The 60,948-nt window shown below is 39.0% G+C and overlaps 1 protein-coding gene across 3 annotated transcripts; it reads left to right on the top strand.

The window, feature by feature from the left end:
• The first annotated feature begins 290 nt into the window (after positions 1-290).
• HERPUD2 (HERPUD family member 2) lies at positions 291-35,616 on the top strand. Of its 3 annotated transcripts, XM_019418151.2 has the most exons (9): positions 345-816; positions 993-1,411; positions 11,363-11,440; positions 14,873-14,986; positions 17,003-17,157; positions 29,099-29,221; positions 33,098-33,421; positions 34,139-34,256; positions 34,744-35,616. In XM_019418151.2, exons 2-9 carry the CDS (start codon positions 1,265-1,267, stop codon positions 34,903-34,905), a joined length of 1,221 nt encoding a protein of 406 aa, XP_019273696.2. In that variant the 5' UTR covers positions 345-816; positions 993-1,264; the 3' UTR covers positions 34,906-35,616. The 3 variants fall into 3 exon arrangements, with proteins under 3 accessions (XP_019273697.2, XP_019273696.2, XP_019273698.2); XM_019418152.2 differs by lacking the exon at positions 11,363-11,440 and having other exon boundaries at positions 291-816; XM_019418153.2 differs by lacking the exon at positions 993-1,411 and having other exon boundaries at positions 360-816.
• The last annotated feature ends 25,332 nt before the right edge of the window (positions 35,617-60,948 follow it).

The raw sequence follows: 60,948 nt of genomic DNA, 5'->3' as shown, positions 1-60,948 counted from the left end.
GTAGACTTCAGGTTTAACTGAAAGCCCCTGCTCCTGATGCAGTGCTTCTAGTCAATGCTCCTAATGGTCTCTCCTCCGCCATAGCTCCTGGTACCCTGCTTTTCAGACAGGAGACACCAGAAAATTTGAGCAGAAGTTTGATTCGACATCTGGAAGGGCACTAACTTTTGCAGACAACTCCTAGGATGGAAGAACGCTTCTCAAATCTTCAGGGTGTGGTCAAAACAGGATGTGCTAGCGCCAGCTCGGCTAGTGGCGAGGCGCGAGTGCGCTGCGGGACGGGACCCAGCGACTGATCAGGCCAGGTGGACTCCAACAACTAGCGGCTTCGGGGCAACCCGGAACTCGGCCCGCGGTACCCGGGGCGGCGGGGGCGCGGCGGGCGGTGGCTGCTGGACAGAGAGGGCCAAGCGCCGGGGCGGGCCGCGCGTGACGCACTTCCGTCCTGCGTCTTCCGGCTTAAAGGGGAGCTAGACCTTCCTCCTAACAACAACAAAACCAGCGCGCTCGCGCCGGGCGCCGCGGTTTCTCGTCCCCGCCCTCCCGCCACCTGCAGCCGCCTTGACCGCGCCCGGCCCTGCGCCGCCGCGCAGCTGTGTCCTGCCCGAGGGGTCAGGCTGAGAACGGGCCGCGCCCTTTGGCCAACTTCTCCAGCGGCCACCGCGCCACCTCGCGAGACCCTGGGCCGTGTCGTGGCCGCCGTCGAGCAGCAGGAAGGGAGCGGCCGCTGCGGAGGACGCCCGGCAGGACTGTGCTGCCGGCGGCCCTGCCCGGGCTCGAAGGGCGACGGTGGCGGGCCCCGCGGCCTTCTTTCAGGTACTCCTGCCCCGGCTGGTCGCACTGAGCGGCTCGGCCCCTTCTCCGGCCCGCGTGGCAGAGCCGTCGCTTAGGGGCCTTGTTGCGTTTCAGCTTGGGGGTCGCGGCGGGGGCGGGGCGGTGACTCTCTCCGTTATCATCAATTTTTCTCTCTTCCTCCCGGCCTCCCTTCGCAGTCCGGAGCCCGGCGGAGCCCGGACCTGGCGGGGAAAGCTGCACCCACGGCCGGGCCCCCCAGACCCCGCCGCCGCCACCGCCGCCACTGTCCATCATCCTTGGTACCGGCAATGGCCTTTGTATCACCCGATGCACTTGTGACTGACTTGGACACGGAGTATTAAGAACCTACTTGCCGCCCTCCCCATACCAGTCGCGCCGGCAGTTACCACCTCGGCTCATTTGGGCTTAAGTACTGCTCCTCTTGACTCTGTTCAACTTTGGGGGCACCATGGACCAAAGTGGGATGGAGATTCCTGTGACCCTCATCATTAAAGCACCGAATCAGAAATACAGTGATCAGACTATTAGCTGCTTCTTGAACTGGACCGTGGGGAAACTAAAAACGCATCTGTCTAACGTGTACCCTAGCAAACCAGTAAGTGTCTAAAAGCTGGGCGCAGCTGCTCTGGCCAGCAACTTTTCGTGCCATGCACTCCAGTCTCTCTGTTCATTCCCTGCCCTCTTGAATCAAGTAGGTCTCTTGCTAGACTACGAAGTATTTTGCGTTCCGAAGTGTATGTGTGTCCCTTGAGTGTTTCCCAACCATCATTAATACCTTCCTCCTGAGGTTCAGTTAATTAGTGAGAGTACTGTGTACAAAAATATCAAAGGACATAAGAATTGACAGGCATAAAAAAGGACCATTTTCATTGGACATAAGTCATCGGCCTAGTATAGGAGTGACAGATGGACCCTAAAAAGAAAAGATAAACACTGCAACCCATATAAAAGCTTTTATTGCTTTCCTTAGGCGTTTAGGCTTCTAGAAGTACAGAAATAGGGCAGTTACTGCAAAAACAGGAGGCTTAGAAAAACAAGTCAGTTGGCGTTATCTATGTTTGTCAGTACTTTTTGATACAAATATTTTTAGTAGGGGAAATGAAAACCCTGAGGTATTTAAGTACTTGGAACAAGCTAGTTGGAACTCTCATTTATTCAGATCTTTTGTTTGAAAATTAAGATTTATATAGGGGGTGATAATTTGTTTTAAAATGTTCTGCATTACAGAACATTTCCTATTGCATATGATTCATTTTACACATTTTCAAAGTGGAAAATAGCTTTTCAGAATAGTCAGAATTGAAAGTCATAGACTTCCATAGTGTTGTTCATAACATAGCATGAATACCATTCCTAAATATATATGCTGAAACTTGTGTTTATGTGAGATCTTTATATTGTATGATTAAACCAAAAGGGGCTTGGTTTGCACGGTGATAGACCAAGAGGTATCACTTTTCAAAAGGTATCTAAGAGTGTGAAACCCATTTGCCTTACCTGCACACAGGAGAAGCCAGCTTTTGGCAGGAGTTCTGCCCTCCTAGTACTAATCTCCAGTGCCCACATGGATCATTTGGCTGCTGGAGGACAGATCAGTTGCAAACTTTCCTACACCCCCCCTGCCCCTAACCCACCTGCTTCTTGTGCACACACTTCCAGAGCCTGTACAAAATGACATGCAGCCAATTAATTACCTGTGGCAAACCTGACTTTTCTACTCTTCCAGAAAGTCATCTCTTAAGAGAACTGTAAAAACTGGAGTTTATTTCTATGTTAATGAGAGCGGGTGGGGCTGGGGGTGAGGACCATGTGTTTGTTGTCTTAGAATGTCACTGAAAACTTCCTGTGGTTATTAGATTTGACAGGCTTACATTCTAATTTATTGATCACATGAAGACTGATTTGAAGCATCTGTTTAATGACCCAACTGTTTAATGATACCCCCTAGGTAGTCCTCAACATAGGATTGGGGACTAAAAGTTAACTTTGTAAGACGGTTACAAAGGACAGAGGACATTTTGTAACAAAGACAATATTATTATTAAAATATTGTGGGGGAAGTTTGGGCTCTCATGACCACCCACAATGACTACTTAACACTGATTCTGTGTTTACCGAAACACAGAATCTCAAGCGCTATTTGGTGTTTAACAGAGATTATTTCTTATGCCTGATTTCTTTGTACATCTGATCTGCCTGGTGGTGGTGGGTGACTTGGAATCCAAGTAGGATTCCAGTGTCTTGTAGAAGCAGGTGTTCCCTGGTAAGAAGTAGAAAAGTTGATGGCTCTGATATATCTGATGAGCCAAGGGTAGGTGGAGGGCCTTGGTCCCTGTGGGCACTGGCTTCTAGGAAAATAAATAGGAGCTACTAGAGTGAGAGGAATGGAGATTTGAATTTGTCCTTTTAGGATGTCTAAAAGGATAGGTCACATGTCTACTGCTGTTAATAGAATTCTGGCCAAACTGCAGTAGTGTGTTAAGTCTTAAGATTCTAGCTTTATGGTCAGATATTGACTTGACTTAATCACAGATAATCTCCACCTGGATATTTTAATTCAATTCTCTGTTCCTCAGTAAGCTCAGAGCAAACATACTCCTTCCCACCAAAGCATACTTTCTTGGGCTTCATTTATTTATTTAATTAGGATTTTATTGACCTGGCATTTGGATGTCTATATGCTAAGCATGAAGGTGGTGATGGTTCCTTTGCTGTTATGGAGCTCAAGTCTAGTGGGGTATACAGATATGTAAGTAAAAAACCGTAATATTATGTGACTAGTGTTACACAAGTGGGAGGTACTGAATGGTGTAGGAGCAGAGGGAGGGAGTGGTCAACTCTGAAGTGTAGGTAAGGGAATGTGTAGCTTTTTTTTTATTTTTTATTTAAAAAAAATTTTTTTTTTTAACATTTATTTTATTTTTGAGACAGAGAGAGACAGAGCATGAATGGGGGAGGGTCAGAGAGAGGGAGACACAGAATCTGAAACAGGCTCCAGGCTCTGGGCTGTCAGCACAGAGCCCGATGCGGGGCTTGAACTCACGGACCGCGAGATCATGACCTGAGCCGAAGTTGGCCGCTTAACCGACTGAGCCACCCAGGCGCCCCGGGAACGTGTAGCTTTTTAAGAAAAGGTTCACAGGGACATTTTTTGCAAAGAGTTGATAACAGTTTAAAACAGTTTGTTTTTTTTTTTTTAACGTTTTTATTCATTTTTGGAGGGACAGAGAGAGACAGGGCGAGTGAGGGAGGGGCAGAGAGAGAGGGAGACACAGAATCTGAAGCAGGCTCGAAGCTGTCAGCCCAGAGCCCAATGCAGGGCTCGAACCCACAAACCACGAGATCATGACCTGAGCAGAAGGCCGCTTAACTGACTGAGCCACCCATGCACCTCAAGAGTTGATAACAGTTTTAAGCAGACAAGATGATACCTGTTTGTTTTTTTTTTTTAAACCCTGTTATTTCAGAGGTAACATTGCACTGATGATTCTAAATGTAATATAGGACTATGTATGAAGATTACAGATTCATAACGGGCTAAAAAGGGGAAGGTGTTTTCCAGTTAGGAAGTAAGGCAGTTGCCATGTTTATATACAACTTTACAGTGTCATCACTAAAAACCTCAAATGTGGAATTGAAGGCTTTTGGAGTTTTGTTTCACTTTGAATGGTATTGATAATTGGTTTAGGACCTGGTTTAGGAACTGGAAAATACCATCGGTTCATGCTGATAGTGTATATAGATAATTGTGAATCATGTTCTAATGTGACATTTCTCTTTATGACTTTAGATTATCAGATCCTGAAATTGGCCTGTAGTGTGAAATTATTCTGTAATTTAGGTAACTGCCATTGGGGTGTGAAGATGCCTGTCAAGAAGGCCACTTTTACTTGAGTAGTTTCAGACTTTGATCTAGTTTAGACTTATTTTCTAGAGATGTAAATATCAAAATCGTTGGACTTAATGTTATTCAGAGAATGGACTATTCTAGAGAAAACTTAAAAAGTAAGAATCTCTAAGTCTGATTAGGCAACCTTCTCATTATCTCTTTCTTTCTCTCCTCTCACATACAAACAATAACTAAGATGGACCTGATTCACCCTGAGTTCAGTTTTAAGGCAAACCTTTCTGGGGCTTGTACGCCGTGGCTCTCCTTTTTTCAGTCTTGAGGGCAAATACCTGTTGAACGTGTAGATTTCCTTTATCTTGCTGCTTTATACTGTTAAACTAAGGCAGTCAGTTTCGTTGCTTAGGTCTTCTAGCTCTCCTGCTCAGGTGGGGAGGTTTGTTGTGCTTTTTTCAAACTTACTCTGCTCTGCGATTCTGTTGGAATTAAAGAAATAGGAACAGAACCAGTTGTATAAGTTCTGCTCTGAGACTATGACATTCTGTAACCAAACTGCTATAGTTCAGATGGAAGTATTACTTTCATTAGCAGTGGAAATAGCTTATGTAATATAATTTGAGGTTTATATCTGTTTCAGTTTTGTGATTCTTTATTACCTTCCTCAGACAGGTCATTTTTAAGACTTACTCAACCATCTCAGAACTGTTGACTTAAAGGAGCTTTAATCCATATACATAAATAATTTTTGTTTTATAAGACTTGTCTTTAAAATCTTACTGCATGTGTTTAAGAGGGTTTCATGTCACCTAGCAATATAGTTCATATTTTTAAAACACTTCAAACAAAAGATAATAAATTGAATGTGAAGATTGATGAAAAGTTAAAAGTTTTGAATGAGTGCTAACTTATTTAACTCCTTTGTAGCCTTTTTCCTCATGTATTTTTGGGGAAATAACAGTACTGTGTTTTGTTTAGTCATGCATCAGTCTTTTGTTTTAATAGTTTTTTAAAATTAATTTATTTATTTTGAGATAGAGAGCATGAGCAGGGGAGGGGCAGAGAGAGAGGGAGAGAGTCCCATATCTTCCCTAAAATTTATCAAAAATCTGTGCTGTCAGTGCAGAGTCCGATGGGGTGCTCCATGTCATGAACCGTGAGATCATGACCTGAGCTGAAACCAAGAGTCAGATGCTTAACCGACTGGGCCACCCAGATGCCCCTCATGCATAAGTCTTTTTAAAATAGAATTTTTCTAGAACTTTTAGTTTCAGTTTTTCTCCTTTATATAACAGATAGTGATTTGATGGTCTCAAATGCGTTTATTTAACCGTCATATTTGGTGCTGAAATTTTAAACTTCCATTTACTAAGTGGTTGCCATGTGTACTAGGCATTCTACTAGGCACTTTATATGTTTTATCACATTTATTCTTCATAGACCCCTTATGAGGTAAGTTTTATTATTAGCTCTATTTTATAGATAAGGAAACTGAGGCTTGGTGATTTTTTTTCCCAAGGTCATAGAATTCCTTAAGTGGTAGAACTGGAATTTGAACCCAGGTTGGTCTGACTTTCAAGCCTCAGCGCTTAACTGTTATAATTTACATTGTATATGATGGTTATGTGTAATAAGATGAAGAAAGGCTTTTAAGGATCTGGCCATCTTAGTTTTTATATACTTGCAAATTGAAAAGAAGTAAGTGAACTGTAAAAGGTGTATGCGTTTAGATGGTGTGTCATTTAAAGGCTATAAATGAATGGATAATAACACAGCCTTAATTCTGTTCTGATGTATGTCATCTTAGTGTGTGATTCTCTGTTTATTTTGATACATTTTAGGGAAGATACGGGAACTTGGCATCTTAAAAGACTTCAAAGCACATTGTTTTGCTTTATCTTTTCACATTCTTGCTTGTCTGTTTGAACCATAGCAGTCAGGTATTGTGGCATTCTGATTTGCAAGTGGCCTATAACTGGAAACAGCTAAGCAGGGAATGTCCCTTTGGAGTTCCAGAGAAAGTTACTTTTTAAGCTCCTGAATGCTGGTTTTGTATACTGTTGTTGCACAGAGATAAAGGGTGGAGGCAGTTTGGGTAAACCAAGCTTCCATTTTACAGTATTTCTGAATTCTCTGGAGCTATAAATTGGGTGAATTCAGTGGCAGTTGGGAGGAAGATATGTCGCAGTACAAATTCAGAGAATTCATTTTCCACAAATGTGAAGGTCCCACCTCTGGGAACCACCTCTTTAAAGCTATTGGACACTTGTGACTGAACTATATTATATGTAAGTACTGAAATACTAATTATGACCACTTTCAAAGGACTTGGGTTATAGTTCTTTGAACTAACATATCAGATGAAGATTTTTTACTAAGCTATTTGATTATGTTGATGTTAGATATACTAACATGATTTTTTTTAAGCCATGCATATTGAGAGACCTATTCATGTAAAAAATTTAGTCTTTTGATACCAACTAGGTGATTTTCTAGAAATATGAAACTGTTGTTGGCCTTTTAGCTCATCTATCAGACTCTTGTGAATATTTTAGGGATTAGGGATACATAGAATTAAAGTTTTTTAATGTTTATTTTTGAGAGAGAAAGAGAGACAGCATGAGTGGGGAGGGAGGAGAGAGAAAGGGGGACACAGAATCTGAAGCAGGCTCCAGGCTCTGAGCTGTCAGCACAGGAGCCGGATGTGGGGCTTGAACCCACATACTGCAAGATCACAACCTGAGCCAAAGGTGGACACTTAACTGACTGAGCCACCCAGTTGCCCCAGGGATACATAGAATTTTATCTCTTTCTGATATCTGATTGAACATTAAAAAGTCAGATACTTTAGATAGTATATGTAAGCCCTGTAGAAAACAAATATCCCAAGTTTATGATTTTTACATATTATACTAGTAGGTGAGCTTTCCTCACCTTGTTTTTTTAGTAATGTCTGTTAAGTGGATGGCAGAATTTTTTGGGCTAGCTAGTTAAGCAGGTATTTATTTGGCGTGGCATAGTTCTGCCTTTGGGCTCCTCAGAGTACCATCAGGATGTTTCCAACTTGGTAATTTAGCTGTTTCTGCTCTACCATATAACACCAGGTACCATACATATTTCCCTGGACTTCGTCTGCTATTGAACAGTGGAGGCAGTGAAAATAGCATATCTGATAGGGATTGCTGCCTATTATTGGATGTAGCATATGAGCAATGGGAAGAATGATGGTAGTGTTAACATAAATGGTCAAGTATATTTAGATGTATCTGTGTAGCCAGTATGTTAACAGTAGACTTTTAATTGACAATTTAATCAGTACTTTGTTTTAGATTTACCAATCTTGAGTCTTATGGGTTTTTATATTGAAAGGGTACCATGTAATATTTTTAATTGAGAGAAAAATGAACTTCTATTGTGTCAAGCTACTGAGATTATGGGGTTTGTTATAGCAGCTAGCATTACTTACCCTAAATAATACAGAAATGGATTTTTAATCAAGGTAAAAGGTACTGTTATTAGCAGGTCTGGAGAACAAAAATTGTATCACTTTTATAAGTGAAATTGAATTTGAATTGAGATCTCAAAATTTCTATTTTTCCTGATACTGTAGTCTGTAATCCAGAATGGCTAGTTGAAAGCTCAGTTGATTATTGGGTTGTTACTATGTCTAACCACTGGTTTTCCAGATATCTAAATTAATTCATTAATATTTAAAGTGAAGAGGCAATTTTTTTTAGTGACATAGAAAAAATTTTCAGGGGCGCCTGGGTGGCTTGGTCGGTTAAGCGTCCGACTTTGGGACTTCGGCTCAGGTCATGATCTCACGGCCCATGAGTTCGAGCCCCGCGTCGGGCTCTGTGCTGACCGCTCAGAGCCTGCAGCCTGTTTCAGATTCTGTGTCTCCCTCTGTCTCTGCCCCTCCCCTGTTCATGCTCTGTCTCTCTCTGTCTCAAAAATAAATAAACGTTGAAAAAAAATAAAAAATAAAAAAAAATTTTTTTTTCAGAGCATCTCACCTAAGTTAGGCACATGAAAATTCCTTTTTTTCTGTTTTCAATCCCAGTAAAATTAAAGAATTCCTTGCTCTTTTTAAAATTTCTGATTTTTTGAAGGCATTTGAATAATTTCAAGCAACAATTTTTTAATTGAGATATAATTCACATAGTATAAAAATTGCTCTGTAACATGTACAACTCAGTGATTTTTAGTAATTCACAAAGTTGTGCAGTTGTTACCACTATCTAATTCCAGAACATTTTCGTTACCTCAAAAAAGGAAACTTACACCCCCTAGTAGCCACTCTCCATTCTCTGTTCCCTCATTCCTTGTAACTACTGATCTACTTTCTGTCTCTGTAAGATTTGCCTATTCTGGATATTTCATATAAATGGAATCATAGTATATGTGGCCTTTTTTTGTCTGGCTCCTTTCACTTAGCCTAATGTTTACAAGGTTCACTCACATTATATAGCATGTATCAATTCTTCATTACTTTTAGTGGCCAACTAATATTTATTATATGTATATTTCATGTTTTGTTTATTCATTTATCAATTGATGGGCATTTGAGTTGTTTCCAGTTTTTGGCTATTATGACTAATGCTGTTATGGATATTCTTAGGCATGTGGACATGTTTTCAGTTCTCTTTGGTATATACCTCGGAATGGAACGGGGTATATCCTGAATCATCAGGCAACTCTTTGTTTAACTCTGAGGAAGTGCCAAACTTTTTCACAGAGGCTGTTGCATTTTACATTCCTATCAGCAGTGTGTGAGAGTTCTCCAAAGTTTCTCTACATCCTCATCCATGCTTGTTTTTGCTTCAGTGTACTTTCTGGGAGGGTACTGTGTAATTTTGTTATTTTATGTATTCTGCCTTTTTGAAAATTGATATTCCCTTGCTGTGAAAAGATAAAAGTTTATTTGAAGTTGACCAAATTAATATTTATTTTGTTGATTGTGGTAACATTGTGGTTATTGGAAAAAAAACAAAAACAAAAACAAAAATCTGTTCCAGAAACATATTGTTTTTACGGGTGGAAAGAAATGATGTGTGATATTTGCTTTGAAACTCTTTTCCCTCAAAAAGGCAGAGGGGGATAGATGAAACAAGAATAGGAAAGTATTGATAATTATTGGAGTTGAATATTTGGGAAGTTTTGATGATGATAACCGGGGGTTCATTTTGTTCTCTCTACCTTGTGTGTGTTTGAGAATTTTCATAGTGAAGTAAAAAATTCATAAGACTGATGTCCTTTGTGCAGAATGATGATATGACATAGAAGTATCTATTAAATGTTTGGACTGGTGGAAAAATGATAGCTTATGATGGCTGTAGTCTTTGTCAAAGAAACTTTAGCTTCCAGCTGAATTAATAAATGCATTATGGAAACTTGTATTATAGAATTCATTTAGTTCAAGGGTTAAATCAATTATTATCTACTTAGCTTTTAACTTATGTTATTTATATAATTTACTATTTATTCCTCACTCAGTATTTAAATGTATTGATTGAAGTTTCAAGATTTGTGATATGTATTTTTTTTTAAACCTTCTGTATTCTGTTTGGTTGTTGATATACAGGAATTTGAACTTGTGCCTTTTAGGAATGGCACACTCAAAAATACAGGAGAAGCTAGATTATGTCTAACAGCTAAATATCTTGGAAAGACAGTTATACCTTTCCCTTCATCTTTGGTACCTAAGAACCCCTGAACCACAGATCTTACTTATTTAGTATGACAGGTTCTATTATGGTTATTTTTATTATAAGACCCTTTTTTAGTAGCCATGTTGAATACATATGTTTTGTTTGAAAATTGTTATAGTTGTTTGGATTCGGCATATTTACCAATTGTTGATATGGCTAATATTTAATTGTTTTAATAGAATTTATGGAACCTCTGCCTGTTTTCTGGGGAGGTCTTATGGGGACTGTACATAAATGCTTTGATTTTAAATACTTTAATGCTAGCATTGCGAGCACTTAGCAGATTTATCATACATACAAAATAAGGCAGAGACAACCAGAACTTATTTCCTATTCTTGGTTGCATATGGAGATGGCAGCTGAATCTCCATGCACTTGAGTTAGTTTTTCTTTAGTCTTGTGTTTTTGAAAAATATATAGAGGTATTTGTGAGAGTGGCAGGAATAATAAAAACTAGAATAGTTATCATGTAAAACTGTAAATCCAAATGGCTCTTGAATTAAAACCAATAAATTGTTCTGTATGATGTTAGTAAATAAGAAAATAAATCTTATGTATCCTTTTAGATTAAAAATACTGACAAAACAATACAGACTAATAGTGGTGACCTTGAAGGTATATCCCATTGTTAGCTATTACTGCTAGAAGGCCAACCACCTTCTTATTTACAGTCTTGAAGGCCTTTAATGATAGTCACACATGCATTGCATTATGGCTGAAAGGCAAACTTCCAATTTACCTTTTTTTCCTTATCTTTTAAAACATTGTTAATTACCTGTATTTTATTGTACCTACAATAGGTAGACTACCATTTGCTGAGCTCTTAATGTCTTATGTCGAATTTGGAAAAAATAATTTTAAGTTATGTCAGTTTTCTGCTTATCTGTGCCTAAAGGGAGTTTTACTTTACTCATATTTAGGCATGTTATTCCCAATTTCCAATTTGTATAATTAGAAAAAGTTGAAATCTTTTCTTTGTCCCATTTCTTAGTTGACGAAGGATCAAAGATTGGTGTATTCGGGCAGACTGCTTCCCGATCATCTGCAGCTGAAAGACATTCTCAGAAAAGTAAGCTTTTCTACAACTATTCGATACCAGATACATTCAGAGTGAGAGGAGATATGTTCTGAAGCTTTACTGATATTTAACTGGTTCAGTTTTTAGATACTTAAAATCAACCCTTTTGGGGAGCATAACAGGTAAACTTGAACTAGAAAGTAAAGAACATAATGATAGATTCTAATTAGTTTAGGTAAACAGTTTTGTATATCCATCTGATGGCTAAATCTAAAATAGGATTATATGTTTGTGTTCAGGTATTTGTCATATAAGAAAGCAGTATTGACTTATCAGTAGTGCGGGAGTAGTGTTCAAGTAGTGGTGAAGGATTTTCATTGATAATCTCTTCTCTCTTAAATCCCCTTTTGACCAAACTGCATGATATTTTAATACAAGTTGCTTGAGGTAGGGATTTAATTTCAGGGCCGGAGATGAAAGGAAGTACAATTGGCCCATCGATTAGCAAACTTTGAATGCTAGTGCTCAGAGCTAAAATATATTTCAAAGTAATTTTTTGACAATCAGCTTAAATGCTAGTAATTTTTTAACTTTATTATTATTATTATTATTATTTTATTTTTTGAGAGAGCACAAACAGGGCAGGGGCAGAGAGAGAGGGAGACAAAGAATCTAAAGCAGGCTCCAGGCTCTGAGCTGTCAGCACAGAGCCCAATGGGGGCTCGAACCCATGAACACGAGATCATGACCTGAGCTGAAGTCAGATACTCAACCTACTAAGCCACTCAGGCACCCCTGAATGCTAGTAATTTTAATGGCAGCTCGTCTTAGCTCATGTTCATTTGTGGAATTTATGCTTTCATAACTTTTCTGCATTTGAGATGCTGCTTTTTGTTTGTGATTTGAGCAGAATCAGATACATAGCTTTTGTGTTTCACAAACTTAACTTTTTGACTTAACTCTTAATGTTCTTTTGGATAACCCTAATCTGATTTAGAAGGTCTGTGTCCTCTCCTGTATGTTTATGATCACCTGTGGGAAACTTTAAAAAATCTTATACTGGTATGTTCCTTTTGTTTAGATAGTTGAAATTTTAGCTTTGCCAGTGTGACTTCTTGCTGTAATTTTCATTTTAATCATGTAGTTTCAGGTTGGCAAAGTGGTTTAACAACCTCTCCTCCCTGGCCCCCCTCAAAAATAGTGGAATTTGTGGCAGATTTTTTGCCTCTCTTGCTCTCTGATAGATTTGATTTTTTTTTTTTTTTTAATATTAAGCTCTATGCCCCAATCTGGGGCTTGCATTCATCATTCTGAGATCAAGAGTCACATGCTCTACCTACTGAGCCAGCCAGGTGCCCTAGACTTGAATTTTTGGAGCAGTTTTAGGTTCATAGCACAGTTGAGCAGAAGGCATAGAGACTTCCCATATGCCTCCTGTCTTTCCACATGCAGAGCCTACCCCACTAACAAAATTCTGCATCAGAGTGGTATATTTGTTACAATTGACATTGTGCACAGTATCTTACACTGATGAAGCATTATCATCAAAAGTCCATAGTTTACATTAGGGTTCACTCTTGGTGGTGTGCATACAATCTGTGGGTCTTTACAAATGTGTAGTGACATGTATCCATCATTATAGTATCCTAAAGAATAGGTAGCTCAGTTGGTTAAGTGTCCGACTCTTGATTTCGGCTCAGGTCTTGATCTCATGGTTTGTGAGATTGAACCCCACGTTGGGTTCTGCACTGGTGGAATGGAGCCTGCTTGGGATTCTCTCTCTTCCTCTTTTTCTGCTCCTCCCCTGTTAGTGTGCGCATCCATGTGCGTGCACACCCTCTCTTCTCAAAATAAATAAACTAAAAAAAATACAAATTTATTTATTATTTTTAACCCAAGGATGGCTAGACTTGGCATGTGAATACCTTTTAGAAGGATTTTGCTTCCAGAAATGATTTCTGACCAGAAGAGTTCAAATAAAAATGCTTCAGTTCAAGGACTGTTGTACCCCCATAGAAAATATTTTGAACAGTATGTTTATATTTTGAATAGATCTTTAAAGCGTTTTTGTTAAAGTCGGTGTATTTGCTTTTATTCAGATAGGTCCTGCCATTAGTTTTACTTGTTTAGTTATAAAATGTTTTGCAGAAGTATTTCTCCCAAAGGTGAATGAAAACTGTTAGTTACTTGTGATTTATATGACCTTTGAAACTAGGTTTCTAAGGATAAACATCTTTTTTTTTTTTTTTTTTAAGGATAAACATCTTATACTTGGATGCCTTTTAGTATTCTGTATTCCAAAGCTAAGAAGACATTGTAAATCAGGCGTGCTTTCTACCTACTTTGCTAGGCACATCTCATGTCATGCTGTCTCTGGGGATGCCTTTTCCCTAGCATTCCAATCCCGTTAACTCCTTTCTCTAAACTCCTCAAGCAATTGCAATTTGTGCTTCTCAGTTTTGTGCCAAAGACTGTTTTATATATTCCCTAATTGTGCTCTGATATGCTAGTCTGATCTCTTAACAGTTTGTGAGCCTCTTTAGGGGAGGGGCTGACTCTTACCCTTTTTTGGATTCACCTCAGAATTAAGCCCAATTCTGGGTTTATGTGAGATAGTTGATAAATTTTTAGTTTCTGGTAGCTTTGTTTCTCTTTCTCACAACTGGGCATCTTTCTTTTCTTCCTGCCCCCTTTTCTTTATTTATCATTCTCTGGTTTTCTTTTCTGTCTTTAAATTGCTGAGCCATCCTTTGCTCTGCCCTCCTTTATTTTCTTTCCTTTCTCTATCTTCTATCCTAGCTTTATGTCTGACTATAAATATACTCATGAAATCACTAAGCTTAAATGCCAATCCTAATCAATATTAGAATATTTTCCTTTAGTCATAGTTGTAGGTTTATGGAAACACATGGAATATGTAAGGAATATAGTTCAAATATATTCTTTCAAACTGTGTATAATTGTTATAGGTAAAACTAGTTTTTGAATTAAAAAAAACAAACTATACATTACCTTGCTAGGATTAAGGCATATGAGAGCATGGTGAAATTGAGTTTCTTGTAATGGAAATATTTTCAATACTCAAAAGTTTGTAGGCCTCAGCTTCAATGTGACTATTACATAGTTTTGGTACTAAGGTGCTAGGTGTTTTTATGTTGAAGTAATAGATTGCATTGATGCAACTTTACAGCACTTCTTGCTTCAAGATTCCGTGATATACAAAGTAATCATTTTTTCATATAGCAGGTACTGAGTAGTTAGACCATTTTCTAAGCATGGAGAATATATTGAATTCAGAAGGGTGTTAGTACCAAATACTGAAATGGTAAATGTACCTTCAAGTGGCAAAAATTTAGTACTAATAAAATGGCTGTGCTAGAAAGGAACTTAAAATTTGAGTTAAATATTTCAGCTTAGCTATTGACTTTTTGAACTAAACATTTTCCAATACTACCCTTTAAATGTAATCTTCTTTAATTTTAGCAAGATGAGTATCATATGGTTCATCTAGTGTGTACTTCTCGGACTCCTCCCAGTTCTCCAAAATCCAGCACCACTAGAGAAAGTCATGAAGCATTGGCATCCAGCAGCAATTCTGTGAGTTGTTTTGGGAGGAGTAAATGTTGAAATTTTCTGATTATCCTTTTAAGTGAAAAACAGAACGATTGGAGCTTGTGCATTGTGAGACTGTGTTTTGAACAGCTTGAGTTAGGCATCTAAACTTTGTTTTTAGAGATCCAGTGTAGAGTATTACCCCTTGAAGCTTGTTCTCCATGAGTTATAATTTGTGTATAGACTGAAGATCCAATCTTCAAGGTTTTAATTACTAAAATACTCAGAAAACAGAGTGATGATATGGTTATATAATTTAAAATGTAGGACCAGTACAGTTTCAAAAATACTAAAGGTACTTGATATACTGTATTATATTCAAGGTTCATTAAATTATTTAAATTTTAAGTATGCTAAATCATCTTCAGGTAGATGGCTCAAGGATTTTGTTTTTTAAAATGACTGGATTTGGGCATGCATTTCAATGTCAGGAAAAAAAATTTCTTATTCAATTCTTTCAGACTTGGGTATTCATTTTTCCCTTCTTATTTTTCATCTGACTAAAATTGTTTTGGAATTTTTTTTTAATAGTTGAACTTTTCAACCTAGTCATACTCTACCAGTTGAAAGACAAATCCTTTATGTTAAATTATTTTTGGTTTCCCATTATTTTATATGACACCTTTGATGATGAGAGAAAATGATTGGATGAGTGGAAGTTTGCTTTAAATTTCACGGGCAGGGAACTTACATACTCTGCCAAGTATACTTTTCTTCTTGTTAAGAGTTTAGCCAAAACTTTAAGGAGGGGATGGATCGCAGAGGTGGTAACTAGTTGGAGGATCTTTCAGTAATTACTAGTTAACTGCCTCTTTAAGAAAATAGATCCTTAAGCATGGCCTTAGTGGTGAGTATTTTCTAGTACTAGCTGTGGGAATTTAGCTTACATTAAACTGAGATATGGTTTGTCAACAAAGGCCAAGGGGTCTTTTCCTACCTTTCATGAGAAGGGACAAAACATTGGCATTGGCACAGAGTTTTGGACGCAGTTGTGTTGCTTCAGTTTTTGTTCAGAAAGACCCCTTTCAACTTGTCATGTGGTTCCTCAACCATGATTTCATGTCATGAGTATGTATATTCAGTTTTTTCAAGGTGTGTTAGGAAAATCTGAAAAGTATCAAGGGAAACTTAAGTTGAATTCTCCTTTTTTTTATGGCTGAGAAATTTCAGTGGGATTTGAGAATGTCTTAAAAATCTAGTCATGAAAGAGTTAATAAGGTCAGAAATCATTAGTTCTAGCAAAATTAGGCTGTGCTGCCAAATGGCTATGCCTTTCTCCTATGATTTTTTTAAACTGAGTATCATATGACGCTGGTCCATTTAGTGAGCAATCTTGACAAACAGGAAGCCTTTACCAGTTTATGCCCCTAAGAATCACACTCTCTCGTAAGATATTTGACGCTGCTTTATGTGGAATAACCTCTTAAGGAAAGCTTTGTTAGTTTTGCAAAAAGACCAGTGTCCTTAGGACCTTTTACGTGGCAGGACTTAGAAAGGTAGACATATAAAAAGACATTCAGTAGGAAGGCAGTACAGGTAAAATACAATTTTAATGAGCTTGGAAGGATGTTAAAATTATATTGTCTCCAGCTATTTAAAGTGGGAGAACTACAATTTATATCAAATGTAATTGTGTTTTACATTTATGTAAAACTTGTGACACACTTTTCAAAAGGTAAATTGGGGTCATCTTCAAGGGGTCATATTTTTTAAAGTTATTGAATTTGGGAGTTAATAACATCATCAGAACATGAGAATTTTAAAATCTTAATTGGTATCTTGTTCATTCTTTGAAAAAACGTGTTTGTTGATTTTCTGAACTCTTAATCTCATCAGAATTAAAATATCGACCTATTATGGGCACATGATTCAAGTCAGCATATTTCTAAAATTCACTTTTTGCAGAGGTATTTCATAAATACATATTTAGCAATGTGTCTCAAATCTCATGATTGCAATGAATTAAATCTCCTTGGAAAAATAATTACATTTTTGTTGTAGAATTCAGATCAGTCAGGATCAACAACTCCATCATCCAGTCAAGAAACCTTGTCTTTATCTGCCAGTTCTTCCTCGGAAGGATTGAGGCAACGTACCCTTCCACAAGCACAAACCGACCCAGCACAGACTCATCAGTTCCCATATGTAATGCAAGGGTGAGTGAAATCGTAGCGGTGGGGCTCTTAAAAATCTGTTACTCCTGACTTTCTTGGTAGCCCCTTTGCAATAACCAAAGTACACTGGAAATTTATTCATAGTCTTCCTTCAACATTTTGAGAATTAGGGAGTTAAATAGAGTGGTGCTTTTGAAAGCTGGCAATACATCAGAATCATCTAGGGCAGTGCTTTTCAGACTTTAATTTTTGTGCTAATCACCTGGGGATCTTGTTAAGCTGCAGGTCTGATTCAGTAGGTCTGATGGGCCTGAGATTCTGTATTTCCAACAAGCTCCCAGGTGATATTGATGCTTCTCATGCTTTGAATAGCAAGGATCTAGGTAACTAAAACAGTTTCTTAACTTTTTTTTTTTTTTTAACCCAATGTCACTGTAGAGCTACTCAAATTAGCCTTCTGGGAAGCAGATGGGTGAGTGAGGATGTTCTTGGAAGAGTAGAAGGCCCGGTAATCTGTTCTTAAAAAAGTTCCACAGGTGTTTCTGATCAGCTAGGCTTGGTAACATCTGAGGTAGGGTAAAACTGTGATGTGTTAATAAAGACATACTAACCATTGTCTGTTATCTAGAGTCTTTGTTAGAGTTTATGCAAGAAGCTTGCGTATGGCTACCTTATAATTAGCAATATATATTTAGCAGGCCTCTTGGTTAGGCAGTTCTAGGGGGAAATGCAGCCAACAGCCACAGCACATCCTTCAGACAGCTCAGAGAGTAGGATCACGGAGAATGTGGTTTGGACCTGGCTTATATATGAAACCAGGGTACTTTACTGGGGTGCTCTTGAAGTAAAGGAAACGTGAGTAATAGGTTATTGAGATCGTTTTGTGTTGCATATCATGCTGTGGGATGTAGTGTGTGGCAGTGCTCCAGATCCACGATTGTGAAGCTAGAAGAAATAGGGAAATGGCTGGGACCTCAGAATGGTAGTATAAATGACATAACCAAGGAGTACTTTTTACTTAGAACTTTAGACTTAATTCCATTCTTTTTCTTTTATATTGAGTTATATTTGGTGTAAAACATTATATGAACTTAAGGTGTATAGCAAAACTTAATTCTTAATGTTGAAAATCAAAGCTGAGTATATAGCAAAATGTAAGAAACTGATTGTGTCACATTTCTTTTTTTAAAAATATAATTTATTATCAAATTGGTTTCCATACAACACCCAGTGCTCATCCCAACGCATTGTGTCACATTTCTTGAATGTGAAGCTTTTTCTCTGAAAGTAAGTGTTTTTAGATAAGGCTAATTATAGACTTTTATGAAGCACCGATGAAACTATTTTTGTTTTTAGAAAACGATTACTGCAAAACAAAACTTAGTTACTTGTAGAAAGCAATGTTCTCAGGGTTTACGTTATGGAATGGTAGCTTAGAATATTTTCTGTCTTATGACAGTAATTCATTTCCTGTCTTTTTTTGCAGAGTAAAACAGTTTCAGTTCCTCTCAATTTATACAGTGATTTTACTTACTTTATTTGGTGGTATTGGTGGAAAGTGAGAGTATTATGCATATAATAAATCTGGAAGAATATATGATGACATGTTAATAATAGTTATCTCTGGATAATAAGATTTAAAATTTTTTTTTAATGTTTATTTTTGAGAGAGAGAGTCAGAGAGAGAGAGGGACAGAGACAGAGAGACAGGGCACGAGCTGAGGAGGGGCAGAGAGAGAAGGAGACACAGAATCTGAAGCAAGCTCCAGGCTCTGAGCTGTCAGCACAGAGCCTGACATGGGGCTTGAACTCGTGAACCGTGAGATCATGACCTGAGCCGAAGTTGGACACTCAACCAGCTGAGCCACCCAGTCGCCCCTGGATAATAAGATTTTTAACTCTCATACTTATAGTGAATGTATTTTGTAATAAACAAAACAAGGCCTATAAGGTTGCAAGTCTTTAGAAGAAAACCATAGATATTGTGGGAAAAGATTAATTTCTCTAAGCTAAGCTGTTGAGGAAATCAACTAGAGACAAAAGCATTCAGCTCTTAGCAGTGTATTAAGCAGATTAGAAAAATCTGAAATAATTGTGCTCTTTTTTTTGCCAAATATAAGTATTAAAATGATGAACAATAAAACTTTAAAGATGTTACAGCTTTATTTAAGGAATCTATTACTAGATGAATAACGTTTGGTTTTACATCAGGAAAGCAATATAGTCTAGTGGCTCCAGATTCTGGAGCCAGCCTGCCTTGGTTTGAATGTATCTACTGACTAGCTTAGGCAAGTCTTTTCCCTACTTTGCTTCAGTTTGCTCATTATCTGGAGATAAGAGTGCTTATCATACAGGATTTCTGTGTGGATTAAAAGAGTTCTTGTATGTGAAGTTTTTAGTGATGTGTTAGTAGTTACTTACAAATGCATTCATATTTACAAGTGAATGTTGTACAAACATTCAGCAAACAGATTTGAATGAATGAATGCCTGTGTTGGGTGCTGGAAAATAAATATATTTGAGAAGAGCACTTTGTGATATACAATGCAATTTATTGAAAGTTTAGTAAATAGGTTGTTTAGTTTAATAACGAATATAATTTAACTTAATCTCATAGTTGTAATTTTTTACTAATGAAGACTTTAAATCTCTCTTTAAGTAGATATTGTTTAACATAGGCCTTAGCCTTAAATGTGCAAGAGTAGTCAGTGATTTAGTGACCTTGATGAATTCACCAACAAAATAGAAGCTCTGCATTCCTTTTTCAAAATTCACTACAGCTTACGTATAACTAGTCACATGTTTTTCACCACATAGGTTAGTATTCTCAATCTTTATTGAGCTTGTTAAAACTGCTAAATCCTGGTGTCTATTCCCTGAGATTTTGAATCACTAGGTTTGTGGTGGTACTCAGGAATTTGCCAACTTAACAAGACTTTGGGAACCTTGCTTTGAGAAATCCTAATACAGGTGATTATTCACCCATATCTAGCTCTTGAAGAAACATGAGAAGACCAGAGCGGTACATGTACATCATTGTATTGGCTGTCCATTTATGATGTCACATTTATCAATCCTAACTGTTTTGGACTCAGTCTGTTGTGCTGTCACATTCGTTTACTTTAACTCCAAAAATTGCTGGTTGGGTTATAGAATACCCACTCTTTGTACATCACTTTTTCCCCCTGAGATACTAACAGCTTTGTTTTATAGTTAATAAAACTGAAAGCCTACTCATTGTACCTTTCTATATTGCTTGATTTTTTTTTTAAAGTAAAAATTGCTTTAGTTCACCACCCAGAAATAACTATTACTAACATTTTTGTAATATCCTTTTACTTTTCTAAGTAAACTTTTAAAAATTTTCATTATTTAAAAAAAAATTTTTTTTAATGTTTATTTACTTTTGAGAGAGACAGAAAGACAGAGCAAAGCTGGGGAGGGGCAGAGAGAGGGAGACACTGAATCCAAAGCAGGCTCCAGGCTCTGAGCTATCAGCACAGAGCCTGACATGGGGCTGGAACTCACGAACCATGAGATTGTGACCTGAGCTGAAGTTGGACGCTTAACCAACTGAGCCACCCAGGCGCCCCTCTAAGTAAACTTTGAAATAAAACATTATGCTATTTTACTTTGTAAACTTTTTTTAAAAACATAATTTAGCCTGGACGTATTTCCAGATCAAATATAAATCTACCACATTTAAAGTCTTGAGACATGTGTGGCATTCTGGATGAGTTCTTACATACACACTAATATTTTTTAGATTTTTGTTCCACATTCATTTAGGGTGATTTAGCTCTGGAGTAGACTTGGGGGTGGGAAAAAAGAGGGACGAGAAGGCTGTGCCCAAACGGCAAAATGAAAGCCCTGTAGCTAACCAGGAAGTTCAAAGACCAAATATTGTTATTTGAATGTGAACATGCATACTAGGCCCTTAATCCCCTTCCCACTACCCCAAGCAGTTTATCGAAATAGTCCTTCCACATATGTGTAGTTCTCCTGAGAGGAGATCCAAAAAGTACAAGTTTCTCCAGTTGTTTATATTCTAGTAATGCCTTAGTTTAACATCCTGGCTGCCACCCTGTGATCCTCCTCTGTACCCACGTCTTGTTTGAAACAGCCTTTGTTCAGCACTTTGCCAAATCATATTCTATTATGCACCACCCAATTCAAAGCTCATTCTTTCCAGGGAGACTACTCTGATGTACCCAGAACTTTTTATCTTTCCAGCTTTATGTCTGCATATTTCAGCATCTGGTGTCCCATTTATTAAAAGAAAAAATCTATGATTTTTAATTATGTGGATGTGCCAGTTTGCCCACTCCTCTGTTGATGAAGAATGTCTTCAGTTGCTTTTACTGCAAAATAACCTTAAAACTCAGAGGCTTACGACAACATACTCATTTTTCTTGTTCACGAGTCTTTTTAGTCACTTGGGACATCTCTGCCTCAGGCTGTAGGTTGAGTTCTGGTTTGTTTCATGTTTCTCATTCTCTGGACTAGAAACTCCCCAAGACATGTTCTTCTTATGACAAATGACGGGACTGCAAGAGGGGAAGCTAACCACTGAGCACATTTAAAACCTCAGCATGTGTCATGTTCACTAACATTTCATTAGCCAAAACGAATCACATGGCCCCGCTCAGTAGCATTGGGATTGGAGAGGTATTGCCAAGTTACCAATGCCGTGCTGGCAAGTGCTTAGTAACTGGCTTTTCCAGGGGGGATATTAAGCTAATTTGTAGCATTTGCTGATTTCTCTGGTCTTGAATACTTTCATTATGGCAGATTCAAGATACCAAGGGTTGGCTTACAAAATTCTTGAACTTGAACAATTAGCTTTGTGAGTCAGTATTAGCTGGCATGGGCCAGCTTTGCCACCGTGTGTCAGACAGTGTGCATGTATAATCCTGTTATAGAAGAGTGAAGAATTGGGGCAATATTCTTTTTTTTTTTTTTTTAATTTTTTTTTAACGTTTATTTGTTATTGAGAGACAGAGACCGAGCACGAGTCGGGGAGGGGCAGAGAGAGGGGGAGACACAGAATCTGAAGCAGGTTCCAGGCTCTGAGCTGTCAGCACAGAGCCCGACGCAGGGCTTGAACTCATAAACCGTGAGATCATGACCTGAGCCTAAGTCGAATGCTTAGCCTACTGAGCCACCCAAGCACCCCAAATTGGGACAATATTCTATCAGAAATTTTTGGGTTAATTGCTTCCCACTAAACCTCACTATAATCAGTATTCTTAGATACTTACATATTATCAGTTTTTCTTTTAGGGTAAGTTGTGAAAAAGAGAATTCCTGGGTCAAAGTGTTCTTAAGACTTTTTGAGACTCTTAAAGACTATTGTAGAAGTGCAGTGAATTTGTACCAGTTTATTCTAATAACAGCTGTCCATCCCTTTACAGATATGTACTTGCCAGTCTGACAAATTGGAATGTTCCTGTTTTAAGACATGATAAAGAGACATTCTTTTTGTTTTGGTTTGTGAAATACTTGTTGGTGTGTTGTTATTTTTGAAAATTGATTTGTGACAGTTCTTCATGTAAAAGAATATTAATAATTCTTATGGAGCACTTAGTACAAGCTAGGCATTGTATTAAGCACTTATACATGCTATAATTCAGTGCTAGACATTGAATTTTATATCAACTCTGTGGTCTAGGTACTATTTTCTCCCATTTTACAGGTGAGGAGAATGAGGCTTAAAAGATAGCTATGTAGCTTGCCTAAGTTCACAGAAGGGGTCAGCAGTGGAACTAGAATTCAAATCCATATCTGACCTGAAAGTCTGTATTCTTTTTTTTTAATATGAAACTTATTGTTAAATTGGTTTCCATACAACACCCAGTGCTCATCCCAAAATGTGCCCTCTTCAATACCTATCACCCACCCTCTCCTCCCTCCCATCCCCCATCAACCCTTAGTTTGTTCTGTTTTTAAGAGTCTCTTATGGAAAGTCTGTGTTAACAGTCTTTTGGAAGTGACTCTCTGTTTTGTCTATCATTAGTTTTAGTATTTTTTCCTAGATTGCCATTTGTATTTTGACTTCATTTATAATGCCCCTCTCCTCTCCGCCCTCCCATGCAAAACCTTTTTCTAGTCAGATCTCCTGGTCAGATTTTAAGTATTGGTGACCGAGTAAGCAAATCTGTATGAGGATCTTGTAACTTTCTTCAGTATAAGTTTACTTTAGAATTTGCTGTATACTAGGCATTGAAGACAGGAAAATGAATTATGTACTTGCCCTCAATAGAAGTAGGTCAGATAGGCAAATAAATTACCATCTGCTGATGTGCTCTCATGGTCTTGTAAAAAGTTCTGCAGGAGCCTGGTTGAGGAAATGACGGTCTCTGAGTGAAAGAGTGGGGAGGGCTTCTTGGGGGTAATTGGAGCTGATTTTAGGGGACGTTCAGCAGGTAGAACAAAGCAAGTGTGGGGAGTCTTGAAAAGGCATATTCTGGGAACAAGGTGGGTATTCCATGCAGTTGCTGCATCTTTGTGTGGAGTAGTAAGGGAAATGGGGCTGACTTAACAGGTTTTTTGGAAAGAATTTGTTCCTGATTATTGAAGTTTGCAGTTCCTTTTATCTTCTCTCCTTTGTAATTCTTAACTTTAAAAAAAAAGTACAGGGACGACTGGGTGGCTCAGTTGATGAAGCGTCTAACTTTGGCTCAGGTCATGATCTCATGGTTCGTGAGTTCGAGCCTCGCGTTGGGCTCTGTGCTGACACCTCGGAGCCTGGAGCCTGCCTCAGATTCTGTTTCTCCCTCTCTCTCTGCTGCTCCCCCGCTCACGCTTTGTCTCTCTCTCTCTCTCTCTCTCTCAAAAATAAACATTAAATAAAATAAACATACTAATGAATGTCTTTTGGTATAGCTTTTCAAGTATGTATTTGTGAATGACAGTCTTTCAAGTTCTTTGTTTTTGTCGTCTTCTCTGTTGTGCTCCATTTCCATGTGTTTCTGTGAATTTCCCTGACCCCTTTTTTTCCTGTGTTTTTATCGAATAGTACTAGCTAGTATAGTCTGTCTGAAAAGGAAAAAAAAAGCTACTAGAATTTGTGTTATCAAATGATTTCCTCCCACATGTGTATATCAGCAGTTTCCTCACTGACTTTGCCAAGGCCAGAGGGAGAGGCCAGGTTATCCATTTACTTTCCTTGAATAAAGAATATGACATTTTGTATGGAGACAGGCATATTTCAGATTCCAAATAGTTACATTTTCCCTGTGTTCCTGCTATTTTATTTGGCTCTTTGCAAAAAAAGCAATACTTAATTATTTTGAGTTATAAAAGTATATGTATATATATTATATAAGTATAATATATATTATATTATATTATAAAAGTATATATATATTAAATATTATATTATAAAAGCATATGTATATATTAAAGAGTTCGGGGAAAAAAACAAGGAGGGGGAAAAAGTATCCCTGTTTAATCATCTAAAGACAGCTATTTGTTAACATTTAATGTTTCCTTCTAGTATTCTTTTCTTTGCAAATGGTTTTCTTTAATATAGTTGTGATTTTTACCTTGTTAACATTACATTTTCATTTAATGTTGAAAATTAAATGAAATTTATAAGTTTCTAGGTTAGTTGCTTATAAACAGTACTTTATTTCAGAGTTTTCTTGCTATTTATATGTTGTTGTTAGACACATATTTATTGTGCTAAATCCTGGACATATTATAAAGGGTAGAGCCTATTCCCTTTTCTTAGGAGCACAGAGTCTGGTCAGAGAGACAGGAAAGTAAACAGGTAATTCATTTTTTAAGTTATTTTCTAAGAGGTGGTACCTGTGAATGGTACCATTTTTATTTATTTTTGGGACAGAGAGAGACAGAGCATGAACAGGGGAGGGGCAGAGAGAGAGGGAGACACAGAATCGGAAACAGGCTCCAGGCTGAGAGCCATCAGCCCAGAGCCTGACGCGGGGCTCGAACTCACGGACCGCGAGATCGTGACCTGGCTGAAGTCGGACGCTTAACCGACTGCGCCACCCAGGCGCCCCTCATTTTTAAAGTGAACGAAGTATGCAAAAGTTTCCTTCTTGTGTCTCCTATGACACAAGCTATCCATGATAAATGTGTGTGTGTGTGTGCCTGTGTATATGTGGGTGTATGTGTGTGCACACATGAGTGTGTGTATTTAACACAAATAGTAGCGTACATCCTATACTGGCCTACATTTTGTTTTTTTCACTAAGTATATTAACATCATTCCCTATTAATACACAAGACCTGTCCCATTCTTTATGAAGTACGCAATTTTCCATTATATAGATTACTATATGTTTTTAAAGAAGGTTTTTTTTAAACCTTCTAGTTTTTTTTTTTTTTAATGTTTATTTATTTATTTAGAAAGAGAGTACATGTGTGTATATGAGCTGGGAAGGGACAGAGAGAGAGGAGACAGAAAATCTCTAGTAGGCTCCACACTGTCAGAATGCAGCCTGATGTGGGGCTCAATTTCACGAACCGTGAGATTGTGACTAGAGCCAAAATCAAGAGTTGGACACTTAACTGACTGAGCCACCCAGGTGCCCCTAAATAGTTAATATTTTTAGTCACTGCTTTTTTAATTTTTAAAAATTTGATTATACTTTTTAAATATTCACAGTAGAGAAAATATAATGAACCCCCATTTACCTAACACCCAGCTTCAACAACTGTTAACAACAGACCATACCATTCTTCATCTGTTTCCCCTTGTTCCTCCTTTGTTCTTGGGCTGGATTATTTCTAAAGCAAAACCTAGACATCTTATCATTTCATGTGTAAATACTGGGTATCTGTAACAGATAAGACAGATATAGACTATAAGAAAATCTTAATCAGAATACCATTAGAATACTCAAAAATTCTTTAATATCATCAACTACCCAGTTCATGTTCAGTTTTCCTTGATTGTCTCAAATGTCTTACAGTTGTCTTGATTGAGTCAGTGTTCAGAGAAGTTGACATATTGCATTTAGCTGATGTTTTTTAAAACTCTTCTAATCCCTAAATCCCTCCTGCCCCCACTTTTTTCAAAAGATTTTTATAATGTTTATTTTTTATTTTATAGCTAATAGTTGCTATGCTTTTCATAATATTACTAATATAAAATGTCACTTGGTTAGAGCAGAGATGTGAAAATTTTTTCTGTGTTTCGTATTTAAGTTAATTTTGAGAAGCAGAATTACTTGGGCATCTGGGTAAAAGTGAATATTTTTAAAGGTGTTTAATTTTGTAAAATTGTTTTTTAAAGTCTATTCCAGTTCATCCTGTTAGCAAAAGAGTTGGGTTTCACTTATACCCTTGAGAGCCAATACCAAATATTGGCAGACGAAAACAAAAGTCTTTATTTTAACTTGCCTTTATTTGGTGTCCTAATGATTATTTCCAGTTTTATGAATTCTTTATATAGGAAATATATTAACTTATTTACTGAAAACATTTTTTTGTAAGCTCTGTCTCCTTAAATTTTATGTCATCAAATAATGTGGATTCCTTTTTTATGCTTTCTAATATTGTTTATAAGTTAGGAGAATCTTCTTCCCTCCAAAGGCTTGATAAATAATCAATTCCAGTTTCTTCTAGATTTTCTGTGGTTTAACTTTTAATACTTTTATTTTAGTTAATTTGAAACTTACTTGAGCATTTGGAATGAGATGAAGCTTTAAACTCCTTTCTCTTCACCACTTATTTGGTAATCACTTTTCCCAGCATGAAATAATTCTCTATCATGTTGTTTAATGATGCATCCTCTGGAATATATTAAATTCTTATATAATATGTTTAATTGATCTATAACTATATATTTTAATAACTTATTGAGTAAATATGAATTTAATAAGTAACAATATTATAGTAATAATAGATTAATTATAATAGTATATTATAAATATAATAATAAATAAATAATAAATATTTAATAAAATAATTATAGTAATAATAAATTATTTAGTAATTTAGTGTCATGTAAATCCTTTATTTCTTGTTTTCTGGAGAGTACCAAATAAATACATAACATCTTGTCTGAGGATAATCAGCACAACTGAAAGTTGTAGTATGCCAGCTTGGGTCTGGAATGTGTCTTAGCAAGTATATAGTCCAGTAGTTTTTAACTTACTGCAGAGTAAGGGAGGAAGCATTTTGGAATCATCTAGGGGAGGTTAGTAGTTTTTTTTTTTTTTTTTTTTGGCAACATATTTTTGATAATCACCATCTGTTCTCAACCACTGTAGGGTGAGGTAGAAAGCTATAATAACTTTTTTCCAAATGATTGTTAGTGGCTCTTTCTTCCCTTGATCTTTAAAAACAGTGACAAAGCCCAGACTTCTGTTTTACAATTGAAGTAATGGACTTGTGTGAGGTTCTATTTCTTAGCTGTAGGGATTGGTAGATCTGTACTTTCAGGGGGATGGGTTTTTTTCTTTTTTCTTAGTCGGGAAAACTAAGAACATTTAAAGTGTACACCTAGATATAGACTCCCCTTGTTGCTAAGACTTGATTTAGGTGCCTTTCAGATTTGCTTAGATGTATCAGCTTACTGATGGAGATTCTAAGATCTTTATACAAGTATTTTATAATGCTTCTCTGTTCCAGTGGCATGGCTTTCTCTCCAGGTTTAATCAGTGATTGGTATCTTTGTAAAGGAATAGCTGAGTTAAATTTCTTTTCCTTTTCTTATATGGGACTTGTTTATCAAGAGCTGGGAGGAACTCTCATGGAGGCTTCTCTGCTTTTCCCTCTTAATTCAGTTTGTTGGAAAGCTTGGAAAGTAGGGGGAGCAGGGCTCTATTCAGGAAGTAGGAGGATTTTTCTGAGGATAAGAGCGCTGTATGGCTCCCACTACTGCTCCAAGGATGAGAAAAGTTCAGTTAATATGTAGGGAGGTTGGTGGCTTACCTAGCACCAAGTTGCCTTAAGAACAGATAAGCCTCTCAAGCTCTTTTGAATTAGGTTTCTATAATCAGTTATTGCCAATTGTACATGAACAGTCTTTTGAATATAATATTAAAAATTTATCAATTTGTTAATGATTTTTGTCTCACTCTGGTTAGCCCCTACTTATATCAGCTAAAGATAAGGTTCAAGTGATATGAAGAAAAGGAGAGTTAGAAAATTAACAAATTCTGCATTTACTCCATATGCTTATCCCTGTGGTTGTCTTGATATATGTGAATTTCCACAAATATTTATGTATTTTGGAGTTGTATTCAGATTTAGGGGTAGGGGAGAGTAAAAATAAAAATAGCTAACATTTATTGAGTACAGACTAACAACCCTGTGAGGGAGATTCTGTTATTAGCTCCATTTTAGAGATAAGGAAACACACATAGAGAACTTAAATATGACTTCCACAAATTTTACCAAGTTAATAGGCACTTAACATACTTTTAGAATGCGTGTATAAGTATTTACTGCTAATCTTGGTTTTTTAACTTAGATTTTTTTTTTTACAGATTGTATAATGTTTATTTTTATTTTATAGCTAACAGCTGCTATATTTTTAATAATATTACTAATATAAAATATCATTTGGGGAAAAAATATCATTTGGGTAGGACCCCCATTCCTCAAAACATTTGGTCATGAAGTTTATTTTAGGGCTTTTGGTTCTTATTAAGGAGAATGTACTTAAGATATAATGAAAGTATTTTTGTCCTTTTCTGCTGAAATGAGGAGATAGCAAATGTTTAGTCTTGTCACACATTTTGTGGATGATTTGCTTTATTTTCTTCTTAAAATTGGGCTGAAATGTTAGTCATTCTATACACTTGGAGTCAGGGTCATTTTATATAAGCAATTTTATGTAAGACATTAAATATGTCTTATTTGAACAATGTTGAAAATATTTTTCTTTTCAGTAAGATTTAATGTATTTTGTCAATGGGTGGCTTATACTTAAGAAAAGAAAATTCAGAGATATGCCTTCAACTTTCAGAGCTTAAAAAGACATTTCTTTATCTCTTTATTGCAGAAATGTGGACAACCAGCTTCCTGGGCAAGCTATTCCAGCTGGATTCCCAGTGTATCCTGCTTTCAGCCCGCTGCAGATGCTGTGGTGGCAACAGATGTATGCTCATCAGTATTATATGCAATAGTAAGTTAATTTGAGTTCAGTTTTTTGCTCAGTGTGTCACTTCCTTTTTTCGTTTTTCATCCTGAGTAAGTTGATTTGGGATTTCATTTACTGATATATTTCACTAGTTTTTAAAAATTATTATGAGAATGAGTTTGCCAACATTTTAGCAGATACTTTCTTTTAAATTATTTGGCTAAAGAACACCCGAAAAACAAATAATCCAGTGAAGAAATGGGCAGAAGACATGAATGGACACTTCTCTAAAGAAGACATCCAGATGGCCAACAGGCACATGAAAAGATGCTCAATGTCGCTCCTCATCAGGGAAATACAAATCAAAACCACACTCAGATACCACCTCACACCAGTCAGAGTGGCTAAAATGAGCAAATCAGGAGACTATAGATGCTGGAGAGGATGTGGAGAAACGGGAACCCTCTCACATTGTTGGTGGGAATGCGAATTGGTGCAGCCACTCTGGAAAACAGTGTGGAGGTTCCTCAAAAAATGAAAAATAGACCTACCCTATGACCCAGCAGTAGCACTGCTAGGAATTTACCCAAGGGATACAGGAGTACTGATGCATAGGGGCACCTGTACCCCAATGTTTATAGCAGCACTCTCAACAATAGCCAAATTATGGAAAGAGCCTAAATGTCCATCAAATGATGAATGGATCAAGAAGATGTGGTTTATATATATACAATGGAATACTACTTGGCAATGAGAAAGCATGAAATCTGGCCTTTTGTAGCAATGTGGATGGAACTGGAGAGTGTTTTGCTAAGTGAAATAAGTCATACAGAGAAAGACAGATACCATATGTTTTCACTCCTATGTGGATCCTGAGAAACTTACCAGAAGACACTTCTGGGGGAGGGGGAGGAAAGAAAAAAAGGTTAGAGAGGGAGGGAGCCAAAACATAAGAGACTCTTAAAAACTGAGAATAAACTGAGGGTTGATGGAGGTGGGAGGGAGGGGAGGGTGGGTGATGGGCATTGAGGAGGGTACCTGTTGGGAAGAGCACTGGGTGTTGTATGGAAACCAATTTGACAATAAATTACATACATACATACATACATACATAAATAGGCTACAGAGAAAAGGGTTCACATCCAGTTCGCATTAGCTAAACCTATTCTCTCCTTCTCCCTCTCTCCCCTACATTTATAGCAGTACTGAGATGCTTTCTTTAATATAACATTTTATCTATTTAAGAGGAGAAAACTTAGGAAAGTTTTACTGGAAGGCAGCAAATCTACATGAAGAGATAGGAAGTTGAATGCAAAAGGGAATCATATGTCACGGAGGTTCATGTTGATGTGGGGCTCAGTGGAGGCTTGTATGCTTCCAGACTGTTAGTACTTCAGTAAGTTTTGCTTCTGGTCAGCATAGATCTTACTTAGATCTGAGTACGGTTTCTCAGCCTTCATTCTTCTGGACTTCTGTGCATTCATTTAACATTTCTAGCTCCTCTTTGATGTTCTCCTCTCCTTGTTTCTGTGATTTTGTTATCCTCTTCATTCTTTTTGTCTTTCTGATCACTCGTGTTGTGTCCTTGAGGGCCCATTTTTTCCCTTCTAAATGGTAACATTCCTTGTTCAGTTAGACAGATATTTGTGTACTTGCCATGTACCTTAGGACACTCAGTCTCGTAAAGAAGACAGGATTCAGTCCTGGACCAGTCCTCTTGGATTTCTTTCATCTGTGGCCTTAGTTGTTAGCTCTCTGTGGATGACCCCTATGCTTCATCCTGGTTGCTGGAAGATTTCCGTAGGGAAATTTGCCTTTCCTTTAAATTCAGGATGTCTAAAATTTGACAGCACCATCTTCTTTGTGTGTGTGTGTGTGTGTGTGTGTGTGTGTTCAAGAAGGTTTATTGTTAGCTTTATTGCCTATAGTCTCTAAGATGCGACTTTATTGTGCCTTTGCAAACAGGATACATTTCTTAAAAAACTGATCAAAATTTCCCATACATATAGCTCTATATGATAGATTATAGTGCAACACTATTTTTCTTACATAATTATAGAAATACCATAGAATCCAAGAGTACAGCATAAGCGAAAGAAATACAATCCTTAGCCATCTGAGCAAGATGACTTGATGAGTTCTTTTAGTGTAAGTTTTGAAAACATGGAGGAGAGAAAAAAGATACATGCACTCTGCAGTCAGGAGCAAAATACATTAACTACCTGTTCCTTGCAAGGCACAGGTGGGGGTAATGGTAAATTTCAGACACCACCATCCTCTTAAGTGTCTTCTCCTTCCTGACTTGTCAGTGACAGAGTCTCTTTTTATTCATCTCCAGGCTCTTAACCTTCATCAGCTTTGACTCTGCTTTCACTTATCCCTGAACCCAATAACTTACCAAGATGAGTTAACAATATGTTGTTTCTAACTTTTGTTCTTCCCCTATATCTTACTTTCAATATTTTGCCTAGATATTTTCTCATTTTGGACCTACTTTACTGCAACTGTTCTCTCTCTCTTTAGACTCTCTACCATATTTCATCCCAGGCTAATGTACTTCACACAAAATTGAGCCAGTCATTCCCCATCCTCCCAAATGTCTGATGACTCCCTTACCTACAGTGTGAAGTCTGTATCCTTATCCTTACTCCAGACCTTACCCCATTAAGCTGATCTGCTTCATGGTCCTCATATCCTAATGTTCTCTTGCATAATCCCTTGGCTGCAGACAGGCTATTTGTACCTTACCTATTGCTGTGGTAATAGTTATCATTTGAGTGACTGCTTTGTGCTTAGTACTGTGCTAGATTCTAGATGCTTTCCACCCCTAGTCTCATTTATAACCTCCTGAGAACTGTGTAGGGTAAGTGGGGCTTATTGTAGCTTTCTAAATCATACAATCTTACGTACATTATTTACCTTCTGAGCCTTAGGTTCTCTCCTCTAGTGAAGTAACTCACCTATGAATCAGAATATCTATGAAGTAGGGAGTGTTTTGGAAACTAAAAAGCCCTATACAGATACAAGATATTAGCATGTTAAATAGACTTTTGTAGCCTGGGAAACTTCTGTTTTATTTTATTTGCTATCTTGATTTTTAAACATTTTATCGTAGAAACATTTCAGCATGTGAGAGTATAGAATAGTAAAATGAATCCCTGTGCACTCACCACCCAGCTTCAATATTCATCAGTTCTGTAACTTTTCCTTTCTGTGCTGGATAATTTAAAGCAAATCCCAGATACATTGTTATTGTACTTGAGCCTCTTATAGGAAAATTTATTCTTTCAAGCAATCAAATTATAAGCAAACTTCAGGACCACAGTTATTCATAGGTTTACAAGTACCTATTCCAGTGGTTCCCAGATGGATTTCCCAAAAGTCAGGATTGGGGGTTGTTATCTGAGATCTAGTTAATATCTTAAAATACAAATTATTTATCACTGACAATGGACACACAGGGTAAATGATTAATGTACATTTTTAGACCTATGTTTCAAAACATGGCTCTAAGGGAGAGGTGGTGGGTACAGTGGTAGTCATCCCATTTGGAAAAACAAAAGTGGCCGTTAGTGAACAGGTTTGGAAAAAGATTTGGTCATTACCTTAGAAAGTAATTTAATGAAAGAGAGAAAAGACAGTGATTTCCATGGCCTTCTCATCTCTTCCACCTCTCTCCTACCATCTTTGTGAGGCTAAGAGAGTATCTTTTCCTGAACTACTCACTCCTACCATCACTCTTGGCTCTACTTTTCCACTGGGGTGTGTGCTTGCCTAAGAAATGTGGTACAGGAGTTGTGATACTTTGTGCTAGGTTTATGAAAAATAACGTGTGGCTCCCCAAGGAAGTTTTACAAAATATAATATAGTATGATAAAGTTTTCTTTTTCTTTTTAATACTTCTTTTGTTGAATATTTCAGTCAAGCTGCAGTTTCAGCTCAGGCTACATCAAATGCCAACCCAGCCCAGCCTGCTGCTTCACAGCCTCTAAATTTGGCACATGTTCCTGGAGAAGAAGCTCCACCAGCTCCAAACCTAGTGGCCCAAGAAAATCGACCCATGAATGAGAATGTTCAAATGAATGCACAGGGAGGTCCAGTGCTAAATGAAGAAGACTTCAATCGAGACTGGCTGGACTGGATGTACACGTTCTCCCGAGCTGCAATTCTCCTTAGCATTGTATACTTCTATTCTTCTTTTAGTCGTTTTATCATGGTAATGGGAGCCATGCTGCTGGTTTATTTGTGAGTGGTGTTCATTACCTTTTTGTGGTTACTTTTAATTACTTTCTAGAATAGCACAGAATTTGGCATATGGTGGTCTGTCCTGAATGTTGAGTGAAGGAATATGAGTTTTGGATTCCATATATCTAGCACCGAAATCAAAGCAGGTTATGTTGAGTAAGAATGTTTATCAGAACTGTACAAGCAGATTTTTCCTTTACCATCTTTCATAAAAATTATTAATTCAGTTAGACATGCTCTGTTAATTATTTAGAGCTTGAAGGGTCTGAGGTATTATTGTATAAGGATGTTCTTTTTAATTATAGTTATCAATAGTAAATCCTATAGGTATAGGCCAGACTTCTTTTTGTAAGTAGGCTTTTTCTTGCCTCCCTTTCCCCTAAGAGGCAAAGCAATGTGTAGTTGAATTTCATTTTGAAAAATATCAGAAAAGATGTTATGATTCCCAGTACATTGAGACATTAAGATAGATAGGTTAGATATTAAGATATCTGGCATAGAGCCAGTTAAGCCCATGGTAGATTTTTAGACTTAAGTTGATTCTTGTTTTGCTGTCATTGCTTTGAGAGGGGTAGTCCTTGGCCCGAAGTAGGAGATTTGGTCTTTTCATTTATTATAGTTGAAATCATTTTTCTGTTGTAGGGCACTAATGTTTTATAGCATTGCAAATAAAAACAGTTGCGACTTATTTTCTTTTCTCTTTATTTTACTGAACAGACACCAAGCTGGATGGTTTCCTTTTAGGCAAGAAGGAGGTCAGCAGCAGGCTCCCAACAATAATGCCGAAGTTAACAATGATGGGCAAAATGCCAACAACCTAGAACTTGAAGAAATGGTATGCTAACGAGGTTTTTGTATACTTCAAACATAGATATTTCCTCAGCAGAAGAGACCAACGTGATTAAAGAATCTTGGGGTGTTCCACAAGTTTTTGTGGAATGGCACATGAAGAAAAGTTAACATAGAAATTGTGTGATTTTATCTGGGAGAACTTAGACTATAATACAGACTATAGTACGGTCAGGAAGAACTAACATTATTCTTCCTAAATATAGCCTAGAAAGAAAATTATGCACACAGTGAGAATTTATTGTTTTACATTGGCAGTTACATTCATCTCAAAGTTCCTTTTGAACTTGAGCACTGAGGAATTTATCAGTTTTGGATTTGACAAAGATTTCTGACGGCCGGGTATATACTACTTCCTTATGACATTGCTCCTGTTCCTTCTCTCTGTAGGGAAGAATCCTCTCTCTTTCTATCATGAGTTAATGCTAGCTGTTCATATCCCTTAGGAGTATGTTTCTTGTTTTGTTTGAAAGGAGCGTCTTATGGATGATGGGCTTGAAGATGAGAGTGGAGAAGATGCAGGTGAAGATGCCAGTGCAATTCAAAGGCCTGGTTTAATGGCGTCAGCTTGGTCTTTTATCACCACCTTCTTTACTTCACTGATACCAGAGGGGCCTCCCCAGGTTGCCAATTAGACCTGAAAAACTGTGCCAGCTCCGAAGGAGGGTCTGACTTTAGGAAAGTGTTTTAAATAACAGTGCAATTTCAAAAAAATTTATTACTTTCTTTTCATCATCATGTACAGGGGTGTTTTTTTCTTTAAGCTTCTCATGCATATGAATATTTTAAGCACAAATGGACTACTAAATGTGTGATTTTTTTTTTTCAAGATCCTAACAGAACATAGTATAACAATATTGGTCTTCCAGATTTTATTAATTTCAATTATGTATATTCTGTCAAGGCAGATCTATTTGTGTGTCTTATTTCTTTAAAGAGCTGCTTCACATATAAGTGTCTATAGCTAATAGCCCAGCCCTTCAGTGTGTAATTTGAATAAATATATCTATTTTCTGTGAATTATCCTGAAAGTTTTAAACAGAATGACCTCATAGTTTTTAATAAAGAATACTATTTACCTAAAATGTGCTAGCAGCATCTTGCCCAACCATAAAGCAATAAACTTCTCAATAATCTTAATTTTGACATTTGGATAAATAATGGAAACTTTCTATTTTAAGGGCATGTATCCCATCAATTGGAATTAGTACCTTAAAAAAAAAAAAACGGCAGCTCTTCAATGGAATTAATAGTGATATAAATGTTTGATACAGGCAGTACTTTTATAAAATATGCTGGAAATTGCTCCCTGTAATTTTTTTAAATAAAAGGTCAATTATGGTAAACTGTCTTATGGGATATTTGTTCAGATTCTTTAATAATGTACCCATTACATGCCAAAATCTATATACATTTCAGTAGTTGTTGGGAAAAGTTGCTGAAGTCTTCAAGTTCATTTTCATCTCTTTATGTTCCAGATGGGTGTCTCTTCATTCTCAGTCTGAAACCTTGCTGGTCTTTTTAAAAATCCCTGTGAAGGCCAATTCAGTGTTTTATAAGAAGGGTGTAAGTTTCTCATAGGGTAGCTAATTAAAATTAACAAATGAGGATAGGAGAACTTACTATGCAAGAACTTTATCTGACATGAAATGTATTATAAAGTTGTATGAGGTACTGGTCCAGTAATATATGATTAGATAATACAACAAAATAGAAGAGTAAGAAAACATTCATGAATGCTTCTCTAAGTTGTTTACTTAAAGCGATAAAAGTGACATTTCAAGGGATAAATTGAAAAGTAAAGTAAAATTGAAAAGTAAAATTACAGATACACAACCTAACCTTATGCCTTAAAGAGCTGGAAAAAGAACAGCAAACAAAACCCCAAACCAGCAGAAGACAGGAAGTAATAAATATTAGAGCAGAAATCAATGCTATCGAAACCAAACCAAACCAAACCAAACCAGACAGTAGAACAGATCAATGAAACCAGAAGCTGCTTCTTTGAAAGAATTAACAAAATTGATAAACCACTAGCCAGTTTGGTCAAAAAGAAAAAGGAAAGGACCCAAAGAAACAAAATCAAGAATGAAAGAGGAGAGATCACAACCAATACAGCAGAAATAAAAACAATAATAAGAGAATATTATGAACAATTATATGCTAATAAAATGGGCAATCTGGAAGAAAGACAAATTCCTAGAAACATGTACACTAGCAAAACTGAAACAGGAAGAAATAGAAAATTTGACCAGACCCATAACCAGGTAAGGAAATCGAATTAGTAATCAAAAATCTCCCAAAAAACAAGAGTCCAGGGCCAGATGGCTTTCCAGGGGAATTCTACCAAACATTAAAGGAAGAGTTAACACCTATTCTCTTGAAACTGTTCCAAAAAATAGAAATGGAAGGAAAACTTCCAAACTCTATGAGGCCAGCATTATGTTGATTCCAAAACCAGAGAGAGTCCTCACTAAAAAGAACTATAGACCAATTTCCTTGATGAACACGGATGCAAAAATCCTCAACAAGATATAAGCCAACCGGCTCCAACAATATATTAAAAAAATTATTCACCACGACCAAGTGGGATTTATACCTGGAATGCAGGGCTGGTTCAATAACTGCAAAACAACATGATTCATCAAATCAATAAAAAAGGACAAGAACCACATGATCCTTTCAATAGATGCAGAAAAAGCATTTGACAAAATACAGCATCCTTACTTGATAAAAGCCCTCAAAAAAGTAGGGATCATATCTCAAGATCAAAGAAGCCATATATGAGTGACCCAACGCTAATATAATCCTCAGTGGGGAAAATCTGAGAGCTTTCCCCCTAAGGTCAGGAACAAGACAGGGATGTCTACTCTTGCCACTGTTATTCAACATAGTATTGGAAATCTTAGCCTCTGCAATCAGACAACGCAAAGAAATAAAAGGCATCCAAATCGGCCAGGAGGAGGTCAAACTTTCACTCTTCACAGATGACTTGATACTCTCTATGGAAAACCCAAAAGATTCCACCAAAAAACTGCTAGAACTGGTTCATGAATTCAGCAAAGTTGTAGGATATAAAATCAATGCACAGAAATCAGTTGCATTCCTATTCACCAACAATGAAGCAACAGAAAGAGAAATCAAGGAATCGATTCCATTTACAATTGCACCAAAAACCGTAAAATGCCTAGGAATAAATCTAACCAAAGAGGTGAAAAATCTATACACTGAAAACTATAGAAAGCTTATGAAAGAAATTGAAGAAGACACCAAAAAATGGAAAAAGATTCCATGCTCCTGGATAGGAAGAACAAATATTGTTAAAATGTCGATACTATCCAAAGCAATCTACATATTCAATGCAATCCCTATCAAAATAATACCAGCATTCTTCACAGAGCTAGAACAAATAATCCTAAAATTTGTATGGAACCAGAAAAGACCCCGAATAGCCAAAGTAATCTTGAAAAAGAAAACCAAAGGAGGAGACATCACAATCCGAGACTTCAAGCTATACTACAAAACTGTAATCATCAAGATAGTATGGTACTGGCTCAAGAACAGACACACTCAGATCAATGGAACAGAATAGAGAACCCAGAAATGGACCTACAAACATATGGCCAACTAATCTTTGACAAAGCAGCCAAGAATATCCAAGACAGTCTCTTCAGCAAGTGGTGCTGGGAAAACTGGACAGCGACATGCAGAAGAATGAACCTGGACCACTTTCTTACACCATACACAAAAATAAACTCAAAATGGATGAAAGACGTAATGTAAGACAGGAAGCCATCAAAATCCTCGAGGAGGAAGCAGGCAAAAACCTCTCCGATCTTGGCTGCAGCAGCTTCTTACTCAACACATCTCTGGAGGCAAGGGAAACAAGCAAAAATGAACTATTGGGACCTCATCAAAATAAAAAGCTTCTGCACAGCAAAGGAAACAATCAGCAAAACTAAAAGGCAACCGACAGAATGGGAGAAGATATTTGCAAGTGACATATCAGATAAAGGGTTAGTATCCAAAATCTATAAGGAACTTACCAAACTCAACACCCAAAAAACAAATCCAGTGAAGAAATGGGCAAAAGATGTGAATAGACCCTTCTCCAAAGAAGACATCCAGATGGCTAACCGACACATGAAAAAATCCTCAACATCAATCATCATCAGGGAAATACAAATCAAAACCACAATGAGATACCACCTCACACCTGTCAGAATGGCTAACATTAACAATTCAAGCAATAACAGATGTTGGCAAGGATGTGGAGAAAGAGGATCTCTTTTGCATTGTTGGTGGGAATGCAAGCTGGCGCAGCCACTCTGGAAAACAGTATGGAGGTTCCTTAAAAAATTAAAAATAGAACTAGTCTATGACCCAGCAATTGCACTACTAGGTATTTATCCAAGGGATACAGGTGTGCTGTTTCAAAGGGACATATGCACCCCAATGTTTATAGCAGCACTATCAACAATAGCCAAAGTATGGAAAGAACCCAAATGTCCATCGATGGATGAATGGATAAAGAAGGTGTGGTATATATACACAATGGAGTATTACTCGGCAATCAAAAAGAACGAAATCTTGCCATTTGCAATGACGTGGATGGAACTGGAGGGTATTATGCTAAGTGAAATTAGAGAAAGACAAAAATCTTATGACTTCACTCATATGAGAACTTTAAGAGACAAAACAGATGAACATAAGGGAAGGGAAATAAAAGTAATATAAAAACAGGGAGGGGGAAAAAACAGAAGAGACTCATAAATACTAAGAACAAACAGAGGGTTGCTGGAGGGGTTGTGGGAGGGGGGATGGGCTAAATGGGTAAGGGGCACTAAGGAATCTACTCCTGAAATCATTGTTGCAGTATATGGTAACTAATTTGGATGCATATTAAAAAAATTAAGAAAAGTAAAATTAGGTTTCTATTTATAGATGTCAGTCAACACGTCATGATTCAATATGAGCAACTGAACATGCAAATACTAATAGAAAATATAGATGAATACATATATAATACTGGGGGACAAAATGCCTTTATGGTAGAATCTCTAAAAGAAAAGGTTGCAATGTATATATATAATATTTTGACAAACATAATTAAAAGGCAAATAGGGAAAAAAGATAAAAACGTTAAGTAAGTCTTAAATTTAGTTAAAAAGAAACAAAGACAATATCCCAGTAGGTAATGGGCAAGGATGCTCTTTAGTCAGCTGGGGCTGCTGTAACAAGTTACCATAGACCGGTTGGCTTACACATTTATTTCTCACAGTTTTTGAGGCTGGGAAGTCCAGTGTCAAGGTGCTGGTAGATACGGTTTCTGGTGAAGGCCCTTTTCCCGGCTTGTAGGTGGCCGTCTTGCTGTGTTCTCATGCGGCAGAAAGCAGAGCAGCAAACTCTCTCTCATCTCTTCTTACAAGGGCACTGATTCTATTCATGAGAGCTCTGTCCTCGTGCCCCAATTACCTCCCAAAGACTCCACCTACTAACACCATCACATTGAGGGTTGGGATTTCAACATGAATTTTGCAGGAAAGGGGACACTAACATTATATCTGTAGCAGATACAAACATGGGCAATAAATGTGAAAACAAATGTAATGACTCCCAAGCTAAAACTATCAAATTTTAAGAGAATACTCCGTGAAACTAGAGGGGAATATAGCCTTTCCAGCTTGTATCAAAATTTCAAAATGTGTACAGAATCATTCAGTGTCATCTTATTGTTCCTGGAATAAAGATCAGACTCCTTAACCTGTTTACAAAGTTCTGAAAGGTTGGGTCCTTGCACCCTCTTAATCTGTGTTCCTCAATTTATGCCTCTGTTTGAGCTGGGCTGGTCTTCCAGTTCTAGCACTCTCTCCATCCAGTCCAGGGACTTCTAAAATTGGTGTTCTTTTGGCTTGCAACACAGTCTCTTATTCTCTCTCTCTCTCTCTCTCTCTTTTTTTTTTTTTTTGCCTCATTAACATTTGCTAATCATTCATGAGAGCTCAGCTAATGGCCAGTTGCTTTGAGAAGCTTTTCCCCAGTGTTCTTTGCAGTTAACACTGTTGCAGTTTACATTTATTTCCTTATTTGTCTCTCCTACAAGATATGAGGGCTATGAAGTTGGGGATGTATTTATGCTTATTATTACATCCCTAGTCCTAGAAGAGTGCCCAGTAGTTAGTTCAATACTGAATGAGTGATTGAGAGTGTGCATACCCTTTGAATCAGCAAAAGTTGAAAGGGTATGGTGCATGTGTGAGATTTAGCTTGTAAGATATTGTGTTCTTTTAACAGGAAAGAATTAGAACGACAGATGTTCAACAGAGTGAGCTATGGTACATTTGTATACTGTTTAGATCACCACTAGGGATGGCTTGTTTCAAGGCTGATGGAATCAGTGCATCCAGAAGGAGGGTCTGGATTTTAACCTGGGAGCTAAATAAATAAACTGTCGAAGCTGGAAGAAATGCTTCAATGGGTCAGATCCTAAAACAGAGTGGGTGGGTAGGGTAAGAATGCAGAGATAATTATGAGACAGATTAGTCTTTTTTCTTCTGTTGGGAGCCTGCGATGGGAGAATGGAAGCCGTAGAATTCATAGAGAGGAACAGCTTTGCGGGGGACACCCATGAGCAGGTCTCTGTATCCCAGCCACAGATTGGGCCCTAAGGAGAAAAATGCTGGTCATAGACTCCTCCTGTGAAGGGGAGTGCTGAGAGTTCTAAGAACCCTGGAACGTGTTGCTGGATTTTAATTCTTTTTCCTACGTTACTAATTTCCTCATGTTAGTCTCACTTTTAGTAAGTCTTCATCAAAAACTACAGCCCAGTGACAGCTGTATTTTGGATGATTAAGGGAAGAACTGTGTCCCTGCTGTGGCCAGATGGCGCCTAGGGGGCAGTGGTAGCTTGGAGATGGTTTCTGGATGGCAAAAGACCAGCACAGAAGCCCAGACACTGGTCTCTAGGCCATATGCTGACTAGCAACGCCAGGATGGATTTCTGGGATATAAACACTTCCTATGACTCCTTTTCCTTACACATCACAAAAAAGACTAGACTTTCCACAGCCAAACAGTATGGGTGAGAGAGTCAGATTATGTTAGGTGGGTAAAAGGAAAAGGTGATCCTGAGGGCTGGAGAGTTGGAAACATTTTCTCCATAGTTTAGTGGCATTGTTCAATGTCAGCACCCATCATTATTCTAACTGGTTTCTCTGGTTCCATCATCACTATTGAAATTTGGCTTTTCAAGTTGGGGGAGAAAAGACTGTGTTTGGATCCTCATTTGTACAGTCCCAGTGGCAGTTTTTGCTTCACTGTGAAAAGACTAAGGTGTGCCAATTTATATACCCACTCTCTGTAAGTCTGATATAAATCAGGCCAGGAGGCCTGTTGTATCTGGAATTGTGTTGCTGGGTCTGCAAAACCACATGAGGCTCTGGAATGTGGTGTTCCCAACTATGGAGTCTCCCTGGGAGCCCCGAACTGGCTGGACTCACCTCGCCATGTGGTATCATGTGCCCTAACTGCCACCTGAGAAAGTGAAATAAACTGGCTGCATGGTGAGTACAAAGCATGCTTACTGTATTCTGTATCTTACATAAATTTAATTTTGGATGTTTTAACACTTCAACAATTTAAAAAGTTGAAAAAAAATTTTGAAATTTTTTTATGCCGTAGGAACATTTAACATGAGATCCACTGTCTCCACAGATTTAAGTGCATAATACAGTAGCATTTCAAAACATTTAAGACAGTTGAAAGACAAATAATGATGCTTCTTAAACTTAAGTGTTGTGAAGCAATGTAATCCTTTTATTAAGATACTATGAAATCTTTGAAATAAAGGGTTTTCTTACAAAGAGGGCCCAGAATTATTAGTTAGGGTTCTTGTTCCAAAGCATCTGGAACTTCTCTATCATCCAGGAGTCATAGTAAGTAGTAAGCTTTTCCCAGCACAATGAGGGCTCAGCCCTAATATGGGGAGGGCAGCGAAAGATCTGTCTCCCTTTTCTGGAGCAAACCTCAGTGGTTACTGTCTTGAAGTTACTTGGATTCACCCTTGGGGCCATAGTCTAGGGGGGCTAGTTTCATGAGTCTTCTTGCTAAAGCTTACTTTCTTGTTCCTGCTGCTAAATTCTGACTTTCTTACTCCCATTGATCTACTTTCCAAAATGACCATACCAATGCCTGCGTAAACTATTTCATGTGGTGCAATAAACCATTCTTTCCAATGGTTCCAAAGCCATAGGAAAGTTGGAAAAATTAAGATTTGTGTAGGGTCTTTACCAGTTACCACTCCTCAAAGAGGGTGCATAGGAGAGAGGCTGGTGTTTTGTTTTAATTAATTAATAACAAAATTATTATAGTGCTTTAAAAATGGGTATTACTAATATCTGGTGTTAATGGTAATTATGGTATTATGGTAATTATGGTAATAATGGTAATTAATGGTAAAAATGGTAATACTAATATCTGAATATATTCCTGACTCTGTGCTAAGTGCTCTATCTGCATCTAAAAAACCAATCCTTAAAACAACTCAAGGTAGGTGCTACTGTTACTTCTGTTTTACAGATGAGGACACTAAGAGTCAAAGAGGCTGAATTGCTACGTAAGGTCACGTAGAGCTAGTAAGTGGCAGAATCAAGATTTGAACTTGTTTATTTTACTTTAGAACATGAACTCTTAAAAAAGAATTTTTTTTTTTTTACATTTATTTATTTTTGACAGAGACAGAGCACAAGTCGGGGAGGGGTAGAGTGAGAAGGAGGCACAGAATCCAAAGCAGGCTCCAGGCTCTGTCAGCACAGAGCCTGACGCGGGGCTCGAACTCCCAACTGCGAGATTATGACCTGAGGTGAAGTCGGACGCCCAACCGACTGAGCCATCCAGGTGCCCCTAGAACATGAACTCTTTAAAGTTAATTATTCAAGTAAGGCATGTGGAGAGTTCAGCTTCCAGCAATAGGTGATTAGCTTGTTTTGCACCACCCTTCTGCTGAGAAAACTAGAAAAGTCAGAACATGTGTTATCTATTAAGACATCAGAGAACTACCAAGAAAGCAGACACATGTGATCTAAATTGGGTGCCATTTTTCCCCACCTCAAAGCACTTGTTCATTCAAGGGTAGTAACTGGGAAGCTGTGCAGAATTTTTGGAAGACCCATAGGTAACAAAAATTAGAGTCCAGGATGATCTGAGTGGAAACGCTTTTTAAATACCCCAGCTTTCTGTCAGGACCCAAAAGGGCTACCTACCCCTTGAGTACACAAAATGGAAATGGGTCTGTTCTCACAGGGACTGAAGCCTAGTCTCAAATCACTTCAGCCCCTAAATGAATGAGGCAATTTGCACCAAACCTAGTAACAGCCAGAAACTAAAATAAATCCTCACCCAAGGAGGATAACATTATGCAGTTTCCCAAATTTCTTTATAGTTGTTTTTGAAATCTGTTCATTAATAAAAAATAACTAGGAATACAATAAAAAGGATACTTTAAAGTAGAATACAATATAAACTAGGAATACAATAAAAAGTAAGTAGGAATTAATAAAAAACAACTAGGAATAGAAAAACTTAGGATTTGACTAAAGTGAGAAAGTAAATAGAAACAGACCCTCAGAAAATTCAGATATTTAGCATTATCCGAACTTACAATAGCTATGGTTAAAATGCCCAAGAAATTTGAGGCGCCTGGGTGGCTTAGTGGGTTAAGCATCCCACTTTTGATTTTGGGCTCGGGCCATGATCTCTGTTTTGGAGAGATTGAGCCTGGCGCCCAGTTCTGTGCTAACAGCGCCCTGCCTGCTTGGGATTCTCTGCCTCTGCCCACCCCCGCTCTCCAAATAAAATTGCTCAAGGGATCACAGCTTCCCTCCCAAGATGGCGACGTGCAAGGACCCTGAACTCGCCAAGCGCTCCGGGGAACATGCCAAATGACACCTATTTAGTGAGCAATTCCTCCAGAGGAAGAACCGAGGACCACCTGAACAGCCCCTGCACAACAAAAGATAGAAGGCCAAAGAGAACAGCAGGAGAGATGGAGACAAGGTAACGCGGGAGACCCCAGGCCCACGCCTGGAACCACGGTGGGGAGGGCTAGTACTGACCGACTGGGAGCAGAGCCCTCTGTCCTTCCTCACGGGGAAAAAAGCCTGGTTTTAAAAGAGCAACTAGCTGATGGGGTGACGGGCACTTGTTGGGATGAGCACTGGATGCGGTATGTAAGCGATGAATCATGGGAATCTACTCCCGAAGCCAAGAGCACACTGTATACACTGTAAGTTAGCTAACTTGACGATAAATTATATTGGAAAAAAAAAAAGCGACTAGTATAAAAAAGTCAGTCGTTGAATGCCGCCAACCGGTGGGGGGAGCTGCTGGAGTGCTCGGATGGGAGGGGCTGTCCTCTGGGTCAGCCTTCCCTCCCCCACCTTGAAAATGCAGCCCGGTGCGCACAGGCTGGGCGCCCTGATGGGCCTGCCGCCTCCGTGAGCCCCGGGCCCCAGCCCACACCAGCCTCAGCCTTCCTCCAAGGTGGCCCCAGGGCGCTGCGCACCGGGGCGCCCCTGAGTAGCGCCCACCACAGCCCCAGCCTCCTTGCCGAGATAACAGAGGTGCTGGCCACCCCAGAATACTCCACCGCACACCACTTCGACTTCAGATGGCTTGTTAGAGCACCCCCTGTGTAGAGCGTTCGGGACCTTCAGATCCAGCCTCCCTGCCAGGGTGCCCCCTAGCGGCGAGAACCTCCCTCCCGGCTCACACCCATGTCAATTCCAGCCACCTGGCCTGGGTGCCCCCTGTGCAGAGCACCCCAGAACACCCCCACCTTCACTGGCCTTGGCTCCAGTCATCAGACCAGGGTACCCCCTGAGCTGAGCACCCTGGGACACCCTGGGACATCCTGCTTGCACCTAATTCGGCATTAGCTGTCTCATCAGGTCACCGTCAGTGTGGAGAGCAGTGGAACACCCCCTTTGTAACCACTTCGGCTGTCTTGCCAGGGCACAATTTGCACAGAGAGCCTGTGCAAACACAGGTACGTTGGCCTGTACCCACTGTAGCCTTAGCTGTCCTGTCAGGGCTTCCCCTGAGCGGAGTGCCCCGTGACCCTCTGGCCTGTGCCCTGCCTTGGCTCCAGTCAACCCCTCCAGGCCACCTGTGTGTGAAGAGTCCTGGAATTCCCCAGTTTACCCTCATATCAGCTTCAGCTATTCTGCCAGAGTGCCCACTGTGCATAGAGCCCTGGATCCCCCTGGCTTGTACCCACTTCAGTTTTAGCTATTTTCCTGAGGCACCCTCTGTGCAGAAGGCCCAGGGATCTCCCAGTCTGCACACTGCCTCAGCTCCAGCTGCCCCACCAGGGTGCCCCCTGCACAGAGTGCCCCAGAGCACCCGGCTTGCACCTGCTTTAGCTTCAGCTCTCCCACCAGGGTACCCTCAGCACTTAGAACTCCAGGACCCCCTCCCCTGCCTGCACCCACTTCAGCTTTAGCTGTTTTTCCAGGCAGGGTTCCCACTGTGTAGAAAGCCCTGAGACCTCCCGAATACCCTGGCTCTGTTCCAGCCATCCTGCCAGGGCACCCCAGATAACACCCACTTCAGCTTCAGTTATCCTGCCAAGGTGCCCTCTGTGTGTACAGCTTCAGGACACCCTGGCTTGTACCCACTTTAGCCTTAGCTGCTCTTCCAGGGCACCTGGTATGTGGAAAGCCCTGGGGTCCCTAGCCCGTGCCAGCCATGGCTCCAGCCAGCCAACAAAAGTCACCAAGCACACACAGTCTACATAGGGGATGACCACACCCAACACCGTTCCTTCAAGTTTAGGAGAAGTAGCTGTTCTGCCTTATCCACAGAAACGAGCACAGAAAGTCAAGCAAAATGGGGAGACATAAGAATATGCTCCAAAAGAAAGAACAAGACAAAACCTCAGAAAAAAGAACTAAATGAAACAGAGATAAGCAATATGCCTGATAAAGAATTTAAAGTAATGATTGTAAAGATGCTTACTGGGCTGGAGAGAAGAGTGGAAGAACTCAATGAGACTTTCCCTAGAGAGATACAAAATGTAAAAAAGAACCAAAGTTGAAGAATACAAAACTGAAATAAAAAATACTCTGGAGGAAATCAATAGCAGATTAGCAGATGTGGAAGAACATATCAGCAATCTGGAAGACACAGTAATGAAAATCACTCAGGCTAAACATCAAAAAGAAAAAAAAAGAATAAAAACATGGGGATAGGTTAAGAGATCTCTTAGACAACATCAAGTGAACAAGCGTTCACATTATGGAGGTCCCAGGAGTAGAAGAAAGAAAAAAGGGCAGAAAACCTATTTGAAGGAATAACAGCTGAAAACTTCCTTAACCTAGGAAGGAAACCATCAATAAAACAAAAGAAAATCTATTAAAGTGGAGAAGATATGTGCAAATGATATATCTGATAAGGGGTTAATATCTTAAATATATAAAGAACTTATACAATTCAACATGAAAAAAACAATCCAGTTAAAAAATGGGTAGAGGACTCGAATAGACATATTTCCAAAGAAGACATCCAGATGGCAAACAGACACATGAAAAGATGTTCAACATCACTCATCCTCAGGGAAATGCAAATCAAAACGACACTGAAATATCACCTCACACCTGTCAGGATGGCTAAAATAGAAAAACACAAGAAACACCAACTGTTGGTGAGGATGTGGAGAAAAAGGAACTCTGGTACACTATTGGTGGGGAATGCAAATTGGTGCAGCTACTGTGGAAGACTGTGGAGCCTTCCTTAAAAAATTAAAGAAGAAATACCAAATGATCCAATAATTTCACTATTGAGTGTTTATGCAAAGAAAATGGAAACACTAATTTGAAAATATATATGCACCCCTATACACAGCATTATTTACAATAGCCAAGATATGGAAGCAACCTAAGTGTCCTTTGATAGACAAAAGAATATGGAACACACACACACACACACACACACACACACACACACACACACACACCCTACAGGAATATTACACAGCCATAAAAAGGATGAGATCTTGCCATTTGTGACAACATGGATGGACCTGGAGGGTATTATGCTAAGTGAAATAAGTCATATGGTTTCCCTCATATGTGGAATCTAAAAAAAAAACATGAATAAACAAACAAAGAGCAGAATCAGACCTATAAATACAGAGGACAAACTGATGGTTGCCAGAGTGGAGGGGGCAGGCATGGGCAAAATGGATGAAGGGGAGTGGGAGTTACAGGCTTCCACTTATGGAATGAATACATCATGAGGATGAAAGGTACAGCATAGGGAATATAGTCACTGATATCGCAATAGCGGTGTATGGTGACAGATGGTAGCTCCACTTGAGGTGAGGTGAGCAGAGCATAACGTATAGAGCGGTTGAATCACTATTTTGTACACCTGAAACTGATGTAACATCGTGTGCCAACTAAACTCAACTAAAAACATTTAAAAATAAATTAAAAAATGTTCAAGGGTTTAAATGACAAGATGGAGATATTTCAGCAGAGACCTGGAAATCATATAAAAAGGAAATTCTTGGGGCACCTGGGTGGCTCAGTCGGTTAAGCATCTGACTTCGGCTCAGGTCATGATCTCGCAGTTCATGAGTTCGAGCCCCACGTGGGTTCTTGTGCTGACAGCCCAGAGCTTGGAGCCTGCTTCGAGTTCTGTCTTCTTCTCTCTGCCCCTCCTCGACTCACATTCTGTTTCTGTCTCTCTCTGTGTCTCAAAAATAAATAAACATTAAAAAAAATTAAAAATAAAAAGGAAATTCTAGAACTGAAACTTAATATAGCTGAAATTTAAAAACCAGGAGATGGCTTTGATGGTCACAGTTTAAGAGAGAATTGGTGAACTGAAAGGTAAGCAAATATCGTGACTGATGGAGAGAGAACAAGGGAAGAATAGAGCAGACACAATATTTGAAGGGACAGTGGCTAAGAATTTTCCAAAATTGATGAAAGATATTCAGCCACAGATGTAAGAAATGCTGTTGACCTCCAAGCAAGATAAATGTAAAGAAAATCACACCAATTACTTCCTAGTAAAACAGCTGAAAAACAGACCAGTTTTAAAAGTAGCCAGAGGAAAACTTTCAAAGAGGCAATAGTAAGTAAGCCTAATAGATGATATTTTCAAAGAACTTAAAAAAAAAACAATAGCCAACCTGGGAGCCTATATGCGCCAAAAATATCTCTCAGGAGACATTTTCAGGCAAATGAAAACAGACTTTGTCACCATTTGAAAGTACCAAAATTACCAATGGGTGTTTGAACATAAGGGAAATGATCACAGATCACTTGGAGGTGCAGAAAGGAATTGAAAAGCAATGGAAAGATACATATATGTATAAATCTAAAAAGGTAATGCCATAAAACAGTAATTTGATGCTTTATAGGGTCGTACATGTATAATGAACTAAAATGACAGAGTAAGTAGCCTATAGTCTGACGGGAGGTAGATGGAATTGAATATTTTGAGGTCCTTAAATTGTCTTAGAAATGGAAATGGTGAAGGCACTAATTTATATTAGAAATAAAGCAGGGTGCACATTTCATTTGTACAGTATTTGCTAAAAGAATAATAAAAATGTTAAACATGAGAATAGAAGGGGAATATGAAATTCAAAAATTCAAAAGAAGGCAAGAAAGGAGAAAAAAGGAGCATAGATGGGAACAAATAGAGAAAACCAGTAAGGAGATAGATTTAAACCTGAATGCATCACTATCTGTGTCAATAATAAATGGACTAAATATCACAATTAAAGACAATATTGCCAGCCTGGATAAAAAATGAAGCCCAATTCTGTGAGACTTAAAAACAACATACTTTAAGTGTAAGGATATGGGAAGGTTGAAAACTAAAAGGGCGGAAAGAGTCTTTCCGTGCAATTATGAACCAACAGGAAGCTGGTGTATCTAGTATCCAAAGTGGACTTTCAGGTAAGAAGCGTAGCTGGAATAAGAGGGATATTTCATAATGATAAAAGATCCCCTTTACCAGGAATACGCACCTTGCTGATGGATTTGGGCTCTTTATGAAGCCCAGGTTGGCTGCCCAGGCCCCCCCCCCCCCCCACGCTTTGGTCATGGCCCAGGAAGCCAACAGTCAAGAGGCTCTAGACTCAGACTGTTTGAAGACAGTGTGCACGCGCGTGCGCGCGCGCGCGTGTGTGTGTGTGTGTGTTTAGGGAAAAACACAAGTCTGGATGGAGTAGCAGCATTCAAAAGGACAAGAAACCTAACATGTAACATTTTCTTTTCATAAATCAAATAAATGCTGGCCCTGAGTCTCCCCACCCGCACCGCTGCATTTTTGAGTCCACAACATTAAGAACTGTGATCAATAATTCACCACGCTCATCGAATGTTTACTCTCCTAAGTGCCTTGCAGGTATTCATTTATTTAATTCTCACAACAAGCCTAGGACGCAGTTGTGTTTATTACCATTTCTGTTTTACAGCTGGAAAGCCCAGCAGTTGGCAGAGCTGCTGTGAAAGAGGGGGTGCCAGAGTCTCTGCTCTAAGCACTCCGCAGTGTGGCTGCTGGATTTCACAGTGTGTCTGACTTGTTGGATAAATGTTATCATACCTCTCGTGAACTGCCTCTTCCATTTCAATGACAACCTTGGTTGCCATGGAAATTATGCACAAGGAGCTAGAGGAGTGTGAGAGGGAATACGTGTCTATTGGGGGCTAATGTGAACCCAGTGCTCACCCAGGTATGTTATAACAATCTTAAATGTAACTATTATTAGCCTCATTTTAAATATGAGGGAAAGGAAGTTCAGGGATGTTCAGAGACTGAACAAGTCACATTGAATAAGAACAGAGAAGGGATTCTCTCCTGGTCCATCTGATCCAAAGTCTCTCTTCCTAACAAACCTCACTGGCTTGTCATAGTATGAAATTAGTAAACTCATGAAATCTTGTCATGTTGCTTCTTCAAGGTTGTCAACCTCTGCTAAATACCTTGTGTTATGTCCCCCCAGTAACGGTGACTAGAGAGGCAGGGGCAGCATTCGTGCACTTTCTTACATCAGCACTAGATGGTGCTGTGACACCACATATCTCTATGGCGGTGCGTCCTGGAGTTAGGTTCGTCAGAGCTTGGGTGCCCCAGGGGAGGGCAGGATGCTACTTTACAGCAGCATGTGGAAGCATGCAAGAGAGGAACCCCTCTCCTGGCCCAGAGAGTCTTTGATGCTAAACTCTGGGAAGGCTGCAGACTGGGACCCCTGCCAGCTCCAGGGTGCACTGTACTGACGGCCTGGGTCTGTCTCACAGCTTGGTGTTGAACTCCTTCACCAAGCTCGGCTGAGTGGACTTATCAACACTGGGGCCCCTTACCTCAGAAGTTCCTGCAAATGAGGTGAGGTTTCCTGGTTTCTAGGAACTTGGTACTATGGTAGATGGTTAGGGGACCTTAGATTTAAAAACTTGGTTTGTCTGGGGTGCCTGGGTGGCTCAGTTGGTTAAGCATCAACTTTGGCTCAGGTCATGATCTCGCAGTCCACGAGTTTGAGCCCCCTCATCGGGTTCTGTGCTGACAGCTCAGAACCTGGAGGCTGCTTCGGATTGTGTGTCTCTCCCTCTCTCTCTCTCTGCCGCTCCCTGACTCGTGCCCTGTCTCTCTCAAAGATAAATAAACATTAAAAAAATAAATAAATAAAAGCTTGGTTTTTCTGTAATCCTGGTGTGGTACAGTCCTGCCCCTGTCGGCCACTTCCCTATCCTCCTATTGCTCGGCTAAGAACCCATATCACGGCTCTTCCCTGATTCGCTGGCAGTTATCTGAAGGGCTACCTTCAATAAAACTGTTTTGGGGAGATTGCCATAAACTCCATAGTTTACCTGTTTTACTTTGACCGTTCAAAACTGTTAAGGATTTGAAAGACAAAGACTGAGGAATTGCCCCAGATTGGAGACATGGTAAAAATGCAGTGTGTGGTCCTGGACCAGAGAAAGGACACTAGTGGGACAGCTGGTGACATTTGAAGATAGTCTGTAGATTAGTTAATAGCATTGCTTCAAAGTTAGTTTCTTGGTTTTGATCATTGTCCTATGGCTACGTAAAATGTTAACGTTTTGGGAAGCTGGGTGAAGGGTGCACGGTTTTTGCAACTTGTTGTCTGCAATTATTTCAAAATTGAAAGTTTAGTGGAAAAAATTTTAGCAAAACACGACCTAATATTATTACGGAACATTTCAAACATACAGAAAATTTCCAAGAGTAATAACCACTTGTGCAGGTGACTCTAATGTGCACTAGGTGGCGCCAGAGAGAGGAGTGGTTCCCAAAGGAGTTAAGTAAGCGCTGGTGTCCCACTTTCTATGTTTAGAGTTGGCTCTTGGTGGTTGAATCTGACAGCCTCTACTTTGGGTAAATTCACAGAAAATCCACCAATAAGACCACCGTTTTTGGTAATGAGATAACAATCTATGCTGCATGACTTATTTAGCAGCTGTCTTGGGAGAAATATTTCTTTAGTCCTCATCTTTTATTACAGGGGTTTAATTATTACCGTCTAAAGCTCAAACATATAGATAAAAGCGGCCTCAATTGCTCGATGTTTCTGTTGATCTTTTTGTTGAACTTCTTTAACTTGAAAAAATAAACTTGTAATTTTAGAAATTTTAGATTTATAGAAAAAAATTGCAACAATAGTTCAGAGAGTTCCCATACAGCTTGTACCCAGTTTCCCCCGTTATTAACAGCTGACACTAGTGTGGTACATTTATTGCAGTTAAGAAGCCAATACTGACACGTCGTTATCAACTAAGTCCATACTTGATTCAAATTTCCTTAATAGTTATTTAATGTCCCTTTTCTATTCATGTCTACCTACTACTCTAGGCTGTGACAGTGTCTCCGACTTTGCTTCTTTTTGATGACCTTGACAGTCGGAGGAGTACTGGTCAGGTGTTTTATAGGATGTCCCTCATTTAGGACTTGTCTGATGTTTTTCTCATTATAGTAGGGTTGTGTGTGTTTAGGGGGATGAGCACAGAGGTAAATTGCCCTTTTCCTCACATCACATCAAGAGTACACACTATCAACACGACTTATCGCTCTTGATGTTAACCATGATCACCTGCTTGAGGTAGTGTTTGTCAGATTTCTCCACTGTAGAGTTACTCCCTTTCCATACTCTGCTCTTTGGAAGGAAGTCACCATGTACATCCTGTACTTAAATAGTAGGGTCTGCTCTACCATTTTATAGATGAGTATCTACATAAATTATTTAGAGTTCTTCTACATGAAATATTTGTCTCTCTTTCCCATTTATTTTTCCAATCATTTACTTACATCAGTTGGACTCATGGATCTTTACCTATCTTATACATTGGGTTTTAATCCAATACTACTTTATTTTGTTGCTCATATTATTCCAGCTTTGGCCATTGGGAATGCGTTTAGTTGGCTCCGGTGTCCCTTTGACATACTCTCATCACTGAGATTTTCCCTTTGAACATTTCCTTATGCCTTCCTGGCAAAACAAGGTGTTCCAGGCTCATCTTGTATATGTCCTGCCCCAGCCCTAGAATCAGCTATTTCTCCCAGGAGCTCTTGGGAGATATTTGCTTCCTTGATTGCAGTTAGAATTTTCTCATGAGGGAATTTTGCTGATGGACCGATGGAGCCAAGTACTATGTGGCATCATGAAAATTAATTGCATCTTTCCTTATAGATTTTTCATATAGAAGGCAGTAATTTAAAAAAATGATGACAGAAGGAATGCATCTGAGAATTCCATCAACAATAGCTGTTTGTCTGGAATGAATATGATTTTCTGTGTTTCCCTCACACAATTAGGTTTGTGCTTCCTAGGCAATTTTTTTTTAACACTAAAGAAAGGCAAGGGAGTGATTAACAAAAGTCAGGAAGGGGTTCTGTCTTGGGGAAAGGTGCTGTTGCAGAAGCCAGAGGCAGCAGACAGCACCGTTTCGGTATAAAGAAAGACCATGTCGGCCAGCCTCCTTTATGGTGAAGTTGAGGGCATGTGGCAGTTCTCACAAAGAAAGCAGAGATGTGTCACTTCTTGAGAAAGGCAGTTAAAAGTGGATGTCAGTTCTCTGTGCCCTCTCTCTTATTTGTCACACTTGACTACAGGCAGAAAAAAAGATCTCAGATGGTAAAATTGTAAGATGGAAATGCCCCAAAATTATATCAAAGAGTGTTTCTTAGGCTGCATAGGCTGTGATGTGAATGGAATATAAATGTATGTGTCTGTATACGTATTTTAAGCTAATGAGATTATGAGATATGTCTGTAGGTGCTACAATATACGAAGGGGGCTTCTAAGGTTTTCAAAATATTCCATTACACTGGGTGATGGGTACACAAGTGTTTATTATTATTCCTTAAACTGTGTATGTTACATATTTTTCTGTATGTAAGATACCTTTCACAATAAACATTTAAAGTCTGCCTCTTCTGTTGACACACCTTAAATTGAAAGTTAATTTGAATAGGAAATGTAGGAGGATAAATTGGAGTAGTGTTTTGGGAAAGTTTTTCACAATATATCTCAACAACCTAAATGTTATCCTTTAATTCAGTAGTTATACTTCTAAGAATTGGACCTATAGAAATAATACTAAATAGTGGGAAAGTTTTATACAGAAAGACATTGCTCATTGAAGTATAATTGATAGTAATGAAAAATGGAAAGAAAAGAGAATGGTTTGTTAGAGTGTGTCCGCCCAGCAGAATATTATGCAGCTTTTCTAAACGGTGGTTGTTACCCTCAAAAATGGCATATGACACGCTAGAGAAGACAGAACAGAATACAAAATCTTGTCTATCGGATGAATATAATTATGTAAAAAAGTTGTGAAAGAAAAACCTGTGTCTAGTATCTGCCAAGTCTGTTTTATGCCTAAGTGTTCTTTTAGACCATGACTATGAGCAGGAATGATAATTAGGCCTCATCCAATGTTTAGGAGAAAAATAGAAAGTGTGTTTCAAGTTAGAGATGAGATCCTTTCTTCTTCTAGAGTAGTTTTACTTGTATTTATTTAAATATTTATTTTCAGAGAGAGCACCATGTGTGCATGCATGTGTGAGTGGGGGAGGGGCAGAGAGAGAGGGAGAGAGACAATCCCAAGCAGGCTCTGTGCTGAATGCACAGATGCAGGGCTCGATCTCATGAATCACGAGATTATGACCTGAGTCGAAATCAAGTGTTGGATGCTTAACTGACTGAGCTACCCAGGCGCCCCTAGAGTAGTTTTAAAAATTCAAACATAGATTTAATAAGTCTGACTTAATTCGGCAATACAGTTGGCAGAATTGAACACATCTGTGTGTGAGGCTGAAGGAGGGAAGAATGGAAAGGCAGGGTTGTGAAGGGGATAGAGACAAGGTTCACTATTGTCCAGGGGTTAGAACTGTAACAGATGACAGCATTCAGCAGTTTGTCAAATGAGTGGAAGACGACCTCTAATGTTTCTCCCATTGTGTTTATGACCTTACATTCCATAATCTGAAAAGAAATTACAAGATCTTATTATGTTTCTTTCTTCCCAAGGCTTTCTGGTCGCTAAGGTTTTCTCATGAAGGCAGAAGACTCATGGACGAAAAAGTCAGTTTCTAAGAAGACGGCTAAGCATGCCTTCCCTACTCCCCCTTTTCCCACCCAAAGACCAAACTACCCTTCAGTACTGTGGTAAGTTTAGTCCTTCACTATCTGTTGTTTGCTCTGTCAGTTAAGCCACTATGTTCTGAAATAGTAAGACATTTGACCACTTCTCAAAGGTCTTCAAATGCCTTCCAATTCTTCCTCTTTGGAAGGCTGCCAGATGGACAAAGAAAGAAAGATACAAGAAGGAGGTAAAAATGTCCATAATGAACCCACACATCTTGAGGAAACCTCTAATCTAATGAGAATGGATTTTATTGAGAAGATTGTACATGAACAATTAATTATTCATGGCAGAGACGTCATTAGGATTTCATTTTGTTTAAAGGCCTCTAAGTGACTTACGCAATTGGGTTAAGCTGGAGAAGAATTTCAAGAATGAGACAAGAGAAAGCTTTTCATTGTATTGACTTTTCCTAATATTTTCGAGATAGTTACTATGACTTGGCATATAAATGACACTCCAACTAAAAACCTCCAGTGGTTTGCCTGGTTGGATCATGGACCAGTATGGTCAGATGGAAGCAGATTGACAGAGATTTCTCAAAGGATTAGGAAACTTATTCCAGAATTCCATAATAGTTCAATCTGGCTTTTTGGTGGTTACTTTGGGAGTGTGAGGAGTCTCCCTGAAGTAAAAATGAGGTTTGTGCAATCTGTGATATTCACATTCAGTGATTCCTTCCCCAGGGCTTTATGGGAGGCGAGCACCTGTTCATTTACGCTAAGTGTGAAGTAAGATACTTTAACAAAAACCCTAGAGATCTGGAGTATTATAGGTCCTGTTGTCTGCTTATGTTAAAGGCAAACATGAGAACTTAGTGTCAGGTTGAGACTTTAATGTGGGATTGATTGTAAGCATGGAGTTAGACATATAGGGTAAATTGATAGAGGGGTATTGCATATGGGATCAATTTCAATGGGTACTTAAGAAATATAAGTTGAATGAATTCAGAAGTTTTTGTCTGTTTTGTCTATTTATATCCCCAGCACCCAGGACAGTATCTTGCACATAGTAGGTGCTCAATAAGCATCAGTTGTTGAAAAATTCTGAGGTCAAAATAGTAAATCAGGGCATGTCTGTGTGGGTAACGTCATGTCAGTGAAGGATCACAGTTGCAGAGAAGGGTTGGTAAAAGGAATAACCTTCTCCCTGTTTGGGGACTAAATATCCCTGTAACACCTTTAGGTTAATGAAGTGTTAGAGTTGAGCACCCCAGGCTTTTGGGGGTAGAGTGGTAAATATGTAGATGTGGAGTAGGAAGCCCTGGGGTCGAGGTGTTAGCTGGGTCCTGGGCCGACAACCACAGCAGTGGCTGTAGCCGCCAGATGCAAAGATCTTCCTGTTGCAATAGGAGGGAAAGAATCAATAAACAATAAATGCAACAAATAAGTGGATTAAATACTAGAAGGTCATATGTGCTACAGAAAAAATTAAGTAGGGCCATGCCTAATATGATTTCACGTACAAAACCCTTCTTTCCGCATTTTCAGAAACCTGTTAAATGGAAAACCAAGATATTCCCTTATCTTTATGCATTTCCAGCAACAAATTATTATAACTGCTGCTTAGTTGATGATGATATCAAGCCAAAATGTCCATGGCTTTTATACAATGGTGGTTCTAATTTTTCAACAGCAGGGAAATTCTCTGAGCGGCTCCCTTATTTTAATATCGCAACGAACAACCTTGTGTATGTGTTTATCTATCTCAGCCTCTCTGTACCTCTGTGTCACATAGAGTGGCAAGATGGCATGTTGCCTTCTTAGCTTGACACATACCACAGCCAGAATTCCATGGCACCATTTACACATTTTACAGTTAAATGTTTGGGCCTTGAGAACAGGCCTTCCTCTCTTGAAATCAAATACTTTGCTTTCAACACTGCTTCCTTCATGCGGTGAAGAGAAGTCTCACCCCTGAGCTTGGCCCCAGGGCCCTGAGCCTGAGCACTGGGACAAAGCAGAGGCCGGGATAGAAGGAAATGTTTCTTTTGTCAGCTTAGTTCACAGCCGAAAGGAGAGAGTTTGTTTTCCCACCAGCCAGTCACAACAGACAGTACGGGAAGGGAGACCAGTGTTTGTGATGGAGTCTCAAGACTGTTCTACACTGACCTGGTTTCTTTTCGCTTATCAGTAACTTGCTGCAAAAGTCCTAAGAATTTTAGGATTCTGGTACCCAGTAGTTTACAGTAAAGATTTGGGCTTTTGTTTTCTTGATCCTTTGTTTGGGAAAAATCGAATTAGCTGAGCTGCCTTTCTTCCTTCATCTCTACCCCATACAATCCTTCCCACTTTCCGTGTTTTAGTATGAAGTTAGCTGTAGTTTTTTCTCCCCCCTTCTTTATTCATTCAAATCAAGGGAACACATTACTCAGATAGTCAGAGGGCTGAACACAAAATCTCTTTTCTCTGAACCACAACAGAATAAGCTAGAAGTTTCATGCTTGTTTCCTTCACCAATGTCATTCCATTATTGCCAGAAAGAAAATGCATGGTGATACCTGGATGGAAAGGGGATCAGTGCGATATGGATTCTTTGGAAATGTGTGAGTGGTGTGCATTAGATGCTGGTTTCCATCTCATGTCCCCTTTGTGTGTATGCACTGAAAGTGAGTCACTTGCAGAAGTGCTGGGGGAGGAGGACTCTGCCAGGGGCTCTAAATGCTACTTTCACTTTAGGATTACTATGAGGCATGGGGCCAAAGTTCCATCTTCTAACTCTGAGGTTCTTTAATCTGTGGGAGAAAAAGGAAAATTAACCAAAACAATGGTGCAGTTTTCATTTCTGCCCTGAGAAAAACGATGTCAGCCAAACTTGCACTAAAGGTTAAGCCAGGCTGGGGCGCCTGGGTGGCTCAGTTGGTTGAGCGTCCGACTTCAGCTCAGGTCACGATCTCGCAGTCCGTGGGTTCGGGCCCCGCGTCGGGTTCTGGGCTGATGGCTCAGAGCCTGGAGCCTGCTTCCGATTCTGTGTCTCCCTCTCTCTCTGCCCCTCCCCCGTTCATGCTCTGTCTCTCTCTGTCTCAAAAATAAATAAAAAACGTTAAAAAAAATAAAAAAAAAATACTATAAAAAAAAAAAAAAAGGGTAAGCCAGGCTGACCTGCCAAAACACCATGATAGCAGTTGGCAAGTAGGCGCACAGTGGGCTGAATGTGCCCATTTTTTGGATACTAAATTCCAGTTCCATCCCAGTTATACTTGGCTCCTGCCACTGGCTTGTCCTCACGGCATCAACCCTACTTTTGCTGCATGGATTTTGTGTTTGAATTTTGTTTCCTCAGTTTTGACTCTCAGATGGCCTAGGAACTCAACTTCTGAACTTCTTCCTCTCCTGATTGCTTCGAGTAGACTGAACCTACAGGCTGAGGGTCAAATACCCACCAGGTCTCTGGTCAGGCCACCTTAGTTGCCTGAATATTTAGATTTCAAGCAATAAGAGCAATGCTGATTCCCAGCCACCATGACTATGGTCATCAAGAAGATACACTGCATGCTGAGAAGTCTTCTTCCTTGTCTGCAGTCTGAGGCTGCAGATTCCAGACTTCTTTTGAAGTTTGAAAACCAACCTGTAGGTTGGAAAGGTCATCATTTGCTTAGAAGTGAGATCAAAATTTTCTTACCCCCTGTGGTAGGCAGAATAGTGGCTCTCCAAAAATGTCCACTGCTGAATCGCCAGAACCTCTGACTATGTTATGTTACCTAGCAAGGGAGAATTAAGGTTGCAGAAAGAATTAAGTTGCCAATCAGCTGACCTTAAAATTAGGATGTTATTCTGGGTTACGGAAGTGAGCTTGATACACTCTTAAAGGGAAGAGGGAGGCAGAGAAGGAGGTGGGAACCGGAGAGAGATTTGAAAATGATGAGCTATTGGCTTTGACGATGGGGGGAGAGGCCATGAGTCAAGAAATGTAGAAATGTAGGTATCTTACATGTTGGACTCTGTAGAAGCTAGAAAAGACAAGGAAGTGGATTTTTTTCCTAGAGTCTCAAGATGGAACACAGCCCTGCTGACATCTTGATTTTGGTCCAGTGAGATCCACTTCTGACTTCTATCCTCCATTTACTTAAGATCATAAGTTTGTGTGTTTTAGGCCACAGTTTGTGGTAAACATTATGGCAGCAATAGGGAATGAATACAGAAAAACATCTTTTAATTTCATGATGAATTTTTATAACCTAAAAAATATCCATTCTTGGACATGTAAGGTTAAAAAATGCCAGTTAAAATGCCTGGACTACTGAATATAAATACAGCTTTGTGCACGTCCTTAATTAAATCCGTAACTCAAAAGTCTAAATATGAAAGTCCTTTCTCAAAGTGTATGGACGTTTGAGACTTTTGAGACAATTGTTCTAATAAAATGCACAATCTCTCCAGAAGTGTGTGGAGTGCTACTTCTGTGAGCCCTTGCCAGTACTGTGAATTTCTATTTTTAAATCTTTGCCAATTGTTAGATGAAAAATCGCTTCTCATGTATATAATAAATATTCATTGCGGAGTCACTCTGTGCCAAGCACTACCCTGTGAGCAACATGTTACTTTAATTTGAAAATGTGGAGTTGCTTGTTGATACTGAACACTTTTTCATAAACTCAGTATTATGTGTGCATACATATTTCCTGTTTGTAAAGTGCCCCCTGGCTGTGGTGAGACAAAGGGACTGTGGGAGGGGGCTGGGGGCCACAGCTGAGGTCCACGGGCTGGGGCAATAGAGCAGGTGGTGCCTGAGGATGGCTGGGCTTGGTATATGCAGTGGAGATGAGGAAGGGTCAGGTTTGGGACGTCCTGTGAGGTGCAGCTAACAAGGCCTGCTGAGGGATTGCTCAGAGGCTGTCAGGGAAGGAAAAAACTCACGGAGTTGGTGTGGCAAATAAAGACAACCTTGTGCAAATTCCTTCTGACACGTATCTAGTGAGTGATCATTGCTCTTTCTGTTTCTAATTTCTTCTGTTTCCCCTGTCTTTGGATTATTTTTGGGTCGGAGGACTCAGTGTAGCTCTTGATGTTAACGCTGTCCGGAGCCAGAGTTCCCTGAGAACACATCTGTAGTGGAACAGATTTGTCTGTTACTTGCTTCAGCAAAGCATACCACACCAGGAAGCAACTCAGGATGTAAGCCTGTGTTAGGTGATTTTGTGGAGTGTTTAAAGAAGCCGAGTTCTCTTCTGGATTGGATACTGTAAGGAAGTACAATTAAATCTATGCTTGGGTAACTTAATGCTTTTTATCTAGGAGGTGGGAGAAATGGAGTGAAGCTATAGATGAAATTGGCAAAAAGGCAGTGGTCACTCATGGTAGCTGAGGGAGGGAGATATTTGATTATTTTCATGGGTTTGCCAGTATCCTTGTTTTTGTCTGCACTCAGAAAAAATTTCAAAGGAGTCTCACTTTTATCTCACTGACATGATCCCAGCATGACCTCATCTGATGGTGGCGTTCTGTGAAATCGTTTATCTTCAGTAGGACCTTATGGTCTTTCTGTTAGTGCCGGCTGTGGACTTTCAGAGATTTATTTTTCGAAATTCTCATTCTGGTCAAGGGTGGATAAAATGAGGCCATAGGACATTAATTCACAATACTGAGATTTTCACCATTATTTAGATTCTGCTTGTTGAGAGATTGTCCGGAAAACATTATTTGTACTTAGACAAATTAGTACCTCTTGTTCCTTTTATTGCAGGATTCATTGCTGAATGATCTGACCTGACAGGGTGCATTTTTGACTCTGTACAGAATGCGCCAGTCAAGTGGGATACAGGCAATTATGAAAGACAAAATTAGTCTTTGTAATAAGCTGTAAAGTCAGGGCCAGATGACTAATCCCAGGCTAGGAAAACATGCCCCAAAGTCCAGGTGGGTCTGCTCTAGGGATCCAAGTCATGCTTCTTTTTTTTTAGTCTAATTATAGACCTTTCTATTTCTCCAATTGTATTTAAATTGTTGTACCAATTGTTGGTAAATTAAGGGGCATTTACCTTAGCATAAATTCCCCCTTAGC

Source organism: Panthera pardus, unplaced genomic scaffold (genome assembly GCF_024362965.1).
Source record: "Panthera pardus isolate Hobbes unplaced genomic scaffold, ASM2436296v1 HiC_scaffold_8, whole genome shotgun sequence".
Classification (NCBI taxonomy): domain Eukaryota; kingdom Metazoa; phylum Chordata; class Mammalia; order Carnivora; family Felidae; genus Panthera; species Panthera pardus.
Note: the sequence above shows the minus strand (reverse complement) of the source record. Positions and strands in the feature narration are given on the sequence as shown.

Excerpts from the sequence above, each read along its gene's own strand:
- HERPUD2 (XM_019418151.2), top strand. The coding sequence starts at position 1,265 with ATGGACCAAAGTGGGATGGAGATTCCTGTGACCCTCATCATTAAAGCA. Across the intron at positions 17,158-29,098 it reads TTCCCATATGTAATGCAAGG|AAATGTGGACAACCAGCTTC; the intron begins GTGAGTGAAATC and ends TCTTTATTGCAG. Across the intron at positions 33,422-34,138 it reads GCCATGCTGCTGGTTTATTT|ACACCAAGCTGGATGGTTTC; the intron begins GTGAGTGGTGTT and ends TTTACTGAACAG.